The sequence below is a fragment of the Taurulus bubalis genome, assembly GCF_910589615.1.
Source record: "Taurulus bubalis genome assembly, chromosome: 21".
Taxonomy (NCBI): domain Eukaryota; kingdom Metazoa; phylum Chordata; class Actinopteri; order Perciformes; family Cottidae; genus Taurulus; species Taurulus bubalis.
This window is the reverse complement of record NC_136609.1, coordinates 10,813,876-10,885,248: the sequence shown is the minus strand read 5'-3', so window position 1 is coordinate 10,885,248 and position 71,373 is coordinate 10,813,876. Positions and strand designations below refer to the sequence as shown.

At 46.4% G+C, this 71,373-nt stretch overlaps 4 protein-coding genes across 4 annotated transcripts; all 4 read right to left on the bottom strand.

Annotated features, from left to right (window-relative positions):
* Nucleotides 1-15,879: 15,879 nt before the first annotated feature.
* On the bottom strand, nt 15,880-20,367 carry LOC306752744 (long-chain specific acyl-CoA dehydrogenase, mitochondrial-like; the record flags this gene model as incomplete). The annotated part of the gene is made up of 11 exons (XM_079236544.1): nt 15,880-16,668; nt 16,761-16,847; nt 16,921-17,048; nt 17,181-17,294; nt 18,496-18,597; nt 18,680-18,844; nt 18,925-18,991; nt 19,068-19,232; nt 19,301-19,438; nt 19,536-19,703; nt 20,282-20,367. 11 exons carry the CDS (start codon nt 20,365-20,367, stop codon nt 16,575-16,577), a joined length of 1,314 nt encoding a protein of 437 aa, XP_079092670.1. The 3' UTR covers nt 15,880-16,574.
* A 1,239-nt stretch (nt 20,368-21,606) lies between these two features.
* On the bottom strand, nt 21,607-26,570 carry LOC306752867 (long-chain specific acyl-CoA dehydrogenase, mitochondrial-like; the record flags this gene model as incomplete). Its single annotated transcript, XM_079236691.1, has 11 exons — nt 21,607-21,700; nt 21,793-21,879; nt 21,953-22,080; nt 22,213-22,326; nt 22,459-22,560; nt 22,651-22,815; nt 22,914-22,980; nt 24,668-24,832; nt 24,907-25,044; nt 25,789-25,956; nt 26,485-26,570. The coding sequence occupies 11 exons, from the start codon at nt 26,568-26,570 to the stop codon at nt 21,607-21,609; spliced, it is 1,314 nt and encodes a 437-aa protein (XP_079092817.1).
* A 1,307-nt stretch (nt 26,571-27,877) lies between these two features.
* mylz3 (myosin, light polypeptide 3, skeletal muscle) lies at nt 27,878-30,681 on the bottom strand. Its single transcript, XM_079236678.1, has 6 exons — nt 30,581-30,681; nt 30,031-30,061; nt 28,901-29,044; nt 28,612-28,782; nt 28,443-28,520; nt 27,878-28,365 (listed from the first exon to the last, which is right to left on the bottom strand). Exons 1-6 carry the CDS (start codon nt 30,581-30,583, stop codon nt 28,337-28,339), a joined length of 456 nt encoding a protein of 151 aa, XP_079092804.1. The 5' UTR covers nt 30,584-30,681; the 3' UTR covers nt 27,878-28,336.
* Nucleotides 30,682-32,961: 2,280 nt separating this feature from the next.
* lancl1 (LanC antibiotic synthetase component C-like 1 (bacterial)) lies at nt 32,962-38,790 on the bottom strand. The gene is made up of 10 exons (XM_079236651.1): nt 38,738-38,790; nt 38,219-38,360; nt 37,964-38,081; nt 36,950-37,160; nt 36,072-36,219; nt 35,794-35,940; nt 35,134-35,316; nt 34,823-34,999; nt 34,015-34,087; nt 32,962-33,731 (listed from the first exon to the last, which is right to left on the bottom strand). Exons 2-10 carry the CDS (start codon nt 38,303-38,305, stop codon nt 33,655-33,657), a joined length of 1,221 nt encoding a protein of 406 aa, XP_079092777.1. The 5' UTR covers nt 38,306-38,360; nt 38,738-38,790; the 3' UTR covers nt 32,962-33,654.
* Nucleotides 38,791-71,373: the final 32,583 nt, after the last annotated feature.

The window sequence follows — 71,373 nt, the reverse complement described above, 5'->3', positions numbered from 1 at the left end:
ACCCCGAAAAAGAGGACACAGAGGGGGGATAGCCCCCCCCTCGTGCTCTCCTCCCACGCAAGTTTGGCTCCCAGGAAAGGACAGCTCGCCCGTCTCTCTCTGCCCAAAAAGTGGGTGAAGGGAGTCAGAGTCGGCGTCTCATCGCTCCATCATCCACCTGCTCGCATCAAAAAACGCCCGGCGGTGCCAAAACTCCCCCACCGAACTTGTGACAGCCGGAGCCATGTGTCCCGCGGTCTCTCGTTCGTCTCGCTGTCAACAAATGATCTGCTGGCTCCAAAATGGTTGCTTTATATATATATATATGTGTCTCGGTAAACACGTGTTGTGCACACAGCAGCAGCAGCACACTCTGGGTGAACCGTGTTGCCGGCTGAATAATCAGCGATGTCTAGACTGTACGCCACAAAGACTACGGGTCACCGAAACACACAGAAACTGCCCGTGGCTTATCACAACATCGGCTCTCTCACTCTGTTGGGAGAAGATGTCAGCAGCAAATATCAGGAATAATTAGAATCTCTGCAAACAAAAAGGGAGATGATGGAAAGGGAGGCATTGATTAGAGATCATAGGGATGCTCGGGGGAGCGAGAGAGGAAGACACAGAGAGGAAATAATTCAATCTTTATGTCTATCAAGCAAAATGAAGAAAACAAATGTCTTACCTGGTGGGGTAGAGGGCAGCTTTTTTTTGTTTGGTCTGCAGAGAGGGCTCAAGGTGGGGTGGGGGCGGGGGGCAAGGCAGCGGCTTCTGAGGAGAGGAAGAAAAAAGAAAAAGAGATGAGACAGGAAAAAAAAGAGGAGCAAGAGGAGCAGCGCCACGCTGAAAGAGATGGCTGATGCTTTTTTGCAACACACACACACACACACACACACACACACACACACCCTCCCCTTCACCAGCACACACTCTGCAACCAAACCAGTGTCTCCATGGCGTCGGGGAGAGGTGGATAACTGGGGGATGGGCACAAGAAATGTGCGCGTTCGTGTGCACGCGTCAGCCACATTAATTCATGTTTGAAAGAGATATGAAGCTCATCCAGCCCCAGAGGGAATTGAGGCCTTTCCAGCAGAAATATGTCATTCTTCCACTTGGAAAAGATTGCGCTCAAAAAAGGGGTCCGCATTATGAATGCGTGCAACATCTAAAACATGACAGTGAGCAAAGGAGGGGTGCGGGGTTTTGCCCCGTTCTGAATAATTGCTCCGTCCTGGTGCTCATTTGCAGGCATGGCCGACTGCAGCAGCAGCACTGAGACAAAGGCGGAGGGGGATCGAGGAGGGAGGGGAGGAAGAGGGTCTGAGCGAGACCGCAGAGGCCGGACGAGCAGAGCAAAAGCATGCACAACTCGGCAGCGCTGACTGCTGAAAGCCTAATTCCCTGCTCATTCCGCCAACCCCAAAAGCCACATGAAGTGGGCTGTGTTTAGAGTCCCGGGCTCACAATGGGCCCAGTCTTTGGATCTCCATCGCGTGCGGTACGAGAGATGTCAGCGTCGTGAATAAATAGAGGAAATATGAGCGAAAAAGATGAATCAGAAAGTACAAATGGGGAGAAGTGAATAAATAAATAAAAAAACAGAAGAAACCAAACAAGGGAATGCATGCACACACTCATGTGTTATGATTCATGAGGGGAAGGCATCATTAATAGGTATTTGTCATACTTTAAAATGGCTGAAACCACCTTTGATATCTCAATTGACCTTTTGACCTCCTTCCGCTCGTTGTTGTGGTTTAACTGCGATGGTGAAGCCAGACAACGTAAGTATTAAAACAGACTTCTGAACCTATACTTGAAGGAGGAAGTAAATGACTAAAAGGGACACGCCCCAACACGATGGCCAAACCTCACAGAGCCCACTGGGGCTGACGTGAGGCCGGATCATAAAGGACGCTTCCCAAAACCACTTCTGAAAAGAAATCAGAGGAAGAGGGAGAACAGAGAGCCGCTTCCTCCCTCAGTCCCATCATTAGCTTGTCTTGTTCCAGGAGGTGGGAGAGAGAGAAAGAGCCATCAGTGAAACACTGTAATCAACTTGTCACCGTCTGGGACCGGATGAAGTAAAAAAAAACGACAACAATTGAGATATTTCAAATGACAAAATAATCCTGCTGTCAAATTTAATTAGGAGGTCGTTTTGCCGTTTGTTGAGAGGGTTCGAGCTCCACGGCGTTGCTGCTTAGGAGTTGTGGGTGAAAGGAAAAGGCGAGGGGAGATTAGAGATGAGGAGGCAGGTTGGGTGCCACGGTGGGGGTGGGGGGTGGGAGTGGGGGTGGGGGTGGGGGTTAAAAGCTTGGAGAGCCGCAGACGGCTCCTGTCAACGCCAGCCGCCTTTCGGGAGGCCTTTTGCCAGCGCTGATTACAGAGCGAGGCCTCGGCCGGAGCCAGCTAGCGCCGCCGCTAACATCTAATCTCCCATCAGCCTCTGCTGCCGGTAAGCTAACGCTCGCCTTGCTAACGCCAATCTCCCACTACTGTCAACAGACACAGCAGGACCAACTCGCCGTCACCAGATTACACGGTTTGTTTACCCTGCGTTTGAGCGGACATATGGACCGTTAAACATCACACACACACACACACACACACACACACACACACACACACACACACACACGCAATACATATTTCCCTTCCTTAAAACAAGTATAAGACTGTGAGGTAATTCCACTTTCGCAGGTTTGTGAGGTTGAGAGATAACAGTTCTTGCTGAGATGACATTTGTTCATTTTCGGTGCATCTGGTTATCGCAGGATTTACTCTTACGGGTCACAATTTAGACCTGACGCCTAATCCCAAATTAAAAAAGGTAGGTCAATCGCATTGCATTGGGAATGGGGGATGCGGGTTGATCGCTGATTCCCCAGCAGTGAGATTGGGGAGCAGCCAACTCTCTATGATCAGGATGATCTGAATGGATCCCTTCATCCAGATTTGGATGGGAGATTTCATCGAGGAGCCTGGAAACAACAAATCCAGCATAAAGACCGTCTCATTCATTTTGACTCCATGTTAGCAGCCCTGAAACCACATCAAAGCCTGTTTAATGAGATCTGTTTTAATGCTATTTATTCTGTTTCTTCTGCATTGTGAAGGATAACAAATTAAGCATCATCTGCTTCTTCTAACAAACAAACATTCATCCAGACTTGCTGCCCGCCCTCTGAAAGCATGACTCCAGCTTTTTGTTTAGTTTTTTAACGCAGCAGCATTAGCACAAGCCAGATTTCACTGAGTGGGCACATTTACTGCAGGTGCTTGAGAAGACGACGCCGTGGGCTTCAGCGGTCCTGCGTCATCGAACACAAGAGTCATCAACGCTGTAATTCATGTGCCGCCATATGACTTGAACTGCTGTGAGAGCAGAGGGCAGTTATCATGAATATATGCAGATATGGATTAAAGATTAGGGGAGGGGCTTTGGGACGAAAACAAAAGGAGGCGGAGGAAAGTTGGGACGGTGAAAGATAATCAAAACAAATGCAGATAAAAGTGACGCATAGAGCGATACACAACTTAACAACAATTTTGATAAAGATCATTGTGACCTTAATATCTTTGGGTTTTTGACTGTTTGTTGGAAGAAAACAAGCGAGTTGAACACATCCCCTCGGGCTCTGGCAGATGGGTACTTAGGTTATGCAACTTGTGAGTGACAGATAGATACAAAATCTTAATCGATGCAGCAGAAGCCAAGATATCCACTGGAGCCTACACTTCCCATAATGCAACTAAAAACCTCACGTCTTTCACACGTAGTGTAGCCTCCGAATCTGAATTTGAAAAGTGCCGCCAATGCAGAATTGCCTCACACTTGTATTCTTTCTAATAGCCAGCAGGGGGCGACTCCTGAGGTTGCAAAGAAGTCTGATAAAATAACTACTTCTCACTTGATTTACTACCTCAGTACTAAAGTAAGCCTCCCAGTCGGTGCCATGTTAATGCCTTCACCCAGACATGGACCTTGTAATCGTCGCCACTGGCAGACGCATGTTAATGACCGAGGATCGGATCGCCGCTACGGGATCACGAGAGCAATCTCCCTCCAGCGCGGCGTCTGTCTCCCAACACGACCGAAACGGGAGAAAACACAGCGCCATCTGCTTGTTTTGTTGTTTGCTCTAAACAAATAGTAATTAGGTTTAAGACCATGGGAAATCTAATTACCCAAATCCGTGCTGATCTGGCTTTCTGTTTAAAGGTCAGCAGATACGCGTGTTGCTCAGGCGGCCGGGTCCATCATACACCTTTCATCTAATTTATGATTCTCAGATTAACTCACTTCCAATTAGGTCGTCAAAAACGCCTCTGTTCTGCATTTCATTGTTATTTCAAAAGCTTGTTTGAGGACTCTGGTGTCAGAGGTCAAAAGGTCGGTCAGTTTAGAGCAGCTAGACAAGACAGAAGCTGATCCTCTCCATCCCCTGAGAGCGCTCTGCATATAGACGCCACAGCAAAGCCAAAGTCCCGCCTCTTGTTGAAGCCCATGTCCTGTCGGTCTGTCGCTGGTTCAAAACCAGGCTTACGAAACACTTTGCTCTCTCTCCGAGTTTCAGGGCTGTGCAGCTTATTGATATTATATTGACGGCCCTTTCTGGATGCCACACACGATGTTTTCACAGCTTCAATGCTAACGGCTAATGATGCTACCAGTTGTCTATCGGTTCTGTCAAAGTTGAGCCCAAATGCAAAAAAATATACTCTCAACTGTAGCTTTGTCACTCCTATATTGTATTTATTTATTTAGAGTAGCACTAGAATCCAGTGGCAGGCCGTGGATTTTCTACCTGGGCCTTCAGTGGATCAGCTGTTCGCGGAAACTGATATTGACACCATCACACAGCCACTCGTCATTAATCAGAGGCGCTGCTCATTTGCCAAGAGCGAGCATCACACCGTCTCAATGCCCAGCTTGCAGATCCCAAAACACAACCGATAACATATGCGCATGCACACACACGCACACACACACACACACACGCTGGGAATGTCCGCTACCCTTCTCGTGCAGCAGCCGGACCGCCACTGGAGAATTATGAACTTTGATGGACGGAAGCTGCTCCTTCCTCTCTACCACCCAGCAGGATGAACTCTCTGGGTTCAGATCGTCTCTCACATTCGTATGCATGTGTTGAATGTGGACACACACACACACACACACACACACACACACTCTCACACACACACACTCTCACACACACACACACACACTCACACACACACACACTCTCACACAGCCTCCCATGCTGACAGGCTAAAGATGGCCTGTGTGTGCGCGTGGACTGTCATTCCCCTCTGATAAAAGCCGAACACAGGAAATTCCTCAAATGTGAAATATGCCCCCAAAGAGGCCCGTATAAAACAGAGGCCTGATTTGAGGAGAAATGAATAAACAGGAAGTGGAGGGACCGTGCATGAATGAGTGTTTGTGGGGGAACTCGGGGGTGAGAGCAGTCGACTGTTTTTATGGACTTAAATAAATGTGTGCCCGTCTGAGGGCGTGTGTATCGTGGCATATATATCTCCCTGCCAGGGTGTGTGTGTGTGTGTGTGTGTGTGCCCGGCTTTACACTAACCACAGGGTGTAGCCGTGGGCTTTGAAGTCGTCCGTGCACCCGGGGCTGAACTGAGACACAGGCTACTGTACGAGAAACCCATATTACGCCATGGAAAAAAATTACAACATGCTTTTTTTACCCACAGGGAACACGGCCCTCTCTACTGGGTAGAAAAACAGCACAGAAGGGATGGAGCTCATTTACATTATGGATTAGCCATTTAGTGCCCACTCTGACCCCAAAACCACTGTTGAAGAACTTTGGCCTCGGGTTCTCCGTCTCTAATTCAGAAGCTGCAGACCTGCAGAGTGCATAGAAACGGAGAGCCAAATAAAAAAAAGAGAGTAAATGTTGGATCTCTCGAGTGTTTCTCTCTTCAGCGGATCACTGAGAGGGCCGGTTACCAGCGAGGACAGGTAAACGGCTGTAATTTGCAGCAGGGATGTCCCTGTTCCTAAGCTATTTCCTGCTGGTGGGAGTTCTGAGCACATGCCATCTGCTCTAAATTAGCACCTTCACAGGGAGCACCGAGATCCGGGCCCCCAGTGGTCAGACGCTGCAGCGGGAGGCCAGTCAGAGCTCAGCCGAAGAAAAAGAGGACATCAATGCACCAAAACTCAGGTTCAGGCTGGGAGGAGAGAGGACACACGTGTCACGGGGACGGAGTGGAAGAGCGGAAGTTTCTGGAAGTCATCAGAGACGGGCCGGGAGGAGGAGGAGGAGGAGGAGGGAGGCAGCTGCACAGGACCTTGACTGCAACTCTCATGCACACACACACACACACACACACACACACCCAACAGATACAGAGACCCACATCCGCACGCAGCTCCATCCCGACGCGTGTAAACACCAATAAATGACAAGCGCAGACACAACACATCCCAGAGCTGGAGTCAGCAGCTGTCAAGTCTTATGGGGCAACTCTGTCATTCCGGCAAGGCATGGGAAACCGCCCCGTCAGTGAAGCATCCAAAACAAGCAAGCACTCTTTCCTTCCCTCCTCCCATCTCCCAAAAAAGAATGAGTCATGGCAGGAGGCTCGGGAATAGAGACGATGTTGATTTTTGGCCGCTCCGAATGGGGAAAACTTGCAGCCGCTGCCGTCGTGAGAAATGAATAACAACGTGTTATGTTTTGACATCTTATTTTTTTAAATGGAAAACAAATTTTCCGCTGCTCCTAAAAGGACCATGCGAATAGTTTTGCATGTTTTAGCCCCTTAAAGAAAAGAATCAGAGCTAACCATTGCAAGCAGCTGTTGATTTCCATTCATTTCACATTTTTAAATCCAATACTGTTGAGGCATCTACTGATTGTTAAATCATTGATTTATCGGGAATATCCTAAAAATACAAATGTATCTGAAGAATTGACTGACTAGCTGTCATTTTCTTCCCTGCTGCTGTCGTACGTCTTCACATTTTAATACATTGTCATTCAGTAAATTGTATTTCAACAGGTATGCGCACTCATTTTCACCGTGCACAGAAATGAACGGTAAACGGCTGCTTTGAATCCTGGGAATTACACATTTAATTTGAATTTTGCGAGATAAAAACGTGCAAAAACACCTCCACGCTCCATTAAAAAGTAAATCACAACAAAGCCGGCGAGGAATAAAAAGCTCGACGGTTGAGTGACGATATAGACAGAGAACAAAGAAGTCTTCAATCAACTCAAACGGCCTTTTAAAACTGTTTTATTACCAACTCCTCTGTGCCTTTCCTCCGTCGGCAGGAAGCATCTCGGCAGCGCCTCCACCTCTAGGTGCTCTAAGTGCGGCCTGTTAGTGGAAGTGATACAGCAATATTGTGGTTGGAGAGAGGAGGGCGTGTGGCATGCAGGGGGAGGCAATAATAAGAGCATCTTAAGGAAGATGAGAGGCAAAAGGGGGGGAGGGGTCTCATTGCCTGGGAATCTCTCATTAGTTTCCATTAACAAAAGAGGAAGGAGTGGAGAATGAAGCCGGCGTCATTAAAGAGCCGTGCAGCATCCCAGGTATAACGCGCTGACATGGGTGAAGCGATAATGACTGTGTGCACTTCAGGGACTCGAGGGTGGGGTCATCCTTCATTAAGTCGCTGGACGTGTACATGCTTGGAGCCAACTGCAGCTCCGGATACGTCTCTCCGGCTATTTCATTATGTCCCGTGATATGAAGAAAGCCCAATGTGTTGCTTCAGGCGTTCAATCCAGACTGAAACTGCTCATCTTCTTCTTCAGTGTCGAATAGAAATACTCAAATTGGGCCTAAAATGGTTCAATCGTCGGGGTTGCGGCCTTGGCTCCGGGTTGCTGTTCCCGCTGCAGCGATAGTGCTTCGTTTCCATGACACTGAGATGAGTCACTATGGCGACGGCTCCATCGGGGGAAACAAAGTTTAATGAGGGCGGAGGACCCAACGACTGCGATGGAGTGGGAAATAAAAGAGCTCGGTGAACGAGGAAGTGCAAAAGGGATGCGATCGACTGAAGACGTTTCTCTACAGATTCCACTCACTTTGATGTCTAAAGAAACAATAAATGGAAGTTCCTGCAACTAGACGGAACTAAACTATGTGAATGAAGGGAAGAGAAGCGATGAAAACCTTTTGCCTCAGATTGGGGCTGAAAGCCGGACTTCCTGTCGTGACTCATTCCTCATTCAGAGAGTCAAACTGAACGGGAACGCCAGCAGAGCCGGTGTCAGCGCATCGTCAGCATTCGGGACGCCGGAGTGACGCAGCGCAAACCCAACCAGACGGAGCTTTGAGTTCATTACTCAGATGTGGACGCAGATTAGATCGCAACTGGTTCCCATGTCTGCAGAAGGGGGAACGCAGGAAATAGCTGGTCTCCAGATCGTAGGAGCTACTGCAGATAATAACGCATTCCGCGTCTCCTGGTTTGAAACGCGTGCTGAATAAAGGAGATAAAGGCCGTAAGGGAGGGTAAGTGGGGGGGGGGGGGCTTCACTTTCCTGTTTGCATCAGCTCTCCGGTGACTTTTCATCTGATCTGCGATGGGAAAGTGGTGCGTGAACTTTTGGGGACATTTGTCACATCTGTCTTCGGGGGAGCATCGTTTTCATTCCAGAGTTATTACACTTTTTTTTTTTCATCATCATCATCTGCAGGGCTGAAGTTGGTGATCCATCTTATTGCATTTCTCTGCGAGAGAATGTACTTTAAAGCACTAATGTAAATCTTTCCCAGTATTGTGTCGAAGTTAATTGCAAATTACATTTACTGCATGAAGAAAGAAAAACAGCCTCGACTTAAGCTTCCCGACAATGCATTTTAGTATTTAATCCAATGGGCTTTTTTTTTCAGGGGTCAGTGTGCTTGTGATGGAGAAACTAACTGGGTCGTTTACACACACACACACACACACACACACACACACACACACACACACACACACACACACACACACACACGATATTCAGGAGACAATGATTGTGTTTGAAAAACAGGCTAAGAGCATGAAAATAGTGCTAAAATATACTCCATTATGTCATCCCGATCCCACACACACAAAAGAACAAGCTGGAGAAAGCGTTCCCACTCTTTTGAGTGGAAAGTCCAGTATTTATGCCGTCTGCGTCACTTGATTATGGAGAAGCGAGGCGGTCTTGATCCGTTTCTACGACTTTGCACCGACAGGGATGGACTTCTCGGCCCGGAAGCCTCTCATCAGGCAGAAGAACAGTCCATTATTCTCAGGTCCATTGCCCCCGAATAAAGGGGGTAACTTCTTTAGAGTCTGGCTCTGCCTTCTGTACGGGTGACCCCTGTTGGGGTGAGAACAGGGCTAAAGGAAGGGCGGGTGCAGCGCGCCTTGATTAGGGTGTAAAGGCAACGACCAGCCTGGCAAACCCCCGGGGAGCAAGGAGCTCAGGGATTTTCCTCCCTACCCTGTAGGGACCGCGGACCGGGAGGCATCACGGCCCCCAGAAAGCAGATGGCAGCGGATTAGCATTTGAATGTGGCCATGCAGATCCACGGGGGGTCTCCTTGTCCTCCTGCTTCCCGACAGGGGACAGGTGAGCGGAGGCAGAAGGAGGGGCAACGGCAATAATTGGCGGCCGACGGCGCGCAGACAAAAGAGCCTGTGGCTTTACACAGCGGTGATTTTGCAGGTTAATCACAGAGATGTTATTTCTTTCTATGCATGCACAATGGAAACCTAATACAACACAGAGGGTTAGAAGGAGAGGGGGATCTGGCCCGAGCAGAGATAACATCAGGACACATACGCCGGTAATGTTGGGACTCCACAGCCTGAAGAAAAGATGCTGGTATCAACAACGAGCTGCAGTACCGGTAACGTGAGGCGGTTAAGATGCAGAGGTAAAACACAGCAGACAGGTTTGCGGTTCCTAAGAGACGCTGCACAGATTTCACTGTAAAACCTACACAAGTAACAGTGAACCCAAAGGACGGGCAGACAGATATTCACAGTTGTCGTGTGGTGGCAATGCCAGAATGTATGGGATATATATTAGGGAATGTAAAAGCTTTAATACTATCGCTATGGGAAAGTTTCCCATATCCAAAAACCAGATCTGTTTTTGGATGAAAACATTGGCCTGGGAGCCCAAGTTCTTCAGTTTATCCCCAGTTTATCACCGGCTATTGTCCGCATTAACAAGAGAGACTTGCCTTCCCCAGAGGCCATTCACAAGCATCTGTTGATGCTCCAGAGTAAAGCCGACGGCTCCCCTCTTCCACCAGGATTTATGCTCTTCGATTTAATGAGGTGACCTGAGGCGGCGCCTCCACCATCACAGGCATGTGCGTCAACTTGTTTTCCTCCATTTACACAACATGACCTCATGGATGCTGCAAGAGGAGGAACGAGAACCAGGAGCGGTTCAACAGGTTCGGCGATGGCGTCCCAATCGGAGGGGGATTCACAGGTGGAAAGGAAAGGAACCGGATGGAGAACAGAAAACATGTGAACTCTGTTTTCCAGGCCGCCCCTCTCACTACGGAGGGAGCTGCAGCGACACACAGGGTCTCTACACACTGGCCCTCAAAAAGGCTCATTCCTTTGAGGGGCTGGTTTCCATGGCAGGGGTTGCCGTGGTGAGGGGGGCCCTCGGTGGGCAGTCGGCACAGTCAACACTTGAAAACAACACACAGTCCAGATAGGAGGAGACTTGGGATTGAGGAACCCACTACAGTGCAGTGTGAGGGTGGGAATGACATCCTTCATCTCTCCTCATCTTCCTCCGCCTGTTACATATCTAAGAGAGGACGTTAATGCGCTGGTAAGTCCCTCTTCAGGCATTTGCAGTGGCGGTCGCAGTGAAAGCCCCTTCCTGGAAGCGGGCCAGGAGGTCCACTACACACACTCAGCTGCCGTGTTCCCGCAGTCCAGTTAAAAAACAGACTTACAGGAACGTGATGTACCGTCGGCCTCCATCTGTTTCTACGTTTCACACTGGCTCGACAGAGCTGTGTGTGTGTGAAGTTCCCATGAATCGGGGGGTTTTCCACGCATCCGAAACACACGGGCCCCCCGACAAGCAGATGCACACGCCGACACAGTGAAAGATGTGTTCTGGCTTCATTTAGGAAGCCTCAGACTTATTTCCGTGACATTAATGGATCAAGTGAAGAAGAAAACAGTCAAGTTGAGATGCAATGGAGGAGAGAAATGTTCATAAAAGCATAAAGAAGCCAGAGCGCGTACGTGCTAACAATACATGGGCCTCCAACAATGAGGCTCTTTGATTCCTCCAGCACACTGCGCTCCATGTTTTCGGTCTGCAGCCGCTGCACAGTCCGCTGTTTGCAAAAAGATGGAGAGAACACAACCTCGCTGTTTCGCTCGAACATCTGGAAATCATAAAAGGCTCGGCGCTACGTAGCTTAGCCGCTATGGAGGACCCGGGCCCATTCAGGGAGACGCTCGGGCTCATTGACGGCTCCTTCCGGGGTCCGAAAACCCACAGCGGCCTCTACTGTAACTGCTGCTTCTAGTACATCATTTGGGTTACTATTACATTTCATATTTCTGTCTTTATCAGCCTAAAAAAAACCTGCCAAAAAAGTCAGTGAACAAAAATTGTCCGTGCCTTTACACCTTCAACTGTAAGGCCCAAAATACAAATTCCAGCGTGTAGTCGACATTAACACAGATGCAGGGGCCCAGCGGGCTACATGTAGAAACAGACATAATATTATCCAGAACATGTCAACAGCCCAGTTGCCTGCATTCTCGTGTCCCAATTAGAGGCATGAGCCTCAAACAGTAAGTTAAAAGCTGCACTCGTGTGATGTCATAACCCGCCAAGCAGACTTCCTGCAACAGCTCCGTGTGAACGTCCCGCACATCCTTTTTTTTTTTTTCCTTCTTCTTGGAATGTGCTTTTGAGCTTTTGAGCACACAAACTGATCTAAATAAAGAAGAGGACTCTCGAGGAGGGAGATAAGTTTGAGGCACATGGATCAACATGGCGCAGACTTGCTGTGCTAGAGCCAAGTCCATCTGTTCAGAGCGTGGTAGGCGGCGCTGCTCTCCATCTCTCAGAAATAAACTTCTTTCCCACTCACTCCCGGCCTCCTGCAGCCTCCCATGGACCAACCCGGCGCCATCGCGCTGACCTCGGCGATTAGCTAACAGGGTTACGACACAGAGACAATCTCACGGATGCCAATATGTGGGGAGAGTTTGCTAGGAATGCCCCGAGTGAGTGTCCTCTCTGTCGCGGGGCATCGCCCGTGAGGAATGAAATGTGACGCCGGCTGTCAGGGTCGGTTTGGGAGGCCGGGTGCCGGTAGATGGAGAGAGAGAGAGAGAGAGAGAGAGAGAGTCACTGGGTTGGAGAGGCCATCCCGGACCCAGAGGAGGTCACGGGATGGAACCCAGCGCCAGATAAACGGCGTTCATCCAAACTCAATAAACCTCAAACACCTGCGTCCTCCACACTAACTTCAAGGATCCCAATAAAGACATACACATCTGCATTTTTAACAGCTGTTTCAACGACATCTGGACACCAGATTGTACGTGCTGTGCTTTTAGCTGAGATCTTTGTCGTCTTAGCCGCTACCCAACAGCTTTCTCTGCTGGAGAGTACATGCCTGTCTGTCCCCTATTGTTACGGCACAATGGTTTGCCCCAATGTCCCTTTAAGAGACATACTTTCTCAGTTTTTCAATTCCTATTTCTCAACAGTACCCAAGAAGAAGTGTGTGTGTGTGTACGTCTGTGTGTGTGTGTGTGTCTCCACATGCAGGTCAGTAGGCCGCTTGGTTCCTGTGACGTATATAATTAGATTAGGTTCCTCTCATGGTCAGGGTTTAAGCGTGCACTAAGGCACAGATCTGCCAGCTCCCATTAGACACCTGTAGGGAGAAGGCCTCAGACGGCCGGAGCAGCCGGGGACAAAGAGGCCTGGTGGGACCTCAAACACCTGTGACGCCGCACTCACCCGCCCATCACGGCACACATTAAACCGGGAATCAAACCCTCCATCTACAGACAAATCCAGAAACTGATCTTTCCTCCGAACGTTGTTCCAGTACAATTAGTCCCTGGGAGGAAGGAACACGGCGAGTCTTCATTTCAGTGGAGCGCAGAGTGGTTCTGCGGTTTCTGGATTTTGACGGCGCACATAACCAGAATTGACGTTGGGAAGTATACTTAAGGTTCCCGCGTGGTGCTCGGGAGGCGGATAGGGTTTCCTGGCGGTGGGAGAAAGCAAGAAGCAGGCTGAGAATGTCCCGTGAACACTGAGGGCGTCCAGAAATCTGAGATCTATACAAGTCGGGATTTCGTCGCTTATGCAAACACACAGAGACACAACCTGCTGTTTCCTGATTAAGGTCATTTCAATTACCCCATCGGTGATTAGACTCGGCCCAATCTGGCCCAATCTGACACACACACACACACACACACACACACCTCTACTGTAACAAACTTTGTCAGCCTCCATTTGGCCCGAGCCAAGAAACACAACCTCCATTTAAATGAGCGAGCAGTTAATGGTTCCAGTTCATGGTTTGGCTGAATTATAAATTAACCTAAATGCACATTGTGTATCTTTCTGCCCATTCTTTACGTTGTATGAGACGTTAATTGACACCCGCAAACCTCCATGGTTGGCCTTAAATCAATACAAGCAACCATCCCACTGTATACACCGCCCAACTCCCACAGGAAACACATTTATTGCATGTTTTTTAATTGAATAAAATCGGATTAAAACAAACAAACTGGGTGTTTTACGCTTCCATTTAACAGCGTGTCAAGTTACTGAACCTCAGAGCCAGAAGAGAGCCGTCTGGGCTGCACACCTACCTGTTCTCAGAGGATTCTACCGACGCTGCGATGCTTGAATCTCATTTACTGCGAGTCCAAACCGACCGCATCGTGAACCAAAGCCAACATCAGCAGCATGCGAGGGCTTTTTCATTCTACATCCTCCACACACACCTGGTCTTAGGAGACCGCAATAGGAATGTGCAAACACAAAAACCGGTGTGCCGTCTCATGCGAGCGCTAAGTCCTTTTCATAAAAGGAATGTTCTCACATCCAGACGTGGGGAATCTCCGGCCCCTGCTTCTCCCCGGCCTGCAGAGGCCGAGGGGACCGGATACCTGCTTAATGGAGGTCTGGACATGTCTAGATCTTTATCTTTGGCTGAATGTGATATAATAAGAGACATTATAACCCATCAGGGGCCTTTTACGCACACAGGAGGAATCCAGGTCTGGTCATCAGGTGTCTCTCTGCTGTCATCACAGAATTAGTGCAATTAATGCAACGTAATCCCACTAAATCACATGAATGACATCACAACGCATGTGTTGCATACATCCAATGCAAGTCATGCAGCCTTTTGCTGATGCAAGCCGGTGATGAGCACAAGGGCCACCGGCTGTGGCAGACAGGATGCCAACTACAAGCCGGGCTACTCCCACATCCACGGGCAGGGCAGGGCGGATACATCATCATCCACACGTTAAACCTCCTGCCTTTCTTCGCAGGTTAGTCTGCTCTCCGGTACTGCAGAGTGCGTGTGTGTGCGTGTGTGTGTGTGTGTGTATGGTAGGTTTCAGCACCATTCAGGCGTGGACCAGAACAAAAGGCGCAGGCTGCTGCAGCGGCGCACCAGGACGCAGCAAAAAAATAGATTTTTGTTTTAAAAAACAACCGCAAATTAAACAATTTGACACATTTCTTCACGTGCACGACATCTAAAATGTCCCTCCAGAATCTAAACTGGAAAGCCCAGTGACACAACATGCGCATCCTTAATTCACACATAACTGTACATGGCACCATGACGCGTTCACGCACACATCTGAGGATCAGTGCACGGCGATAGCGACAATACATTTTTTTCTCTTTCATAAACTTTTACAGCCGCCGGCGTTGCACTGACAATAAGCGGAACCTAGACATGCACGCGGCGCAGACGCACAGCCTCAGTGCGCCGCCACACGAGGAACAAAGAGCGCCGGCTCTTACCTGGAGGTTCTGGCTGCTGAGCGGCACTAACACCCCGCGAGAGAGAGGAGAGCTGGAGCGACAATGAGAGCGGTGCGGGGCCCTGTGGCCACGCCCACCGCGCGGCACGCTACCGTAAAGGCAGCAGTGGAGGCGCAACGGGATTGTGTAGCTGCAGCGTGCATGACAGGCAATCCCCTCCTTGATGTTGGATTTAAGTGTGCAATGTTTTAAATTGGAGTGTGGGGGAGGAGGATGTGCAACACATGCATGTTGGTCACAGATGCACACCTGCGTGAAGCCGGACTGAAACACTCAGCAGGTGCCAAGGGAGGGAAATGTCGAGTCATTGTTAAAAGGCCGCTTTAAGGGGAGGAGGTGTTGCCCGCAGTGGAAACGAGCTGAGGCACTGGGGTGTGGCTGTTGCTGAGGAAACATGGAAAAAGAGGGGGGGGGGGGGAGAGAGACGGGGGGGGGGGGGATAACGGGGATGTGATGGAGAGGGGGGAGTGGGGAAGAGGATGGGAGGAAGATGCTTCAGTGAGCAGTAGCTGCACTTCTGTCCCCCACAGGTGAGGCGTGGTGGGAATGCCGTCAGCCTCCTCTACTGGGGAGATGGGGGGCATCAGAGTCAGACCCACCAGGATGCAAACGCACGGTGGTGCGATGTATGAAAACGGAGCATCCCTCCAGAGATTCTGGTATTGTATGTGGGAATAATGTAATCTACAAAACGAAGAACGATGCTCTCGGTGACAGAGTCGCATTCAACAGTCGGCATCGCTGCTGCCACGTCTGTGCCGGCTTTGTCCGTGCGTTTGCTGCCACCTACTGGTGGAAATAAGACAATGCACACGGCTGATGCTGATTTACAAGGTTTTAATTCAACTCAATGAACCATAATTTACAATATTTCCTCAGAGCTTCCATCACATGCCTCGGCTCACTTCACACCCCGACGTGCTCCAAGATCATAAAATAATAATAACGCATTTGTAGTAGTTTGTCTCAGACGCTCTAAACAATGCATTGCTGACAAAATGACTTTAAATAATTAATAACGGGTGCAGAACATTTAAGTCAATATTCTGAATGAAACTGGACAGGTGAACATATTTCATATCTACTGAATTTATTGATATTTTCAGTGTTGCCATAACATTATTTACATCTAAAATTGTATTTAATTCTGTCTCGACATATTGGACACAAAGGAAACTAATGACATTTCCAAAAATACCTTCTACGTTGAATCTGTTATTTTTCAACGCAACATATACACAAAACTAAGAAACATAAGCAACGGCCGTGAGTTTACCAGCGTTGTGAAATATGACTCCCGTTAAGGTTAATGGAGCCTTTGTTGAGAAGCGATCGAGTCATTAGTTCTCTTTCTAATTTGTTTTCATATCAACCTCTAACATCAGCAAATTGAGCTTTTCATTTGTAGGAGGACGAAAGTGCTATTTATTCTCATAAAAAGTGCTTGATTACAGATAATCAACTAAGAAAAACCCACCGTCTCCAGGGCTCATCGCCATGGAAACATCCGTCTTCTTACTTCCGGCTCACGATGCTGCGGCCGATGAGCTCCTTCATGATCTCGTTGGTGCCGCCGTAGATGGGCTGAATGCGGGAGTCCACAAACGCCCTGGAGACAAACACCAGTTCAGTGACGTGTGAATGGACCAATGTGGCGTCATCCCAACCTCCCCGTTGCCCAGGAGGTCACGTGACACTTACTTGGCGATGGGGTACTCCCACATGTAGCCCCAGCCTCCGTGGAGCTGCAGGCACTCGGTGGCCACCTTGTTCTGGAGGTCAGAAGCCCTGCAGAGAAGCCAGAAGGACATTAGCAAACGGCAGTGACACTAGAAGCTGGTGAATATAAACACATCCTCACCAGTACTTGGCCATGGAAGCCGTGGCCGCATCCAGGCGTCTCTCAGCGTGGAGCATCAGGCAGTTATCTACGAAGGCTCGGCCCACACAGATCTCAGTCTTCAGCTCCGCCAGCTTGTGTTGCACCGTCTGACGAGTCAAATCAGACGCAAAGAAAGAAATAGTCAGACTCTGAAGCCGGCGCTTCAGTTACGGTGTGTTTGATGAAGACGTTTCAAAACAGGAGATGAATAAGACAGAATAAAACATTGTTCCACAGACCTGAAGATGAGCGATGGTCTTGCCGAAAGCCTTCCTCTGCATCACATAGTTCCTGGCTTCCTCAAACATGAACTCGCAGCCCGCTATGGCCATGTCAGAGATCGCCAGTCGCTCCTTCGCCACAAAAATAAAAAAGGGGATTTATGGTGAAACCAACTGAACCGGAGAAAAGAGGGTTAGGGTTAGAGGCCTCTGAACAGGACAGAGTTCACTGTGTGGACGTATCGATGTCGGAGAACAAGTTCACGACTAGGGATGGGTATCGGGTTTTTTTTTCCCGATACCGGTGCCTAAACGTTTAAAGTATACTACCGTAAAAGTCGGGTTACACGCCGCTACTACCTCCGGTCAGTGTCCTGCTGTAGCAAGCTAGGAGCAGCGCTAGCTAGCACTGCTACCAGCGCCCCGCTGCTGCTGCTACTGGCCGAGTCCCCTCTGCCCAAGTCGGGTGTAGAGCCGGGGCTGGTCCCTACCTTTGGTGGTTGTTGGGGAGCTAGCGGAAATTAGTGGAAGTTAGCGGAGAGCTAGTGGAAGTTAGCGCGCAACTAGCATGAGCGCCAGCTGGCTACAGAGGGGTGCGAATGAGGACAATGACCGAAGGTAGTAGCGGTGTATAACCCGACTTTTACGGGATACAGAAATTAATACAAAACACTTGACTTCAAACTTTTTAACTTAAACAATAATATATATATATATATATAAAAAGATGGATTCTACAAACTCTGCTGCTTTACTGGACTACACATCATCATTAATATCAACTGGAGAGCTTTTCTGAACCAGACGGGGCTGCTCTTGAATTCACAAACACCAACTGAACCGAGGAACAAACACGTCTCCTAAGAATCTCACTTTGTGTGGCGGCTCGGAGCGTTTCTCAGCCAGTCAGCTGCGGTTTCTCCGCTCTGACGTTGACTTCCATCAGAGAAACAGAAGTTTCTAACAGGAAGTTTAGAGTTTATAGTCCAGGATTCTTTTCTGCAGCTTTCTCGTCCAGATTCCAGCATTTAAAAACAGACGTTTCCTCACCGAGGTTTGGTGGAGGAAACGGAGCGTTTCTCTCTCGTAGTTTGGCTCTTCTTCTTTACACGCAGTTGTTTTGTTGCATTTGCTGCACGTCGGGTTGTTCAAATCTTTTTTTGCAAAATACAACCACACTTTTGACCGCTAGCTAGCTACTGTAGCTACACAACCTGCTGCCAGGAAGTGAGTTTCGGCTCAGGCGCCGAAAGGAATCACCGAAATCTGCATTGCGTTTCGGTGATTGACTCGTTCACGGCACAAGGAAAGACCAACAACGTGTTCTCCTCACCTGCGGCAGCTCGTTCATCAGGTAGTAGAAGCCCTTGTTGGCTTCCCCCAGGAGGGCGTCAGCCGGGAGCCGCACGTCCTCAAAAAACAGTTCAGCCGTGTCCTGTGATGGAAGGAGGGGGAAATAGTGAGACGACCGTAATCGGCGACCCGAAGAACGGCCGTCGCCTCCCGAGCCCCAGCACCTGGGCCTTCAGGCCGATCTTCTCCAGCTTGCGGCCCTTCTGAAAGCCCTTCACGCCGCTCTCCACCAGGAACAGACTGATGCCGTGGGCGGCCGACTTGGCCTCGCGGTCCGTCACGGCCACGACCACCACCAGGTCGGCCATCCACCCGTTAGAGATGAACACCTGGAGGGGGAGGCGGAGCAGAGCGGACAGGTGACGACAGCTTCTTTTTTGCGTACGTGTGTGTGTGTGTGACTCGTTACCTTGTTGCCGTTGAGGATCCAGTCGCCGCCGTCCCGCTTAGCGTACGTCTTCACCCCCTGGAGGTCACTGAAAAGGGAAAGATTGCAGGCTCGTCAAAGCTACACAGCATCGGAGCTTCTGCGCGCCGACGGTGACCCCTGACCTGCCGGCTCCCGGCTCCGTCATGGCGATGGCGCCGATGCATCGCCCGGCAGTCATCTCGGGGACGAAGCGCTTAATCTGCTCCTCGCTGCCGTAGTTGGAGACGTAGGGCATGATGACGTCGGAGTGCACGGAGAAGCCCGGCCCGGAGCAGTTGGCGTACATTCTGCAGGAGAGAAATCACAGTTAATGTTACATCTCAGATGTGAATGATGAGTTTTTAGCACAACTCACTGCTCCTCCCATGTGACGGCCGCAGAAAACAGGTCTGCTCCGATGCCACCGTGCTCCGCTGGTATCTTTACTCCCAGAATGCCTTGCTCTCCAGCCTTCTCCCACACCTCCCTGCTCACCTGACCCGCCTTCTCCCACCTGGATTGAGAAAAAAGAAGAAATTAAAAAAGGGACTGCAGCGAGGCGTGGATGTAGTTTGAAGGCGTTTTGCATGACTTCAAAAGCTTCTACCTACTCCGTGTGGCGAGGAATCACTTCCTCTTGATAGAAACGCCGCACGCTTTGCCTGAAGAGGTCATGGTCCTCGTTGAAGATCCGGCGGGTCCCGATGTCCATCAGGGTCGCGGCGGTGGAGGTCTCAGGACGGGCGGAGGGGGCGGGGTCCCGGCCCTGACTGTACGGCCTGGGAAGAATTCAACCAATCACACTCCTCGTGAAAGCCAGCATGTCAATTGTCATATTATGTTTATTATTATGCATCAATCAACTTGCCAAGTTCTTTGCATGTGTAACCTACATGGCAATAAACAGTTCGGATTCAGAAATAAAAAAATAATAACTATAACAACTTATATACACAATTTGTAATACACATTATATCCCCAAATCCATTCTAATGTCATCAGATTTTTTGTTTGGTCCAACCAGTAGTCAACAGTAAAAGTCCCCCCTAATAAAGCCATGTTAGCATGTAGACATTGATGTGCATAAGATTGCATACATGTAGAGCTGCATGTATTTAAAAGGCGAGGCACAAGAAGTGTGTCAAAGGTTGTTTGGAGCCACTTCTACAGATGACGTATCTGCGAATCGATCACTTATTAAAAACATATTTACCCAGAGTACGGTGGCCCATAAGTCTGAACTTAACTAATGCATATGGAGGATTAATTAACGCTAACGTGCATTGTCAGTCTAGTTTAGCCCTTATTGAAACACGTGTCCGCCCCGAAAGTGATATATTAGTATTAAATACTCCACCTGGCAGCCACAGAGAACACCTGTCCTCGTTCGGAGACATTTCTCAGCCCCAAAAGACACGTTTTACTGACTTTCTTCACGAACATCATCGACAGCAGCAGAGAAATAAAAACTGGAAACAAAGTCGCAGACTGAACTTTCAAGGAAGCCAAACAAAGATCTTCTCGGTGAGAACCGACCTGCAGAGGAGCATCACTCTGTTGCCCTTCAGAGAGGACTACAAACGCACGTTAACTGTTAACGTAGAGAAGTAAAACACGTTTAGTCCTTGAAAGCAGCAGCAGAGTAACACCTCTTTGTTTCTGGCTCTACTAACTAAACCTCTCACGTTGCTGCAGAAATTACAAACCACTTGTAGGATTATATTTATTATCTTTGATACGCTGTGTTTCCATCATGCTCAAACAGTCATACTTAATACACAATGTTGTCCTCATCGGCCATGTTATCTGCCCCAGAGATGCTCTGCAGGAATGCGCTAGTGTTTTGGTTTTGTTTGTCATGTGTTTGTTGTGTTAAAAAAGGACTACAACTAAATTATCCTTGAATGTACTCCGATTGCATGCACTCACTCACATGAGACAATAGGAGACATTAAAACATAAGACATGCTGATTTACACTTTTTTTTATTCAACTCAATGAACCATAATTTACAATATTTCCTCACTGAGCTTCCATCACTTCACACCCCAACGTGCTCTTAAAATTATACAATAATAACTCATTTGTAGCATTTTGTCTCAGACGCTCTAAACTATGCATTGCTGACAAAATGACTTTAAATAATTAATAACGAGTCCAGAACATTTAAGTCAATATTCTGTAGATTCTGAATGAAACTGGACATGTGAACATAGTTCATAGCTACTGAAGTTATTGATATTTTCAGTGTTGCCATAAAATAATTTACATCTAAAATTGTAATTCAGAATCAGAAACCGTTTATTTACCAGGTATGTTTACACAAACGAGGAATTTTTCTTGGCGGAAGGTGCAGAACATTAGACATTAGACGAGACAATCAACAATCAACAACAATATATTTTGTCTGTGAAATCATGTGCCATATACCCTCTGATAAAGGTGCAATACTAGCCTATTTATTACTGTTATTAAAAAAAAAATTAAAACTATATCTAATACCTTGCTTGTAAATAAAAAACCCAGTTGACTCAGAAAGCCCTGCACAACAATTCCAATGTGTGTGGACTCTTGGTCAAGGCACAAATGGCAAATAAAAAACCTTCAACCTTGAAGAAAAACCCATCTGTGCCGACGAGCCCACCGTCTCCATGGCTCATCGCCATGGAAACATCCATCTTCTTACTTCCGGCTCACGATGCTGCGGACGATGAGCTCCTTCATGATCTCGTTGGTGCCGCCGTAGATGGGCTGAATGCGGGAGTCCACAAACGCCCTGGAGACAAACACCAGTTCAGTGACGTGTGAATGGACCAATGTGGCGTCATCCCAACCTCCCCGTTGCCCAGGAGGTCACGTGACACTTACTTGGCGATGGGGTACTCCCACATGTAGCCCCAGCCTCCGTGGAGCTGCAGGCACTTGGTGGCCACCTTGTTCTGGAGGTCAGAAGCCCTGCAGAGAAGCCAGGAGGACATTAGCAAACGGCAGTGACACTAGAAGCTGGTGAATATAAACACATCCTCACCAGTACTTGGCCATGGAAGCCGTGGCCGCATCCAGGCGTCTCTCAGCGTGGAGCATCAGGCAGTTATCTACGAAGGCTCGGCCCACACAGATCTCAGTCTTCAGCTCCGCCAGCTTGTGTTGCACCGTCTGACGAGTCAAATCAGACGCAAAGAAAGAAATAGTCAGACTCTGAAGCCGGCGCTTCAGTTACGGTGTGTTTGATGAAGACGTTTCAAAACAGGAGATGAATAAGACAGAATAAAACATTGTTCCACAGACCTGAAGATGAGCGATGGTCTTGCCGAAAGCCTTCCTCTGCATCACATAGTTCCTGGTTTCCTCAAACATGAACTCGCTGCCCGCTATGGCCATGTCAGAGATCGCCAGTCGCTCCTTCGCCACAAAAATAAGAAGGTGATTGGGATTGAAACCAACCGAAGCGGAGAAAAGAAGAGGCACCTCAACAGGACAGAGTTCACTGTGTGGACGTATAAACAAGCTCACGGCACAACGTGTTCTCCTCACCTGCGGCAGCTCGTTCATCAGGTAGTAGAAGCCCTTGTTGGCTTCCCCCAGGAGGGCGTCAGCCGGGAGCCGCACGTCCTCAAAAAACAGTTCAGCCGTGTCCTGTGATGGAAGGAGGGGGAAATAGTGAGACGACCGTAATTGGCGACCCGAAGAACGACTGGAAACGCGTCGCCTCCCGAGCCCCAGCACCTGGGCCTTCAGGCCGATCTTCTCCAGCTTGCGGCCCTTCTGAAAGCCCTTCACGCCGCTCTCCACCAGGAACAGACTGATGCCGTGGGCGGCCGACTTGGCCTCGCGGTCCGTCACGGCCACGACCACCACCAGGTCGGCCATCCACCCGTTAGAGATGAACACCTGGAGGGGGAGGCGGAGCAGAGCGGACAGGTGACGACAGCTTCTTTTTCGCGTACGTGTGTGTGTGTGTGTGTGTGTGTGTGTGTGTGACTCGTTACCTTGTTGCCGTTGAGGATCCAGTCGCCGCCGTCCCGCTTAGCGTACGTCTTCACACCCTGGAGGTCACTGAAAAGGGAAAGATTGCAGGCTCATCAAAGCCACACAGCAATAGGGGCATTATAATATCGATACACGGAAGTATCAATCTTTTATTAAATCAATTATAAACTTTTTGGTCCTAGGATAATAAAATAAATTGCTTTTAAAGCCCACTAGATGGTGCTGTGTTGCTTTCTGGGGAGGTCAGCAGAGGTCCCGGGTCAGCGTGATTGGTTGGAAGTTGGTCAAAACAAACATGGAGGCATTGGAGAAATACATTAGAAATGCGCCGTCTACGTTTAAATCAAACGTCTGGACTTCCTGTCACTCGTAGCGCCGCTGCACGACACAGCGCTGGTCAAAGACATTAAAAAAAGCATAAATCAAACTGGCTGCTGGTACTCTCGCAGCGCTGGAAGCAGACAGTGTTACGGATTAACAGGCGGTCCTGTTAACTGGCGACCTTTGGCCAAAAGTCACCAATTAACACGGCCGCATGTTAATCCGCAACACCGTCCTCCCGACGTAGTTACTTGAGAACAGATCATATTATGAACCCAGACACAGGGGTGTTTGATGTTCTGACGTTTTTAGGATTTTCCCAAAGAGTATAAAGCAAAAATAAGGGTTATTTCCATGGTGGAAATGACTGAAGTGAGATGAACAGACTGAAAGCGTTATCTTATTAGATCAAATATGTTGACAAAGTTTTACTTTGGGGACAATTTGCTGTTGAAAAAAAAGGTAATAAATCGCAATACTCAATATATCGCATCGTGATAATATCGTATCGTAATAATATCGTATCGTGATAATATCGTATCGTGACCGTATTGTATCGTGACCTAAGTATTGTATCGTGATAATATCGTATCGTGATAGTATTGTATCGTGATAATATCGTATCGTGATAATATTGTATCGTGATAATATCGTATCGTGATAGTATTGTATCGTGATAGTATTGTATCGTGATAATATCGTATCGTGATAGTATTGTATCGTGATAATATCGTATCGTGATAGTATTGTATCGTGATAATATCGTATCGCGATAATATCGTATCGTGATAATACCGTATCGTGATAATATCGTATCGTGATAGTATTGTATCGTTATAATATCGTATCGTGATAATATCGTATCGTGATAGCATTGTATCGTGATAATATCATATCGTGATAATATTGTATCGTGATAGTATTGTATCGTGATAATATCGTATCGTGATAGTATTGTATCGTGATAATATCGTATTGTGATAATATCGTATCGTGATAGTATTGTATCGTGATAATATCGTATCGCGATAATATCGTATCGTGATAATATCGTATCGTGATAATATCGTATTGTGACCTAAGTATTGTATCGTGATAATATCGTATCGTGATAATATCGTATCGTGATAATATCGTATTGTGACCTAAGTATTGTATCGTGATTATATCGTATCGTGACCTAAGTATTGTATCGTGATAATATCGTATTGTGACCTAAGTATTGTATCGTGATAATATCGGATCGTGACCTAAGTATTGTATCGTGGTAATATCGTATCGTGATAATATTGTATCGTGATAATATCGCATCGTGACCTAAGTATTGTATCGTGATAAAATCGTATCGTGATAGTATCGTATCGTGGGATCTCTGGTGATTCCCACCCCTACACAGCATCGGTGCTTCTGCGCGCCGACGGTGACCCCTGACCTGCCGGCTCCCGGCTCCGTCATGGCGATGGCGGCGATGCATCGCCCGGCAGTCATCTCGGGGACGAAGCGCTTAATCTGCTCCTCGCTGCCGTAGTTGGAGACGTAGGGCATGATGACGTCGGAGTGCAACATGAAGCCCGGCCCGGAGCAGTTGGAGTACATTCTGCAGGAGAGAAATCACAGTCAAGGTCAATATTACATCTCAGATGTGAATGATGAGTTTTTAGCACAACTCACTGCTCCTCCCATGTGACGGCCGCAGAAAACAGGTCTGCTCCTATGCCACCGTGCTCCGCTGGTATCTTTACTCCCAGAATGCCTTGCTCTCCAGCCTTCTCCCACACCTCCCTGCTCACCTGACCCGCCTTCTCCCACCTGGATTGTGAAAAAGAAAAGAAGGGACTGTAGCGAGGAGTGGATGTAGTTTGAATGCGTTTTGCATGGAAGCCCGACCCACTTTTTTCTGATCTCACGGAGATGATAAGTGTGTTTAAAAAAACCTAAAACTGTACTATCTCCTCATCCACAGTTCCAATCTAATTTATTTAAATTGCTAAAGTACTGTAACCCTTGTGAGAAGATATGTGATGGTTTACATAATAATAAGATTGTTACGTTTTAATAACTCCGTAAGCTCCTCAACATGACTAAGCGATTATAACGTTTTACTAAAACGTCCCAGTAATCAATGAGACTGTGAGTCTAACAGTAACAGTAAGAGCATTGTCTGATCAGTATTGGTGTCTCCGCACCGCGAAAAACACGTTTTTTGGACTAAATATGCTTCCTAATTGATTGTTGTTCCAGATTCAGATGCTATAGGTCGTAATCTTTCTAAAGATGTGCAGTATTACTCTGTGGCATGATGGGAAGGCACCGAACAATACAATAAAAAAAACTTGGGGAGTAATCAGGAGGTCAGACTTTTGATCATATTTATGCAGAAAATAAGTTAAATCATTTTATTTATTTTTTTAAAAGGCAAGGAGTTACAGATTCGTTAGAGATCAAGGACAACAATGTCTGGTATTCAAATCAAGGTCATATGAGCTGTAGAACCCCTAGGGTCCCCCAATTAGGGGACCCTAGGGGTTCTAAGGTTACAACGCTTCTACCTACTCCGTGTGGCGAGGAATCACTTCCTCTTGATAGAAACGCCGCACGCTTTGCCTGAAGAGGTCATGGTCCTCGTTGAAGATCCGGCGGGTCCCGATGTCCATCAGGGTCGCGGCGGTGGAGGTCTCAGGACGGGCGGAGGGGGCGGGGTCCCGGCCCTGACTGTACGGCCTGGGATGAATTCAACCAATCACACTCCTCGTGAAAGCTAGCATGCCAATTTTCATATTTTAATATTATGTCTCATTCTATTGAATTCATTGTTAGATTCAAGATATTTGTATTGTCATATGCACAGATAACAGGCAGTTATTCTGTACAATGAAAAGCTTATTTTGCTGGGTCCTCCTAACACAGAATTACAATAAACTTAAGGCAAAAAATTTTAAATAGAAATAAGGCACAACATATAGTGACAGTATTGCACAACAATATGCACCAATCAACTTGCCAAGTTGATATATAGATATAACATCCTATATATACAATTTGTAATAATATAATATTCATTATTAATGATTGAAAACAAAAATCATCTATTAATTGATTATTCAAATTGATACAGATAAAAAAAAAATCTTAATGTGACTAATGCATATGCAGGATTAATTAACGTTACCGTGCATTGTCCGTCTAGTTTAGATATGATTGAAACACCTGTCCGCCTCGAAAGTGATATATTAGCATTAAATACTCCACCTGGCAGCCACAGAGAACACCTGTCCTCGTTCGGAGACATTTCTCAGCCCCAAAAGACACGTTTTGCCGACTTTCTTCACGAACATCATCGACATCAGCAGAGAAATAATAATGCAAGAGAAATAATAATGCAAACACAGCCGTCTCGGTGAGAGCAGACCTGCAGGGAGCATCACTCTGTGTGTGAGGAAGTAAAACACGTGTTCTTTGTTGCGTTCATGAAAGCAGCAGCAGAGTAACACCTCTTAGTTTCAGTCTCTACTAACTAAACCTCTCACTAGTTTTACATTGCTGCAGACATTACAAACCACTTGTAATGCAGCGTGTCAAATGTATTATATTTGATACGCTGCCACATGTCGACTGAAAATAAAACGTGCACGATCAGCACATCCATATCACACATTGTACATGCTGCATGTTTATCTTCATGTGATGTTTGATTCGTGTTTATCAATCATATGCCAGATAATAGTCATTCATTCATACATCTGAACACGTGCACGATGTGTGTTTCCGTCATGCTCAGTCATAGTTCACAGTCATAGTTAATGGACAATGTTGTCCTCATCGGCAATGTCATCTGCCCCAGAGAAATGTGTTTATTGCGGTTTTTATTCCTTATGTTGCAAATAAAAAATAAAAAAATGCTCTGCAGGAATCAACTGCTGTTTTAGTTTTGTGGATTTGCCAAGTCGCTTGTTGTGTTAAAAAAGAACATAAACTGCATTTCGCAACGACAATAAATTATCATTGATTGCATGCACAAAATAAATGTGCGGAAATCATGTAGTATCTTATCCAGATTGTAATACTTAATTATTTTTGGCATATGCAGCAATCTAAATAGACATTTAAACATAATATAAAAAAGAAAGCTGCTTTATTTCACAATGTATTGGTTGTTTTTAACGGTACATGTGTTTTGTCATAAGTCTGCCCAATTCCTCATTCGACCACCAGGGGGCAGCCTCTCTTAAGGTGTCCATCAGACGCGCTCTGCTAGTCTGTGAGGGATAAACTGCTCTCACACACGAAGGAGATGCAAAGTTATTTATTCTCTTAAGAATATGTGTTTATTATATTGATGTATTATATCATTTGAAATGTCTTTTTATGGTTGTTGTGATGGGGAAATCCATATGCACATCAGATTATTGAGTTATGAGAGCATTTGCATTTGCAGCCCTATTGCAGCATTAGAGGTCAAAGGTCAACATTATGTGAATGATGGATAAATAGCATTTTAAGCTTTTTCATGATACATGATTTGAAATAAAAAAGGAAAACTAGCACTGCTGCCATGTTATCATGCATTAGCACATGGCTCATGGCCCATGTTGGCCATAATAAAGCATAACTACAACAATAAAAGATCAGCACTCAGCCCAGGTGGGATGTACGTTGGAAAAGTTTATTCTGAAATGAACAGAGTGACAATGAATCAAACTTTTCAGGGGAGTGGGAGATATTGGCGGCCTGTCCACGGACCATTCCCCAGCACCTTTGGCATTGCTGGGACCAGTGGTGGCGAGACTGAATGAGGTGGCGGTGGGAAGGGAGGGATCTACCCTCACTTGATGAGCGGTCACCCCTTCTCCCCCGTTCCTCACCCCATGCGGCGAGTGGAGAGCAGAGGCCAAGTGATGGTGGGCTTCGACGGAGCGAGGAGGAGGGGTTGAGACGAAATGGTGAGAAAAACAAAAATAAACAACAAGATGGGTTTGCTTCGACATCCCTTGTACATAGTCCTTGTCTTTCCTTGGTCGTTGGTGTGGCGTAGATGTCCTGAACGCCGCTGGGCTGACTGTAGGCGAGCTACAGCTCCTTCAGCACGTCTGCTGCCGGCCTCTTACACGGACATGATGTGCTTGACGAAAGCTGCAGAGAGACACACCCGTGTTATCAAATTCGCATGAAAAGACAAATTCAAAGCATGCTGGGAAATCAGAGCTCACCCTCATAGTGTATGCTGCCGTTCTCGTCCTCCTGGCCCGTCATGAGGGCTTCAATCTCGGCCTCGCTCATCTTCTCTCCTGCGGGCGCAAGGAGGGAGATCCGTGTCAGCGACACGTTCTCCGTTTCCCCAAAGCGGTCTATATTTACACATCATCGCCGCAGACTCACCCAGGGTGGACAGCACGATGCGCAGCTCGGCGCCCATGACTGTGCCGTTGCCGTCCTTGTCGAAGACGCGCAGACCCTCAACGTAGTCGTCGTAGCTGCCCTTCGGCTGGCTGTCCACCTCCTTCAGCATGGGGAGGAAAGCCTCGAAGTTGATCCTCTTGTTGGCCATGTCTGTTAAAAACACATCACACACACACACACACCGTAAACCACCACGGACCAACGCCAGCTCTCCTGTCCGCCTCCATCTTTTACATCTTCATACGCTACAAGTCGCAGGGGGTCTCACCGTCAGCGCTGGGCTCTCCCAGGATCTTGGCGACGTCCTTGTTTGTGGGGTTCATGCCCAGGGCGCGCATGATGTCGGCCACCTGGTTGTAAGCCACCTGGCTGTCACCGACTCTGTCGAAGAGGCCGAAGGACTCCTTGAACTCTGGCCGGGAGAGTGAGGAGAGAACTTTGAGTTACAAAGCACCGGCGAGAGAAAAGACACAACACCTCTATGTCTAAAAACCTCGGAGATGGCTTTAATGGTCTCCATCTCCTCTGGATTGTCTATTCTTAATTCTAAAGGGTTCTTAGTCAGCTGTGGCAGCTATGCGGGCCGCACCGCGTTGGGGGATCAAAGACTAAACAAGCCGCATACTTCCGCCATTGTTCCGCCAGATAATTGTGGTGGACAGCTGTACCCGAGCTCAGAGGAAGGTTGGCCATTTGTATGAATGCTGCCAGGAAGCCACAGTCAAAGTGACCTTTTTGACAGATTACTGCTCAGAACAGCAGCCGCAGGAGCAGCTGTACCTGCTCCTCCTCCTCCTGCCCCGCCCCGCCTCCGACCCCTCTCCATTCCTGCCTCCGCTTGCATTTAGGGAAACCGATACACCCGACAGGGTAACGCCGGCCATATAGAGGCATGGCGAGTTGAACATGAGAGCGCTGACTGAGCTGTAATCCACACCCCGTCCTGCGTGTATCCCACTGTAGTATAAATCTACCAGAATGAGCAGAGGCAGCATTTTCATCTTTTTTGGGGTGCAAAAACCTAGTTTTTTTTTTACTGTATCCCTTCTCAATTACTATCATATAAACAGAGTCATTTTTGGAGACACATGTAAATCTTTCAGCACTGGGATCACAGTTCTGATTCCCGGTGTAACGGGACACTGCCGGGCCCGGATCTTAAACCTTGACTCTGGGATTAACGCCCCTGCTGTGTAAAGGCCAGGGCGGCTTAGAATAGACATATCTCAAATTCTCCCCGACAACTGGACGTGTCCGAGGAGTCGCGTGCCCTGCAGTGTGGGACTTTTCTCATCACTACTTCCTCCTTTTTCGGAGTTAATTTAGAGGTTTTAACGAGGAAAATGACAATTTATTTGTAAGAGTAAGATGAATGCCCCGCCCCGTTTCTCCACTTACCCTCGACCTGGTCCGCTGTGAACTCGGTGGCCTGTCACGTGGAAATACACACAAAGGCACAAGTGCACAAACAAAAAAAAAGGCACATTTACGAATACATACACACAGAGAACACAGAGAAATGAATAAAAAAAACACACGATTTATGAGTTTAGAAGTCGCACAGACAAAATCCAGTTTGTGTAAGATGTCAATGACGATGCTAAATGGAAGAATTTATTGCTGTAAATTGTCCAAAATGGCACTGAATACATGATACATTTAGGTATAAGCTCCATAGAAATGTGGATGTATTTCAAGGCGGTGGTCCGGTGCTAAAAGTATCTCAACCTTGAACTCATATTTCACAGTGGTCGTGATTTCTCCGCCCTATCACGAGTTCTCTGATGCCAATCAAGTGCCAATATTTTTTTTTAAATCTCATTTTGGAGAGTCGGTATCCAAACCCACGCTACAGAGAGTGGTTCCTAGCAGAAAAAGGAAAAAGTAACTCCACCGGCACCGCAACCCCCCCAACCCACAAGGATCCGAAACACAATCATGTACACACCATTTTGCAGAGAGGGAGCTGGAGGAGCGGAAAGAAAAGAAGAAGTGAAGCCGGAGTCCCAAGACAGAGTGGTCGCGAGCCATTGTCAAAGCCCCTCTTATTTATCCCCGGACCCGTGATGTCACGTATGCTAATGAGGCGGATCAGATGACACGCTGGAACATCTTTAACTTTCTTAGGGCAAACGGAAAGGAGAGCGGTGGGCGTAGGCCTCTAGAAGGGGACAGGGGTATTTTTAGAAGGCCCAATAAACGCAGCAAGACGTGTCTCAGGATGTATTTTGATGTATTTATCTCATAAAAGAGAAAACAAATACTTGTGTTTACTTCAAATTGAAATGTTTTTTGTTTTGTGGAAGATGCACAAGTTGAACCGTAAAAATGCAGAAACGTTCCCCAGCGGCTCACCGGAGGAGGGGCTCGTTTACAAGGTGGTATTTTTAAAACAGAGAGTCCTCCTCTTATGGTTAAATAACAGCGGGGCGGTAAAAACCTTTGAAAAGACGATTTCACTCCTGCAACCTTGAGCGGAACTTCATGTACTTTCATAACACTACTTTAGGTTATTATGGACATTACGTTCACTGAAAATACTCTGAAATCAGCGGCTCAGTGCTCAGATTGCCTCTATCATAGCGAATAATTAATAGAGACGTCCCAAAGGCAACGCATTGTCGTTAAATTGAGCACTGTAATGCATCGGGGGGGAAATTGAGGCAATAAAATTATGATAATGGGAGAAGTTACCCAGAAGTAAAGGCTCGATTGCACAATCGATGGCGGTTAAATGACCGCGCGCAGAGTGGCGTTTCCACCTGAACCAGAGCTCTCCATGGTGCTGATGGCAGCGTTAAAAGGAACGCATTATTAATGCAGACGTTGAGCACATGCTATAAATGGATGGATTTCCATCTTGAAAACAGTCCCATGCATACGGAAGAGTAGAGCCGTGCATACGGACAAAAACGGGAGGAGGAGGATGTTTTTGTATTTGCATTTTGAGAATTAAGTCGAAATTACCAATATAAAGTCAAAGAATTTGCATGTATATGCGTTTGATTTATTCTGAGAAAGATTTAGAATTTAGACAAATTAAATACAAAAATGATCCTCCTGATTTATTTAGTCGCATGCCCGGCACTAATGATGACACTTTATTCTGAAAATTCTAAACACATTTGAAAACTTCCCCCCATAAAGCCCTACTACTCCTCCATACAAACAAAATTGAGAAAATATTTAATAAATAAATAAAATTGTCATACTTACTCTGACGGGACCACATAAAAGGTTCCTGCCATCTAGTTGTAGAACGAACTGAAGAACTTTCTTTCTTACTCTATTCACGCTGACAAGAAAGTTCATTCTTGAATATGGATTCTTCAAATCATAAATAAAGGCCCATCTTCCTCCCGTTAGAAAATCTAGTTTGTTCAAAAACGGCATTCAGTTTCTGCTCAGCTTTGTCGTCATAAATGTGACCACCTCTCTCCATATTTTCAGATTATTTGAAACCAGATTTTAATCACAAAACGGGGCATTTATTTGAATTAACTCGATTCATATGCTGACTCATGAATTGTCACTGCATTGGAGGTTAAATGCAGCGTGTGCCCCAGTTCACACACACACAGGCCTACTATATATATGAAGTTTTATTAATAAGCTCATTAAAACAAGCAGCACTAACACATGAATTATGAGACAGTCAAACCATTATTAACGTGAATGTCCGGCTTCCTTCGTCCGTTTTTAAAGACACAGCTGAGACGAAGGAGCCGGTAATTCACGAACACGTCGATGAAGTCCTGCAGCTAAAGAACTAAAGAACCGGAGGGGGAGGAGTCGGAGGCCCGTCACGTACAGGACACCGCGCCCCCGGACAGATGAGCTCTATTTTTAACTCTCAATTCCTGCTGGAGGTGCTCGGTTTCTCCTACGAAAAACCAACGCTTCTCCAGACTCCCCGGTACAGAAACCACGCCCCCTTTGCCCTCCGCAGAGGCGACCCTCCTCTTTAGCCCTCACGGGACCCCGGCTGGCGCCAGGACACACAGAAAGCACGGGCAAGGGGGCTGACGTGAGCTCTATTTGGAAAAGAGACCCGACCGGCTGCAGCACGTGGATTCTTTGGCGACATAAGACGCCTTACGTCTGTTTAGAGCGAGAGAGAAGTCGCATGCGTGGGCCTTTCAGGGTTTAACTCTTTTCCAAATAAGCCAGAGCAGATCCCACCATGAGCGTTATTAGAGCCTACATTGACCTGTTGGAGGTCGAACCCTAATTTGTTGCAGACTCGCCGCTGCCCCCGTGTGGTCGTTCCCCCTCGCTGCACAACCGCCCACCAAAACAAAAGCAAGAAGTAGTAAAATGCACGAGAGCGACAGCTGTAAAAAGACACATGGTTTATTGCTCAGACAGTGCAAAGGACAGGCAACAGTTTACACTCCGGGGTTAATCCCATAACACATGGCACAGCTTGGACTGTATTATATTTAGTGCGTTGTTACTAGCTTTGCTGTTGACTCTGAAAAAGAAAACCAAAAAAGAAACCAAAGCATCCATTTCCGTCTTTAACATATCAAGCTTACAGATTAGCAAATATACAGTTGCTGAGTGTTAGCTGAACACCATTTAGTTTTAAACACAATATTTTGTTATGTTTTGTTGTTTTATTAATGGTTTTTTTGACAGCCGGAAAACTAGTTTCCTTCCTTTTTGCTGAAACCCTCAAAAGAAATCACAATCTGAGCAACAGCCACAGAATTTAATTATTTTATACACAAAAGAGGAACGAAAAACCGAGCCAAGCTCTCACCTTTGACATATCTTTGAGACAATTATGTAGTTGAGATGCGAGTATAGGATTTATCCCGTTAATAACATGTAAAGTTCCCGGTAAAGTAGAGCAGGAAAAAACATGGCACAATGTCGATTGTTGTGAATGTGATGCTTTCATGCATGAGTGTGACAGAGAGCAAAAGTGTGGGTCTTCTCCTTGTTATATTTTCCCACAGTGTGGAGTGGGGTGGGGTGGGGAGGGAGGGGCGGGGAGGACTACCTGTGGGAAAACCTTTAGACCTCAAAGGCCGGGAACCTCGCTTTCATTGGCTGCAAGATGTCAGCCAAGAAGTAGATGGTGCCCGCCATGCCTGCAAACAGGAAGTGACGCGGTGAGTTGGCAGCTTCAGTAACAGAGACACAGAACGATGCTATGGCCATATTAAAAAAAGAATATGTATATGCAGGGACAGGCCAGGAGTAGACTCACTGATGGTCGTGTCAGTTTTACATCGAGACCTTTTCATAACCAGCTAAAAGTTTCTCTTTCTTTCATTCGATCTAAATCAGCTCGACAAGGCATCATGATAGCAGGCTGTGTGTGTGTGTGTGTGTGTGTGTGTGTGTGTGTGTGGCACATCATCAAAATATTACCTTCAAAAAGTGAGAAGGGAGTGTCGGGTGTTCGGCATCCATGTTTGCCGTAGTTCATGCACCAGTCTGCAAACTGGAGAGACAGACGGAGACAAAGAGAGAGGCGGTGTCACAACAACATTCTATCAGAATAATGCTGCAGCTGAACGGTCCCCCAGCCATGTCAACAACGCAAAAGCTGCGAGACCCCAGCGCCGGCGTGGAGGTATCAGATCGCGGCCACAATGCCGGTCGGCTGCAGCGGAGCCTCGGCGAGACATCTGAAGAGTCTATTTCCATCTACGCACAGATTCATATTAATGATAGTACACGTGGGACTCGTGCCACCTGGAGTGCATCCAGAGAGCGCTCGCTAGCAGCCGCCCCAGCGCTTTGATGCCGACTCGCACCGACAGATACCAACCTATTGTCAATAAACATAAAGGGGCCTGCCTCTCATATGCCCCCCTTCCCGTCGCAGGAGTCATTTTTGATTTGAAAGCTGGCGAGGGGCCAACTGCGCTATGATGGGAAGCTTTGAGCTAAGTTTACTTCCACATATTGCATCAAAGTCAGAGAAAGACACAATATCTATAAATCCTCCAAACACAAATACAAAAAGTACCTCTTCTACTGGTTATGGCATCAGTGAACCGGTCCAGAAGCATTTCAAAATCACTAGAATATTATCCGATCCGTGTATTTTACTTTACCGAGAAATCAATTGTTCTGTATTTCAATTGTTTTTGGATCCCGCTTCCGTTAGCGGTTAACATTTGCAGTTGTGCGATCACTCCGATGCATACGGACCACGGGACGGCGCCCTCACCATGCAGGCTCTGTAAAGGTGCTTGGGGTCCTGCGTTAGCCGGTAGAGGGCCAGGAAGGTGTAGGCGTTACCCGCCGCACCGTGACACAGGCCGTAGCCCTTCTTCAGCAGGCCGCAGTGCCACACCACCTCTCCGCACTGCAGGGCGTCTTCCAGGTACTGGGGTACTCCGAAGGCCTGGGACAAGGGAGAGAAGAAAGAACTAAATAACTGCCTAAACGTCACCACAAGATGGCCACATGACTGTCTTCTTAGTCTCCAAACAACCGGACGACGCAAAAGGCTTAATAAAACACGATGCATGTCTTTACCCTGTATGCCTGCAGGAGCATGTACACGACCCCCGGGGAGCCGTGGCACCAGTGCACCAGCAGGTCGCGGTCGTCCCCGATGCAGGGAGGGTAGTTCCCCGTGGGGAACTTGAGGCGGCAGACGTGGTCGACGCTGGGCTTCACCAGCCTGTGGACGTACTCCTCCACGCAGACGAAGCCGGGCTGTGAGGGAGAGATCAGAGGCGTTGAGGGAGAGGAATCACACCGGGTTCACTTTAGTCTTTAAGTCTTTTTAATCCGTTGATCAACAAAAATGTGGTGATTAATCGAGCAAAAGTGTCAAGATGTATCGGTTTCGGCTTCTCAAAGTGATAATTTGCTTCTTTTATAACATTTGTAGAATATCTTTCACTTTTGATTTTAAAAATGTAATCCTGGGCTCTGGCAACCTGGGATGGCATTTATGACGTTCAGTAGATTCAACAATTGGAAATTGTTAGCCATCAATTTTGTGGATGGCTCATTTGTTAATTGGAAGTGACTAAGTGTGTGTATTTCTTATTTGTATATATATTAAGCAACATGCAGCTCCTTACAAGATGAATCCAGCCGTGTAGAAGTAAAAAACTACTACTACAAATATAGAGAAACAACGATGGGGTCTAAACTATCTCCACTGGACCCAGGAGGCCCGTTTACCTGCATGAGGTAGTAGTAGATGCCAGCCAGGCCGTGGGCGGCGCCGACGTACTGCTCCTGGTACCACTCGTACATCAGAGGGCTGTGGTTCTGGACCCTGAACTTCCTGCTGAGGTGCTCGCCTGACACCAGCGCAGACTCGCTGATCTGAGGAGGAAAAAGAGAAGGAAAGAAAATTAGCAAAAATCTAAATAGCTGGCGGGGCAGCCATGCATTGGATCCGTCAGCCTGTCCTGGATACAGAAACTCCTTCTAACACGGAGCACGTTCTTGCTTACCTGCTGGATGTACTGTAGTGGGATCCTGTCCTGCCCCAGCTGCTGGTTGACGAAGACGAGGGCGTAGAGGAAACCCATCCGGCCATAGAGCAGCTCATCAGGCAGCCCGCCTGCACCTTTCACCACGTTCTGGTGAAACTGCAGCAGTCTGGGAGAGTAGCAAAGGACACGGAGTGTTCGTGAACCCGGGTGACCTCAAGTCACAACCCACTGTAGCACCAATGAACTATCCATGATGACCCAGAACTGTGTGCATGTGAGAATAAAACCATCCTACCTTTTGGCAGATAATTTAACAGCATCAGGAGCGATATTCACCCATTGTGATCGGAGTAATGCTCCGGTTCGTCCAATCAAAGTGGTCACAGATAAAACAGGCTGGCCAATCACAAGCATTTAGTTTAAGCAGCATGTTCTCAAACACCGTCGCAGCTTCACGTGAGAGGGAAACAAGAACTATTGTTCGGGTGCAACAAACATTATGTTGCATTATATGTTTAATATTTAACCTTGATTACATTATTTTATATTTATCCAATTTGAGGTAAAATTGTGTCGCTATAAATGTTCATATTTATCCGAATCAACAGCAACAACCTATAAAATGAGAATAATAGCTTTGCAAACTACATAAACTGAATATAAGTACTTGGAGTACATTACCAGCACATTTGATGTAATTCAAGCTACAAAGCTCTTTGCAGCGTATTTTTTTTCGCAGCAAAGAAAACACAGGAATCTACATAAAACCTTGAAGTTTGAACCGGATCAATTAATCCGTAGCCTGTAATATGGAACATAAGAGGTGAGAATTTAACAAAGTATGAAATGATATGTGACATGTCAACCTAAGAGCTTGTGAGCTATTCTCCACTGACCTGTTGATGCACTCATCAGTCTCTTGCACCCTCTGCAGGCGATGGTAGACCACTGCAGCTACAGCGAGGGGCCCTGCGTCCCCGCACAGGAAGGTGACGTCATGACGTCGGGTCAAACACTTCAGGCTGCGGTTGACGTATTCCAGAGCTCTCTGAAGCAAGGAGTCGTCCCTGAACACGTTGTGGAGGTGCAAGTAGAGCAGAGCGATGCCTGTGGACGGAAAGATACTTACACACGCTGTTGCTGCAAACTTTGAAAGCAAACCAGAAAGGTTTCCCGTTTTAAACTTGACCTAATATTGTAATTTTTTTTTTTTTTTATATCAAAATGTAGCTGAAATAATGAGTCGATTGATAAATTAAACAAAAATATGAGTATTTAAAGTGTGGATTAATCAAAACATTAATTTTAAACGCAAATCTCTCTGGTTCCAGTTTGTAAATCTTAATATTTTCTTGATTTATTGATAATCTATAATTATAAACTAAATACTGTAAAGAAAAAAAAACAACAAAACGGGATGAATAATACTTTTAACTTGACGGGGACAGCGTTTCAAATGCATCACTGACTTATCTCATAATGCTTCAAACACTTCAACCTGTGCAATATTAATACATGTTTATAATAGTTATATTTATTCTGTCCAATTCAGTATTGTAGTTTTTTTTTTTTTACTGTTTTCACCATTTATATATTACTAGTTGTTATGTTTTACTATGTCTCTTGTTTGCTGCTGTAATCCTGCAAATGTACCCACTGCGGGACTACTAAAAGAATATCTAATATAATACAACGCTAAATTTGTAAATTCAATAAATAATCAAATGTAAAGAAAAATGTAAGCGTCAAAACAATAAATGATAGTAAATTTAAAAAAAAGGCACACAAAAAAAAAAAAAAAAAATTCAGCAACGAGCATCACAAATCCCGCGTGACCTCCTTTTGTCAGTCACGTGAGCACACCCGTATGATGTCACGTCTTGCACGTTCGCGTGTAACGGTGCCATCACCTGCCCAGCCGGTGTAGGTGGTGCAATCTCTCGGGTCAGCAGACTTCAGCCCGTTCTCCATGACAGCCAGCAGCTCGCTGATCTTGCTGCTCAGCCGCTGGGCGAACTCTGCTGTGAGCTGCGGGGTGTGGGGGAGCAGAGCCGCGTTCAATGATGAGGGTCACTGTGCACGGAGCACGTGCAAACCCATACATTATATATATATATTTATTTATTTAGATATATTTATATATTATATTTATATAGTGGTGTTACCTTCCCCTGGCAGTCAAACAGCGCCTGTGTGGACGCGGGGTTGCCGTCATAGTCGTGATACGGATTCCTCCAGGCTCTTGTGTCCATTTTCAAAGCTTTGTCACTGGCCGCACCGCTAAATAACTGGGCCAGAAAAAAAAATCTGCAAAAAAAAAAAAAAAAAAAAGATGAGGCAACGTGAGGCGCAGCGGGGCAGAAGGCGCGCAATGAGCGCGAGGCGTTAAAGAACAGGGAGCTAGCGGATTGTTATGAACAGATTACGGGGCCGCATAACGCAGTAAGCCTCTTCTGCAGCGCACAAACACCCACATACGCATAAAATAATGACAGCTTAGCTCGCTGCAGCTGCTGGTTCGCCGAGCTAAACCGCTAACGCTAACGGTGAGCGACCGCCTGGGAACCTCGGGTCTCGATAGCGGCGCACGACACGGAACACACGTGAAATAAGGCAACGCTATTGAAAGTCAAAGGTTTAAGATGGAGCTGTACAAGGCAAACAATGATGGGGGGAAACGTTACCTCTGCTAGTCTCGCACTGTTGATGCTAAATCTTCCTCGTCGTTATATTTTCCTGAGGGCGATAAGTGGCGTTGGGCTGCGCGCTGCTGCCCCCTGCCGCCGCGGCGGTATTACTACCTTACTACCATTTCAGGGGGAGCCCTGGAGAAAGAAACATGGATGAATGGCTTTGGTAATGGTGAAAAAAATAGAAGAAAAATAAATATATAAATACAACAACCGTCCCCACCAGACAGAAAGGTGCTAAGAATTAATAATAAATGAGGAGACGTTTAAAAATGTGACCCCGGAGCTTTTTATTTGGGGCTCTCATCCTGATTAACGCTATACAATTAGAAAGATATCGCTGCATTAGATCTGTGTTTACTGCTTGAAAAGAGTCATCTCACTCTCTTGGAAGCACACCGGTAATAAAATGTAAATTAATTGGATGGGAAAATTGTCCATAACTATGGAAATATAGAAAGAAGACCAATATTCCCCAGTGAAATGAGGGAACGTGTTTAATAAAAACATTGTAAAAGCATAACACTCTGCTCATATGGTCTGACTACTCCATTCACTGTTGGGTATTTATCACTAACAATAGCATGCTTTTATCAGTTTATTTATATATTTTGAATGTAAAACTGTATTTTGCAGGATAAGCTTGAAGGAAAAGTACAAAGGCCTTCCTGGAACCTCCCTCTAATTAAATTTGTTCAAGTGCTGATAAATTGTGTTTCCATCATGCAAATTAATAGAATAATAACAGAGTCGGAGACGGATATGAAAAAGATTACTCTGATCAAAGGTTGGGCTGGAGTGACCCCCCTTTAATCAAACCCTAATCAAAAGGGGATCTGAGCCCATGTCTATTTGGGGATGCTTTTCATGCAGGTGTTGTGTGCAAACAGAGCAGGCGTCAGTGCACAATGTTTCCCTCGATGCTCTGAACGACTTTATCACACAGGTGTCTAATCTCAGACATTAGCCCCTAAACATGAATGTTTCCAAAAGTTGGAGACATTGGATTCATGCTCTTAACACAGTTGAGCCTTTTGGCCGAAACGGAGAACTGCATTTCCTACGTCTCCTCTGATGGATGAATGCAACCTGCTTTTTTTTTTTTACTTGCATATCTTAATACATCTGTGTTCCAGTCCCTGATGTGTGGACTCCGGCTCTAAGACAACTAATGCCATGCTAAGGACTTCCAAACAAGTACACAAGCCGAAATCCATGATCCGATGGGTGGAACACGGTTTACGCACGCTGGCGCCATGGAAACGTCATGTGCCACCAATATGCTCTTGGTCCTCAGCGAGGCCCGAACAACAGGTCATTCCTGTGGATGGCGACGATAATTGCGGTAGTCATGGCGAACACGGGGCCGCTATTGACTGACCGCTGGTGTTCCACATTCTGGCTTATTGCAGAGATGGAAGCTGCACCAGCCGGGTAATCTCCCCTGTGAACGCTCGGGCCTGTGAAGGCTCAGGGGAGGGAAGACGACGAGAGAGAGAGAGAGAGAGAGAGAGAGAGAGAGAGAGAGAGGGAGAGAGAGAGAGAGAGAGAGACTCAATCGCTTCCCCTTCTTCATCCTGATTCTCTCTGTTTTAGACGGCTTTCTGCTCCAGAGTAAAAATCATCAAAACACAGTCCTAATTAAACTTTACTACGTCTCACTTCAATAGGTTCCCACAAGAGTGCAGGCATTAATCCTCCATGACTCACTGGATGTAAGCGTGAGAAACAATATTCATCGTCTAAGTCTTAAATTATTTATTTTACATTTCATAACCTTTTAAAAACATTTTTTTTTTTTGAGAATAATATTTTTGTCGACTCCAAGTTTTTTAAACCTTGGACACTCATCTTGATATTATGCAAATCTATATGGAGGATGTTTCTGCTGCCCATGTTAATGACTTGTGTGACCTTGTCTTTGAAAGTGCAAATGAAGCTGACAATGACATTGTCCAAAGCGCCAGTCATCAATGTCACTCTTTTGTTTACCTCTCTCCAAATTTTTGTCTCTGCTCCATTATTTCCCTTCAGTTAGAAGAACTTAGCCGTCATTTCCATATCAATCGACTGCGCTGCAGGTGAAGGCCAGTCCCGCGGCTACAGAGTACAGAGCCTTTGCTCAGACCGCACACCTCGGGACCGTTCTGCCTTGCCTTGAGGGTCGGGGAATGGAAATGAGGCTGAGAATGCAACACGATTTCAGAAGGAGACCTTCAGCTTCTTGTTGAAAGACACATTATTGACCCGAACCTCCTTCCCACTGCGTCGCTGGGAAAACCAGTTTCATGGAGAAAAAATATATTAAAAAAAAAATCAAAGAAACGCTGATCATCATTTGTTCCTCCACGGTCACACGACATCGTCCAGATCGCTGTCAAATCGTACGTTTTCACTTCATTTTGTGTCTCTTAATTGCCCTTAAAAACAGACACAATATTGCTGTGTGTCCTTTTGAAAAGTCTTCGGGACCACTGGGCTTGAGAGAAGGAGAGATGGAGAAATGCATTGTTGTTTTTCTTGTCTTTTCATGAGATGCGCTGATGAGAAAATATGGACTAATGCCAACATCCTTTAAAATCCTTGAACTTCTGAACTAGAGCCATGGAAACACGTTTTGTCGAGATATAACAAAAGAAAACTTCCCACACACCTGCTGAATACCATCTCCCTCCTCTCTGTCAGCATCCCCTCCCATCTTCCTCCCAGCCCTCCTTGCTATTCACGTGGACATCCGGTTTGTCTCTGCAGACTCCAAACTGCGATGCACAAAGCCGACCACTTGACCCCCGCAGTCGTAGCCTGCAGCCTACTCTTCTACTCTTCTACTCTTCTACTCTTCTACTCTTCTACTCTTCTACTCTTCCACTCCCGCTGCAGGGAAAAGTAAAACAAAACTCCTCCTGGTCTCTGCTGTCCAACACTTTGTTTGCAGGAATCAAATGGATACTCCCTAGCTGTGCATGGTACGTGTTTCACCTGCGGGTAGCTTGAACGCAGAGGTGCACAGACCTGCTTTAGGCCGTGGCTAAAGCCTGGGTCGGTCACAGCACAGGATCAGCACTGGATGCTATTTCTGCACATATCATCATTGGATATCTGCAAACTGGGTCTTCTTCCGGCTACAAAATGTGGTATGTGAGAGAAAAAAAAGATGATTAGCCTGGTAATATGTACTGATATCTGCTGTGCTCGCTCCTTTCTGGGAGCTGGCTTTTGAGATAAATCTCTTTTTCCGGCAACGGCCTGCAATTTCACCTCAGCTTGATCATCGGTTTGGACACAGCTCCCACAGAGCAGCTGACACAGCAACTGTGAGCCTCTCCGTTCGCCACCGTCCGTTTGCACCCTCAACAGTTATTCAGCCACGGGAAAAGACACAATTAAAACCCTCGTTTTGACGAGTGGGAGACATCCCCACCTTCACTCCACTCCCGAGTGGACGAGATCCATTTTGGTCCCGGGGAAAAAGTGACAGCTGAGATAAAGAACATTCTGGTCTCTGACGTGCTGCCACGGCCCCCATCTGTGACGGCGCTAAAAATACTCGCAGTCTGGAGTCGCCATACAGTCAACTGTCTGGGAGAGGGACAGACATGTTGATGCAACCTGAAGCATTCGAGACTCAGCAGAAGGAGACGGAGATAAGACTGAAACAAGGAGGGCAGAGATGGAGAGGATGAGCAGAGGTAACGCAGAAGAGGGAGAGGAGGGAGAGGAGGGTGCTGTCCTCGCTGTGATATTGCTATCACGGGAAGGAGACATGAGAAGTGTGAACGAGTTACACCAAAACCTTGTCGGCTCATCCAGAACATGACAAGCAAACACGGAGCGGTGCTCGCAGAAATGCGCCTGTAATCTGATCCCATTTAGAAGCTCTATAGACGCAGAGGAGAAGCCTGTAAATGCACATCTGAATAGACTGCAAGGATGAAACAGCCGGCACGGTCGTTATATGGGATAAAGCACTCGCCTTTATGTACTGTAACATGCACTTTATTAAAGGGTGTTTATTGCATCATTATATATCAGAAAAATTACAGTACACATCAGCCAGCATCAGTTCCTTTCAACCAATGCAATCAACTAATCTTCTTTTTTGTATTATTATTCTATTCAGATTTACACGGTGCACATATGAAAGATATTAAAGGGGAACTATGCCCATTTAAAAAAATCATACATGTTATTCTTTTGGTCTAAGTCTAGGTCTAATTAACAGCAGAGGGAGTTTCCTCAGTTGTCATGGAGAGAATGGTTGTTCTCATGAGACATGCATGAGGTGATGGAGGCCGTGAGGTAATGATGGTTGAACGCTCCAGATAATATCCAGTACCAGGACCCAAACTATTTCCAAGCTCAATAAGCGGTATGTAGTCATTACATTGCATCGTATCTCGCAAACACAGGCCGATAGTTTGACACTTGCACATGTTTGAAAAGAGCAGATTTATAAAACATCACCATACAGCAGCAATTGTTGGCAACGCTAAAAAACCAATCACTAAACGGGATGATCAGCTTTTGGCTTCATTCGATCGATGCAACTGTTTGAAAACATGAACGCACACACACACACACACACACACACACACACACACACACACACACACACACACACACACACACACACACTCTTTTACATCCTGCCCATGTCCTCTCACGGCAATCCCTTTCTCCCCGAAATTGAGTTATAAAAATTTGATCAGGGTCTTAATCTTGAAAGCGCTCGTCTCTTCTTGCACTTTAACGGCGGTCTGCGTGAGAGGAGGTGATCAGGGAGGCGCTGTGGAGGAATGGTGTTGTTTCAAACATGTTTTCCTCCCACACACACACACACACACACACACACACACACACACACACACACACACACAGTAGCCGGCGGTTGCGACCACGCCGTTTTGCAAATTGCATATGATGATGATGATGGTGATGAAACGGCCAACACCTTCGCAGTTTCAGCTCCTCTTCAGACGAGGGACGTTGTGCTGCAATTCTGCTCAAGACCACTAGGTGGACCCCTTGCAATGACTTGGCCATGCTTGATGAGTTCCCCTCACATGCTGTATGTCCTACCTGCTGACACGCTGTTTGATTGGTTTCTTTATCGTCGCTATGACTGTTTGAATCGATTCCTGTCTTGCAAAAAAAAAAAAAAAAGTGAGCCTATTGTTTTGCGATGACAATAACTCTGTACTAGATTGTTTCTTTCTTTTCCCATCCCCTTCCTTCCTCCGGTGTTTGGGCCCAGAGATCTGCACCCCGTGCACAGTGCCTCCTCTCCTCCCTAATGGTTGATCCTCAGCAATAGGGACTGTTTAGCTTTCCTAATTAGAGAGCAAATGCTAAACACTTGCACAGCCTCCCTGAGTGGATTTAACAAACAGGCTCCTCATTAAAACCAGGCACCGCTCTGAACCCCGCCTCCCCAACACCCAACTTACCCACCACCATCGGCACTCCACCCGTCCTCCATCCTTCTCTTCCTCGCCCACTCAGCACCCCCAGGAAAGATCTCCGGCGTAGAGGGAGGCAGGGATAGAAGAAATTAAGATTCTGTTCTGTCCGGAGGACTCCCTCTGCTCCGAACAACAGTCACACACACACACACACACACACACACACACACAAACACACACAAGGCCGGGTCATGAAGCCGCTGGAGGTGAAAAAAGAGAGAGGTGAATTCTAGACATCACGCAGAGATGTGGAGGATAAATTGTCCACGGGAAAAACAAGAAGGGGAAGGAGGTTACGGAGCAGTGGAGGAGCGGCGCCACAAACCTGGTTTGAAGTCGACCCGCTGACCCGAGCTTAGAGCTGGAAAGATAAAAAACGGTACCAAATCAAATCGGTGAGGAACAAGCTGAGGCGTCTCCACAAAGGTGATCATTCCTAACTCAATAAACATCATTTACAGGAAGAAGAAAAAAGTATGGGTCTGGTATCCCCAGCAACTAGCAGCCCTGAATTAGCCTTGAACGACTTAGCTTCTGAAGTGAGAAGAGACGACGGAGCGACTAACAAGGCCGTGTAAAAACTTTTAAAATCTGCTTTTCCTTCGTTTTTTTGAGTCTCCCGTTTGGAAATAGAATACAACTACAACTATTACCAGTAAAGAGTTGCAGCTCACATCCATGTCCGGGGCAATTGTCAGAATTACCAAATCAAGTCTTGAGTAATGGCCTAAAACGTGTTTTGGCAGGTCCCAGTGGCTTTGACCTTTGACCTTTGAGTAAAATTCCCTCCCATGTTCTCCTAAAACCCGTATAGCTGCGTAGCTTTGCACGATGGTTTCACATTTCAGGTTTGTGTTTCAAACGTCCCTCGTCTCAAAAGTCTGACGACGCGATTGAGAGAAGGCACACGATTCCAATCGCCTCCGCCTCCTCCCGTCTCCTCCCGTCTCCTCCCGTCTCCTCCCGTCTCCTCCCCCCCGCGGTGCTGAAGTTTTTTGTGGCTCGCCGCAGGGAAGCCCGCTCAGATACTTAGGCTAACCGTCGGTTAACAGGCACAACTCCCCGAATCCCCTCTGTGAGTTAGAAGGCCCCGCTGGGCGAGACTCACCGTTCCAAATCACATCAGCTCATCAGCCTGGAAAGAAGGAATCGAAGGCGGTTGTAGAGTTGATGCACAATAACTGCAGAATAAAGAACGTGTCTCTGCTTCTCATTTAGGATTCGACCGAGAACACGATTCACAGCGTTGGAGCGCAGCAGTCATTGTTGCGCCGCCTCTCCCATAAGATTACTTGTCAAACACACATTTGTCAGCGGCGTGTTCACTTGTTATTAAAGTTAATTGCCTGTAATTTTCTGGAGATGTCACTTGATTGTCTGTTCCGCCACAGTGACGGCACACGGAGCTTCTTCTGTGAGACAAAGCAAGGAGGGAGATGTTAGACGTAACTTTAAAAGTGATATATTTGAATGCATTTTGTTTGTATTTGTGTGTTCGCGTAATCTTACTGTGTATACGTCCGTATCAGCATCAATCACTCCTTTCATCCATCCATCCATCAACGTCCATCCGCCCATTTATCTGTGCATCATCCATCCACCTGACATCCACCTGACATCCACCTGTCACACAACCTCCATCCATCAATCTATGAATGCATGTATCGATCTACCGATAGTATCTAGAGTCTCAGATGAAAAGGAGTGTCTCCGGGATCTACCCGACACCGATGTTGAGAACAGGAAAGGTCCTGGAGCTTGAATCACTATTTTTGGTATTAGTCAGCAGACCAGCGACGAAGCCAAAGTAACAGAAGTGGGATTTAAAAAAACAAATAAAAATAAACCCAGGGTCCGGTTGCAGGCGCATGAATCATGCTGCGCTGCCATGCGGACTGCCCTTTTGTCCCGTGCCCCCTCTCCTCTCTGCTCCATCCCTCCCCGCATCCCCTCTCCTCCATCCGGCGCTTAAATCTTTTGAAGCGCAGATGTGGGCCGACAGCGGTTATTCCTCATCGCGCCACGACAGCTTTATGTGTCGCAGGCGCTCGATACACATCGGACAGAAGCGTACACGGGGTCATTATGTATCCCGGCAGCTCGGAGGGGCAGACGAGGCCCGGCCATCCCGGGACCTGTCGATACTGTCATGTTTTATACTCATCCCTCCCCACACCCCAGAGTATGTGTGTGTGTGTGTGTGTGTGTCCGAGGGAGGGTTCACGGGGTTAAGGCCGCCAGCACTCTGCCCTCTGCATAGCTGGAGAGTCAGTGACGAGGAGAGCACGGCCCGTGTGCCGCCCGGCGATTTGTTTTTGGCTGACTGCACGGCTGAAGTCACAGGCAGAGGATGCTAATAGCAGACTAGCGTGCCGAGAAAGCGCCATTACGACAAAATGAGAGACTTTTCCTGACCTGTTGCATCCGGTGTCTCGTAGGAAGAAATGCGATAAAAAAACAAACTTTCTCGGCTGATCCAGTCAGCAAAGCATTTAGCATCACAAACAGTGTTTACTTTTGCCTCTGCGCTGGAACCAGGACACAGGCACCATTTACATACACAGCTCGCAACGAGGATTCTTCAAGGGAAGTTTGGCTTGGAAAGTCAAATTGAGCGGGTAATTCAATCAATTAAGGCTTCAGCCAGGCAGAAAGAAAACACTTCATTTGGAAAATAAAAGCAAATGCTACACAGTAGATACACTATGGGCTGTATTGGACGGTGCATTCATGCATTTACATAATTCATGTGCTGAATGCTTCAGTGGAAAGAGTTTGCATGCTGGAATTGCTCAAAAATGGAATTTTCCGTAAATGCAGTTCATGGGGAAAATACATCTGCTGCACATTCCAACTTTAACATGTAAATGTAACCACGATCATTTACCCTGAGCAACAGAGGACATGCTTATGCCCAAGCGCACATAAGGTAGAGATAAGCACACACACACACACACACACACACACACACACACGCACACACACACACACCTACCTCCTACCACCCTGTGGTAAGCGCACATCTCCTCCCCAGTAAAAGAAACGATCCCTCCGCTAAGCCATATACCCAACGGCGGCACACAAGTGCACTCAATGCCCCGATTCCAATTTGGAGCCGCCTCGGCACACAAAGAGACTCTGCTTAGATACACGTCGGGCTCGCCGACTGTGGAGATCTAATATCCACTGTGAGTCATCCTCGGTGGAGGGAAAAACAGCAGCCGTTTTCTTTTTATTTGGCTGCAGGTACATTGAAGTGCATTAAATTCCCATTAGGGGACCTCGGGTCCGTGTTTTCACCCGTGGTGACTGACTAATGGCAGAAGCAGGCCAGGGTGAATCTGTCATGGTTTAGCCGCACCAATGGCCACCGTAGCTTAGCCTTGGCAAACGCAGTCACAATAGGGCCTCTGCTTTGCTCAAAGGCCGCTATTGATCTGCGAGTGGCTGGGAATCAGAGGAACGTGGAGGGAATCATAAGGCTGGCCCTCATCGTTCTCCCCTGCAGAGAGGAGGGACCCCTGCTACTCGTCCAGCCTCCGGCTTGGAGGCCCGGGACCCCGCTTTTTGTAATGCGCCACCATGGTTGTTGTTGTTGTTTTTTAAACCAGACTCTGCAGATGGCCACGCTGGTCTGGTGCTAATTGGAGCAGTTGTTTGGAAAATTGTAAATCATGTTATTCCAAGTTTCGTTTTTTAAGTGTGTTCCAGTTTCTTTTTGAGAGAAGAGTCGGTTTTCAAAGCCAGTGGAGGGACATGCAGGCCGGAGGATGGAGAGAGCGCTCCCTTCTTCAGCTGGAAGTGGCATAACAAGCATCACAGTTTGGTAGAACAGTGAAATGTGATGTTTTTCCCCACAAAGCTAAACAGCATTAAAGAGCAAAACTGCAAAAATGCTTTTACAGGATATGTATCTCAAGTCCTGTAAGAGACTGAGTGTAGAGAAGTGCAATGCACGTATAAAGAAAAGGTGTCACATTCAATAACAACTTGTGTTTCCCTATAACAGAATATCATTTGGTGCATTCGCTGTCTGTCTTTCAATTCACATCGTGTTCCTCCCTCTCTGCTCTCTCTTGCTCGGCGCTCGTGTCCAACCTGACCCCTTCATGAATAATGAGCGAGGACGAGGTGGGGTCCTGTCCTTCTCTACCAGCACCCCTGAAGCGCACTATTTTGTTTAATATGAACAAAAAATCTAAGTGTAAAATGTACAGATTTGTCGCTGTATGAGTTTTTTACGATTAGAGTTTTGTAAGAACTTGGCTAACGAGATATAACGTGCTAATCAGTGAGCCACATGGTGCAAACGACATGAGATAAAAAAGTAAAGAATACAGGGAATACACTGCAGGTGATGCTGAACTGCTTGGGGATGGTTGAAATATTATAATTATGATAAGTGTGGTATCATGTGGTTAAACACATCCAGTCAAAGAACATTGTGCATAACCGGCAAGGGGATGGTAGGCGGCGCTCGGCCTCGTCTCTCCTCACGTCTTTGTCCGGACGGAGGCGGTTGGACGTCGTGTGAGAACACAGCCAGTGAAGTGCTGGTGGAAGTGATGCCCGCTGATACAAAAGCAGCTGGAGGAGCCTTATCTCCGCTGTCAGGCGGAGCCATTGTCCACAGATGTACTTCCCTGAGAGGCAAGGCCGTATGTGTGACAACAAAAGCACCGGAAACAAGAGGCTGAGTTCTTATTCCAAGATGATATTGAGGTGCGAAAAAAAAATACACAGGAAAGTTGAACAAAAGGACATTTTATTCCGGGATACTGACATTTTGCAGCAGAGAGTTTCTAAGCGGTTTCTGAAATGGATAACGACGGGATGGACTGAGCCGAAGTCATTCAATTCATCATTTAGTTTGACTGATAGAAATTCAGATAGCAATTGTTTTTCCACCAGATTGCACACCGCAGCAGGACCCACCTGTCATAACTCACAGATCTCATGCGGGGACTCGCTTTCAGCAGTTATCCTTCATCTCTCCTCTTCCTAATCACTTTCATTTCCGGGTTCCAGTAAATAATGTCTCAGGAATTAAATCAGCCCGTGAAACCGCAGTTTCTTAAATATGTCCACCCTTAACTGAAGATCTACATATTTGCCAGGAAACTAAACCTGAGATTAGGAATTCCTGCTGGTGGATGTGGAGTCTGGAACAAACGCACAAACAGATAAAGAGCTCACAAGGGGAAATACCTACAGATTGACAGACGCACAAAACATCCTTTCTAAAGGTCTTATCTGCTGTCGCTGACCCCTCTGCTATCGCCGGCCCCGTTTATCTAATTCAGCACATTGCTGTCCGTTTTCCCCCAACGTTCAAAGACTTTATTTCTTCTTTCAAATATATCTTTCATGTGAGGAAGCCACAGATGCTCCACTGAGCTCAATGATAAAGTCCAGCACAACGGAACCGCCTTCCTCTGCTCACGCTCTCTCAATTCAATTTCTGCTCACGCCTACAGGTGTTTGGATTTGCCCTTTAAGTTGTTCAGGAACAGTTGCAGCCACAGTTGAAAGAATGGAAAACACAGACCTTTCGTCAGCCGAGGGTTAGCATGGATAGCATGGAGTCAACCATCAATTTATCTGAGAGAGGCGGCGAATACGGGGGCGGCAAAACGGAGAAGCTTTCAGAAAGTAATTCTTACTGCAGATCAACTACATGTCAGGATTATTGAGTCCTGACTTCGTGCAGAAAACTGAAGCAGAACGAGGGAAAGATAATGAAATACTTGACTAGACTAGAATTGCCTCGATTTTGCACAAAACCTCAAGTGTCAATAAATGTGTGGACAAACAAATCTTCCACCCATGAGACAATGGGCCCACCGCCTCTCCTGCAGCGGAGCAACACACACACTTTGCAGCTGTTTAGCATCCTTACTGTGTGTTGCTGCTGTGTGTCTCTGTAGTCGTTACGCATCTCTTCCTGGTTTTTGTAATCGATTTGCATCTCTTTGGTCATGTTGTGTCTCTTTGTTGCTGTTTTGTGTCTCTCTTTGGTCATGTTGTGTCTCTTTGTGGCTGTTTTGTGTCTCTTTGTGGCTGTTTTGTGTCTCTTTGGTCATGTTGTGTCTCTTTGTTGCTGTTTTGTGTCTCTCTTTGGTCATGTTGTGTCTCTTTGTTGCTGTTTTGTGTCTCTCTTTGGTCATGTTGTGTCTCTTTGTGGCTGTTTTGTGTCTCTCTTTGGTCATGTTGTGTCTCTTTGTTGCTGTTTTGTGTCTCTCTTTGGTAATTGTGTGTCTCTTTGTGGCTGTTTTGTGTCTCTCTTTGGTCATGTTGTGTCTCTTTGTTGCTGTTTTGTGTCTCTCTTTGGTCATGTTGTGTCTCTTTGTTGCTGTTTTGTGTCTCTCTTTGGTCATGTTGTGTCTCTTTGTGGCTGTTTTGTGTCTCTCTTTGGTAATTGTGTGTCTCTTTGTGGCTGTTTTGTGTCTCTCTTTGGTCGTGTTGTGTCTCTTTGTTTCTGTTTTGCCTCTTTTTCATAGTTTTTTAAATTCTCTTTGTGTCCCCTTGTAGCTTTTTTGCATCTTTTTATAGTTTTTGGGTGTATTAGTAGTCTTTTTGTCATAATTTACGTTTGCTTGAGCTTATATTGCGTCTCTTCCTCGTTGGTGCGTGTCTCTTTGAGTGCGATTTTGTCGGTGAAGGCAGTTGAACAGCTTTGATCTTCCCCTAAATGTGATTGCTGATATTTAAAGACGCAAAGAGATGTAACCCACAGTAACACAAACACACACAGCAGAGACACACATACAGTGAGGGGAAATCAGCATGCCGGTGCACTAAATTACTTTATCTTTCAGGGATTAAACTCCACACAAAGCGTGTTGACAATGGCTGTCATCTTCTGTTGAATTAAAGTGTGATTCAAAGTGACCCCCGAGATAGAAACACCACACCTCCACCTCGCCTGCGAGACTATTACAGGCTTCATTGTGTTTCCGTGACAATCATCGAGCAACTGTCTGTAATTTTGCTTCATGCATTGAGTCCATCTCTTTTGTGCGTCCGTGTTCTCTTCAAGAGGATGGTAATGGGACTTGTAATTGTACGTTTGCCAGTTACCGTTTAACAAAACCGCTGTGGAGCGCATCCATCTGTGAAGAGCAATGCAATCAGGTACAATTAGAAATACAAAACAAGCTCTTGTGTTAAGGATCCCAAAGTAGAAACTAACATTTGGTATGTTTGGTTCACTTTTATTCTAATTATGGATTTTTTTTTTAACTACATTTTGCCAATTTACCTAATATTGAACATTCTGCGTTGTTCTTTTTTGTGTGTCGATTGTAAAGTAACTTTCAACTTTCTGTCCTCTGCTGAGAAACACATTAACCCTCGCATGCTGATTCCAATTACCAGCTTGCAGCTCACTCAGTAACTTTTCATTGTTTTTTTTTGCTTTTTTACTTTCGCCCCAAAAGTGTTTCTGTCCGACTGCTGTGTCTTTTTGTTTCTCTCGTCTTGATGGGCCTCCCTCTCCGTGATTGCACTCGATAATGGCTGATTAGCGGGCCCGGCTCGGGGGCCCGTGGGTCGGTGATTGTCCCTTCTCCCGCTGGGTCTGCTGATGGCGGGAGAACCCCCCATCTCCCTGTCCCCTTGCTCGCCCACAGCCCAGACAGGACTGATTACCTCACGTTGAGTCACGGCCGGCGAGGCCACCGTCCCGCTGAGGCCTCGGCGTCGGGCGGCGAAGGACGGCGCGAGGAATATCTCTCCCTGGTTACGTGTCTGTGCTCACGCCGAGTGTTTTGAAGCGGGCGTGTGCCTCCGAGGTTCTATCCCTGATTACACTCCCAATCTGGCCTCCATGTCGGGAAAGTTGTTTGGCTTGGCTCGCAGACACGGCCTCGTGCGGGAAGGACGGCTGGCAGAAATAAAGAAGTGGCTTTCAGCAGCTGCACCAATCGGAGGGAGGTTAAAGGAGATAGAGGACTATTCAGAAAGTGGCAAATAGGAGCGGAAAGTGTTCTCCACGTGAAGTACGGCAAATTGCAGGCTGAAAATCATTCAAGATTCAAGCGGGAATTGTCCTCAGCGGGACCCCGTTTATGGCAATTCAAAGCATGGAACTACTCTTTACGCAGTCAAATATTGTACAAATCTGAAAATAACTTCAAACTAAACTTGAATGCCTCTCCACACAGTGTAGGCCACAATGACAATCTAATTGAACAGTAGCTAGTTTAATGAACTGCTATTTGCTTTAGTGGCGCTCATCTTTTGGAGCGTGTATTTTAGGGCATGAGCCGGGTTTCATCTGCCCAACAACATGGTTTGTAGTGTCAAGTTGCGCAATCGGGAAACTCATGCACGCTGGATACGAAGACTGTTGCCCTGGCTGAGAAGCTCCTTCATTACCATGAACAGTCACCTGAGTCGATCCCACAAACACCATCCTGCTGCGGTAAACGCTCACAAGTGCACTAAAGGGGTGCTACCCCGCAGCTGGAAATAGTCCCCAACAAATGCATTTAGTTTCATGTTTGGTGAAAGCTGCAGTGCACATGCTGTTTGAGGAAACGACTCAGCTTTACTGAGGCACTTGTTTGGCATCTTGTTTTTGCAGATTTTCCCATCTCAACCTTTTTCGTCACAACAGAATAAGCCTCCATGTCATATTGTGCTGTCGCTGATATTTTCATTTTCTGTATGGTTCTAACTCAATTATAAACAGACCACGCTATCAAAGATTAGCATTATTTTATTCATTTTTTGCCTATCAAGTCTCGGCTAGAAAGTGAACTTGAATCACATTCTGGAAAAGACCATAAATCTGAAACCTGTGGCTTTTTAAATAAAAACCGTACGAGGAAAAAGAGACAAAATAAACAAATAAAGTGAGCCAGTTGAGTCAGTGGGAGCGCTATAGGCGGTGTGCTCCTCCCTGCGGCTGTGACACCAGTATTAGGCAGACAGAGTGGAGGCTTGCCGCCCCACTGGGCCCATCCGACAGGGCTCTAACTCCTCCGTCCCATTGCAGGCAGACCCTACTGTCTAGGCATCCTAATTGAATCCCAGCACAGAGAGCACAAGGCCCTATACATTAGCCATTTGTCAGCAAGGCCTGGGATAGTGGCGGAGCCGCATCACTGCCACATAATAGGCCAGTGTACCTACACCAGCCAGATGTGTGTGGAAGATGCTGACAAGCAAGATAAATACTTATGGATGGAGCAGAGTGAAAAATATACACACCATTTTCCTTTTATTCCTCCTCATAGCTTATCTTTCTTTTTATTTCCCCTCTCTCTGCTTGAATCCACACTGTTCTTTGCACACACAAAACACACGCAGAGCAAGGCCCCGCTTCAAATCTGCGTCTTTCTTCACTATTACACGTTTAAAGGCGGGTCCAATGATTGCTGCTGCAGGCGCTCACGCCCGCGGGGTGATGTCACTTCAAAACCTGTAGAGGCGGCATATTCCAGACTCGCACCGAGGGGTTTGAGGGGTATCTTAGAGTGCAGAGGCATGTATTTAAATCAGACATGGTTTTTAATTATTTCATCGCAGTGTAATTTCCTAGCTGAGGGCAGTCAATTCCTTGCTGAGGTTGCATTTCCATAATTCCCCTCAGCATCTCCAGGACGGCACAGTTTCAAAGTCCTCGGATGATACGCGGGCATATATTAATTGAAACTGAAATGTCAGCTTTTAAAAAGGTCCCACCTGTGTTCCCGCGGGACGTACAGCACGGCCATCTTTTTTCCCCCGCGAGAGATCGGCAAATAATAAGAATCCAAACAATATTCCAATTAAATCATAAACAGCCAATAAGCATCAAAGCGGGCGGCTCCAGGGCGAAGGCGGTCTCGAGTTGGAGTTGATGAAATGTGAACCCTCAAATTGTAAAGAGATTGCCTTATTATGCACAGCGATCGCACTATTGTGTTCTTTGTGAGGGTGCAGCCTGAAGGTGTTCCCACTCCCTGTCTTCAGGGTGCAGCGGAGGGGCGTGTGTTGGTTTCGGGAGTCTGAGTAGAGAAGTTGGAAGCCTCAGGGTCCTCCTTAATCCTCCTGCATTGATTTCTGATGCTCTTCTACTTATCTCTCCTCCCCGGTTAAGTAAAAGACATTATTAGTCATGCTCACAAGCAATGACTGCAAATTAAGACAGCTTGAGAAAAAAATAAATAAAACGGAAGCGGGTCAGGAAAAAGTCGATGGTGCTCAACGTCTTTCTCAAGGGGAAGTCACGATTTTACACCGAGTGGAATTTGACGGTGGAAAAAGTGTCTTGACATAAGGGCGGGAGCATGAATAACTCACGGTAGTTAAAGTTTTCTGGCTGGTTAAATCAAGTGCACCCTTCAAGTGGCTCAAATATAGGACATCCATTTTCAGAGCCATAGATTCGTTGGCCGGGTCCGAGCCGTACACCTCATCACTTCACTGTGAATCACGAGGCCGACCGAGCGCGCTGGCAGTAAACCACGGCTTTAAAATCCAGGAAGAGGAGCCGGCAAGATGCTGGCTAATGGCGCATGTACGTAGATGGAAGGTAAAAATGATTAAAAGAAAAGAAAAGAAGAAAGATACGGCTCTTACTATGCAAGAGAACAAATGGAAGGAAGCGGGGTGCAGTCTATATATTTACATTATCACGCTACACGACTTGTTTTCTCTGCTTTTTAAAGATAACTGAAGATTTGCTTGGCATTTTAAAAGAGAAACGCACTAATGCAACCCTGACTTGGAGTGACGTCATCATTTTATATTCTAAATGATACACTGCACTTAAACGCTTTAAAAGCAACTTTATACCTTACTATATTTAGTTCTTTTTCCATTTTATTTGACATCCTTGGATTAAACGGACGGATCAAAGACAATTAATACAAGGCCTCTTAAATATTGAATATGAGTGAATTCAATATAGTCTCTGTGTCGTATTGTACGTTCTGTCCTGAAAACCAAATGAGTTTTTATGATTCTAACAGTGAGACTAGAGCATCGTGAAGTTTCCAGTGTCTCACCATTCTGCTGACAAAGGAGAACCCCCACACACACACACAGTCTCTAATCTATTATAGAGCGTAATCTAGGGATGTGTGTTGAAACAGATCAATTTGGCTGAGAGATTCACCTTCTGATAGGATCCAATAGACTGCGTGAGCTCTGAGCTGCATTCTAATGCGAGTCCGTTTTGACTGCCGCCGGTGGCTCGTTTCATGAGCAGAAGGTAATCATCCACATAATGGATTTCCTAAGGCGACCAGAGACGTGGAGAGATCTGTATGTTTTAAGTCTATCTGGACTCCATCTTGTTTCCACATGATATCCCCTCTGTATTCACGATCTTATCAGAAGCCACCTTTTACAGCGATGTAAATGACGGCGGAGGGCAAGCAGTGATAAAAAGGAAAAGAGGTGAGACCATTGTGTCAAGTAAATATAATGTTGTTGTGCAACACAAAGCTGCTTGTGTTTAAATACTGTTATGATCTTTAATTCGGGTTAAAAATCGAAGCCTTCACACTGTGATTTGAATAAATATTCTTGATAAAAAAAGAAACATTCCTAAATGTCAATATGAGACACTGCAATCCTCTTTTTGCATGGAGGATGTACCAAAATATCAAAAGTATGGAAGTCTGTTTGTGACATGAGAAACGAAAGAAAATGTTTGGAAGGAAATGTTGAGAAATAACATTTAATTTATGAGATATTACGTCATTTATACAAGGGTCTAGCTTCACAAAGCCTCCACACTGTGATTTTAATAAATATTCCTGATATAAAAGAAACATTTCTAAAAGTCAATATAAGACACTGCAGTCATCTTTTTGCATGGATGACGAACCAAACATCAGAGGTATGGAAGCCTGTTTAGGACAAGAAAAGAATGAAGATGTGAGGAATAAAATGTTGAAAAACAACATTTAATTTATGAGATGTAACTTTATAAAAACAAGGATCTACCGTCAGGCTGGTGGCTTTGAGCTAAATGCCACAGTCAGGACCTGCTGGTGCTTATAAAGTATACCATCTTAGTTTCGCGTGTTAGCTCGCTAACTGTTGCTAATCAGCGCTAAACATGCAGACGAGGCTAACAGGAACATCAACATTGAGATATTTCAGTCTGAACCAAAATGGCGGAAGGAGCGACCTCGCCATCCGTAGAGCGAAAGTCAAAAGTATGAAAAGCATCTCCTCATTGTGACCTCCCATGAATATTTAGATTTTTATCATTCCTGACTTTTTCCTCGAAGGGGGCTTCTTGCTGGATAGAACACACACAGCAGCATCATTACAAGCCGCATACCAGTCATGCCAGACTTCATTCAGACAGTGAAAAAGATTATTTTGGACATACTATTTCTTTACTGTCCTTCCCTCTCCGTTGCTGCTGTGGCTTCCCGACATGTCCAGCAGCCCCACTCACTGATGGCCACAATCAAGCTCGCTAATAGAAATGCCAACAAGAATCGGCGTGGCCCCCCAAATGGCCTGGAGATAAGTGAATGGAGAGGCGGAAAAAGGCCGAGGAGGAAGCCAGCGACAGCTTCCGCGGGAGGAATGCGAGGAAGGTGAAGAGCCGCTCTGATCGTGTTTAATTCCGTTTTTTGTTGGCCCTGCCGTCGTTACACACAGGCTGGGCGCCGTCACATGGGCCGAGGACGGCTGTGCACACAACAGACAGGGACAGTAAATGAGAGACAGGCTCAGCTGCAGCCTCTCTCTCTGCAGCTCTACCTCCCTTCTCTCTGTTTACCTGAAAAAAGCTACTTAAATAAACTTTGTACGTTCAAACTCTGGCGGACAAACCAAAGTTTTGGGGGTGGATCAAGCTGGATTTTGGGGAGAGCACACAGCACAGAAGCAGCAGCAGAATGACACGTTCTGCCTGGAAAAAGGTATATTTCATTCAAGTCGTAGAAGTCATTTGCAGCACTGCTTATCGCTGCGTTCCAAACTGTCAATTTGTTTTCAGTTCTTCACCGGTGGCCACTGGTTTCTTTTGATTTGCTTATTGTGTGAAAATTGTGTGTGTGACTCTGGGAATTGATTTTAGAGACATGAATGCAAACCAGCAGGATCAGCAAGTATCTGAATGTCTTCTTTGGAATTGTTCGATAGTAATATGCACTATAAATACGCACAATCTTGGCATCATATCAAGCAAATACTCATTCGAGCTTTTAGCAATGTGGATATTTACACATGGCCAAATCAATGTCACCTTAAAGGCCTTTTTTAGCAGCTGATTGGACTATTCATGACCTTAAAGTCTCCTTAAAGTGCGAAGAAAAATATTAAAATGTAAATTGTTGCTGATAAAGATCATGTGTTACGATACAAACCAAAGAGAATGGAAACCAACTGGATCTAGAGATGAGATCCCAGGTCAAGAATGAACTTTGAGACTCATCTTTGCACATGCAATCACCACCATGCAGCCTTTTCTTCTGGCTGCATCCCACTGCAGCGCATGCAGCTGATAGGCCAGAGAGGGATTCACTGCGTAAGGCATCTCTCATCCACAGACACTGAGGCTGTCTCGCCCTCCTCTCCAGTCTGGTCACGACTCCATCCCGCCTTGGGCTCACATTGTGTATTCATTACCATTAAAGAGTCTCTGGCTTGTCTCGCCATTAGGCCGCATTACTCCGCTCCGCGCTTCCTGACATTGGTCACGCTCTGATCGGTAATCTGGTCGCCACTGATGCAGGATTTCCTTTGCAGGTGGGGGGGAGGGGGGGAGGGGAGGCTCTCCTCAACTTGACAGACACGCACTCTCGTAAAAAACACGCACACAAACAGAGACTTCATTTCAGGGGATATCCAGGCCGCGTAGAGATGCGTCCGGAACCAATGGCTGCTTGGTCCCGATGACGGCACCGTGGCTGCGACCAATCGGAGCAGACTAGATACACGGCTGGGGGATCAGGGTATGGGGTGAGAAATAGATTCTTATTCATCTATTCCTTAGAAATAGATACATTGTCATCATTAGTAACTGTGCCTCTCTGTACTAAACACATTATTTATTTGGTGTTGAGTCATTCTTGTGAATCCTGTACACTTAAATCAGTTGTTAAGTAATAAGATATCTCAGAAAGAAAAAGAGGGAGAGCAAATATAACCTGGAGCTGCAGCAGAGAGGCTAAATACGAACACAGCTCACCTTGTTCTTGCATCTTTACGCTTGGAGAGTAATACTAAGGTTGTCTACATACATGCCACTGTGACACATTTCAAATGAATCCCTTCCCTCCAAACTCTCCGAAAGAATTTGACATAATTTCCACTCTAATCTGCTTTTTACAACCGAGAAGCGCATGAACCGATCTCCTCACGGCTCAATGGGAACTTCCCCTGCCGACGTATTCATTGTCCAATGGCAATATCTCCTTCATCATCCCATTACAGTGCATGCGACTAGATGCTGCGCGCCGATTCATTATGAGGGCTATGAGCTGACATTTCCCCTCCAGAATGGATCATTTATTTGGAGCACCTTGATGGCAGCGGCAGCCGTTAAAACCGGCGAGGCAATTCACAGACGGGGAGCAAGTTATTGTGACAGCCAGCCGCCTAATTGTTCATTTGAGGTAATCACCCGACAAGTCAGAGCAATTTCGAGCACAATGCCGGAGACTAATGGAGGCGGACGTGCTCGCTTGATGAGATCAGAAGCACGGGGCCGCATGCCTGCAGAGAGCCAGGGCCCCTGAGAGGGCATCTTCCTTGATACTCAGGAAATTATCTGCACCTCTGTGGCAGGGCTGAGTACTCACTGGGGGTGGGGGGCAGCGGGGTATTAGCAGGGAAAAGCGAACAATAGTGATGATATTGGTCTTCTTTCAGAACAGAAAGGGGAAGAGATGGAAGAGGCATATTGTTCTTTTATCTCGGTGGGAAATCCACTCAAGGGGAGCAGAATAACGGAGGCTGCGGCCCAGATTGAGGCTGAACATTTATTTTCACACCCAATCAAGATGCTTTGTGGAGCTGCCGGCAGAAGATGCATACCTCCCTCTTAGCATGCAGGAAGACTCTCTCTCTCTCTCTCTCTCTCTCTCTCTCTCTCTCTCTCTGTGTTTGGGGGTGGGGTGCATGTGATGGATGACCGTGCAGAGCCGGGGCGTTCTCGGTTTAATTGTGATGTCAGCGCATGTCTGTGGCAACCCTCGCGGTGAGCGGTGACAGACAGGAGGGTGCAGATGTGGGTCTATATGTGTGTGTGTGTGTGTGTGTGTGTGTGCATGCGTGTCTCTAGTGCACAGGAGGAGACCACAGAAGAACTCTTGACTTGATGTTGCTGGGGTGAATGTTTTCTTGCTTTTTAAGGCCCTCAAGCGGACTCTCAGGAGACGAGTTTGAGGAGTTTGTTGAGGCCTCCGGCTGGTGGGGGAGCGGACATGTGTCAGACTGGCTCAGTGGGGAGTGTCAAACTGCCTCTTTGGTGTGTGTTTTTGTGTCTTCAAGCTCCTGGAAACACATGATATTCACCTCATACTCTCTAGCGAGTACATCATTATCTTACACTGGCAAAGCTGCGCAGTAAACAGAAACACCTCCAACATCCCGGAATATTTGAATAATACGGGCCTTAATATTTTTTTGCTTTTTCAGCTTGACAGACAAGCCAAAGCCTCCACACTCAACACTTTCAATTAGCACGAATATTACGGATACTTACACATATCCTGGATGCATAATTTGGCTTTGTGAGTCATACGTGGAGACTGGAGACCACCTGCTGTCCCCCCTGACGGTCAGAGGGTGGTGCTGTTGGACCTGAACTTCCAAACCACCCCTCCGCTCCTGAGCAAATAGATAATGCATATTGCATTACATTCAGACAGGGCAGATTGCACTGTGAGCCAAACAGAGGCATGAGGGGAAATCATTATTTACTCTGAGGCTTATTGGGTGGGAAACATTGTTTGGCCGATCTGCCTGTGGAGGTGAGGCTGTAACAACGTGTTACATCTGATGTGTTTGTTAAAAAAACAACTTCTTATCAACATTTACAATAAATATGAGATGCTTCTTAAATCTGTGGAGTAAAACAGTCACTATACTCTCATATTCTCTCATGTGTATCTCCTCCCTCCTTGCTATTCTGCTCAGGTTTGGGAATCCAGGAGTCATGTTGTTTGCAAGAGAGCGAGAGTCAGTCTGTCTGTCTCGGAGTTTTCACTGAACATAGTGTGGAGTTCTTCAGGGGGAATACGTAATAAGGGACATAGCTGCAGCTCCTCTCGCTTTCTGGGGACTAACTTGTTCTCGACGCTCAGATAAACAGCCCGGCAGACTGACTGGACGGAAATAGCGCTGACCAACTGTGCTCATCCGGTGCCAATTTGAGATTATGAACATGAAAAACAGCAGACGATGCCAGATGTGGAGGGGAGAAGTGCCTCTGATTCCTGCCAGACAGCAGGAGTGAATCGCGGCATCTTTCACGAGTTCAAACGTCTCTCATTTAAAACACACAAGAACCGACTTTACAGTGGAAGTGTCCGTATTCCGTTCCAATTAAAAGTCTCGACGCTCCAAAAGGGCCAATGGGCTCGAATGTGATTTGTGTAAAAAACGCCAAACGTAAAGAGGCTGAGATGCGGCCTGCAACCAGGTCAGAGCGTGCCGGCAAAGGTTACCCCACCGTGAATTGTTGGCCTCAATCCATTTACCGCCATGATCCACCCGGCGTGACAGAATGAGGTGTCTGAAAATCCCCCGTGAAGGACTGTGTCTTCCGTGTGGATTTATTTTGGGGTGTAGCGACAAAGAGTGTTTACGCACACTTGGTTTAGCTCAAGGTGGTTTTCATTTCCCGAATCAGTGGCTCGCGCCCGCGGGGTCTCCGCCACGACGCTCTGGCGGCATGATCCGGCGCCGGCGGGGGTCTGGCACTCGCCAGGCAAACCCGGGTGACGAACCGAGCTCCCCCCTCGTCCACCGGGAAAGGAAACGACACAGGAAACGGCAGGTCCGAGCCCTCGTGCCTTTCAGACCTCCTCGCGGCTAGCCTGATCCCGCTAATGAATTCGGCCTCACAGTGTCTGCGCCCAGAGTGGCAGCATGGCACCGGTCACCGAGTGGGCTGGAGTGGAGGATACCGAGGGCGGGAGATGCCATCTGTTGTGTCACTGCTCTCCGTTTCCCTTTGCTCCCACTCAACAGGAGAGAAAAACAACAATGGAAGATCCGGCTAACGAGCTAACATCGTCTAAGTCCATGGTTGAGACCTCATTTTGCTTCTGAAGAACCAGAAAAGGAGCTAACGCATCCGTCAATTCCACTCATCTCTTTTCTGCGTGGGATCAGTATGAGCTGCGGACACCGGAGTGATGTAATAATTGCAGAGAACGATTGTAATCTGGACTCAGTCTGCCGTGTTTGTTGTTTGTAAAGCCTCCAGAACAAATTACCTGTTTGTGCATTCTTGTGATGACAGAGTTCTCCCTAAAATATTAATCCTGCGCGAGTCAAGCTTCATTTTGTTTTGGGTAATTCCTTTTGCCTCTTCTAAACAAGCAATTTTCATTTTCTCCCTGTCAGGACAAATACAACTCATCGACTCTTCGCACGGTAACTTTTTCAATGTCGAAAAAGAAAAGAGAAACTTTTCTCTTTTGAATCCGAAACCGAAAGACAAGGCAATCGAGGAGCTTTTTGTCATGCGGCAGATTTTAGAGCGTCTGTTTTTTACAAAGTTTGACAAAATTGCACGTTGGATTTTTTGCTTTTATCTGAACGGGTAACAGCCTCACTGAATACTTGTTCAGATATTTCAGTCTGGACCCAAGCGGTGGACAAACTGACAACAAGTGGAACGCCACAGATTTCAGCTTTACAATCCTGTTTGTCTTTTTAAAAAATGGACACGTCAGCCGGCAGGATTTCACCGCTGCCACATTCGGTTTGAGAGAGACGGAAACAAAGCGGAACTGTCTTGTTGGTGCTGCTCCGCTTGCCTCAAAGGAAATTCTCTAAAACAAATAGACGTGGATCCGGTGAAACTGTGACTACCGAGTGTCAGAGCCCATCATTAAGAGCTGAACTCACAGTCTCTGCATTGACAGGATGACAAACCTTACTCTGCAGTTTTTAGGGCCTGACAGACATTTTCTTGTCTCGGATGAGTCCGTGTCTCCAGGCAGGTTCTGAATCTCCCCAATTACTGTAAATCGGAGTCGGGAGCATTTTGCATTCCTCAATAACACTCGCAGATACAATGTGCCTGAAGATACGTACAAGAGAATAGATCTTATCCTTCATAATTAAACTCTAATCGTGCAATTATTAACTCTATGGGTTTAAATGAAAGGTACGACTGAATTAACTCTCTCTCTCTTTCCTGTAATGTTTCTTTCCATCTCTCATCCTGTTATGATCCATACAGCTCTGTGTGAAGTCTGATCTCTATACTTATTCCTCTGCAGCTTTGCATGGCACCATAAGACATGCGTTTCCTGCGTCTCCGTCTTCGGCTTCTGTCGGGGAGCTGAAGCTTATTGTGTCCAATGCAGCAATCCAATTATGAAGCAGGGCTCTGTTACAAGGTTGCCATGACAGAATCAATGAAAACAATATAGGAGAGTCCCATTTCAGACACGTGTCCCTGGGAAAGGGAGAAAGACCTTACCTTAAAGGAAAATGTCAGCGTGGCAGAGCGAGTCAACAGCTGAATGAAGCAAGAACTGAATAAAGTACCCGCAAGAAAGAGTTCATATTGTTGAAAAGTACAATATAGCAATCAATGTGTAATTATAATGCAATGCAAATTGTCCTTGCATGAATCGCAAAATCAATTGCACTCATTTCACCATCCTTTATCGCTAATTACCGGGAGGAAGCCACGCTCCAGCAAGCGGCCTCTGAACCGCTTTGTGAGCGTTGCACCGGGTTGGGGTCGCGGCAGCCTCGGCGAACTTGGCTGCGTTTCAGACTTAGCGTGGAGGAGGATGAAGGCTCGCTTCCTGGCCTCTTTCAACCGGAGAGCAAAGGCCCCGGCGCACTCTCAGCCCACATCCGTAGAGGCAGACGAGGGGGGAGGGAAGCCAGGCCGAGGCGAGACGCCCACGCGCCGATCCGAGATGGCGGATGAGGAGCCAGACGTGCCTCTCCAAAGCGTTTGTGAGGGCTATTTGTTTCTCAATCAGATGTGTTTTTCTCAGAGATGGAAACCCATGATGATTATCTTTATTATTACATTCAACATTATACATTTTAATGCATCAAGAGTCCAATTCTAGCAGCTGGAAACTGGTTCTTGAGAATCCAGTTTGATCTCTCTGCTCAGACATAACGATAAAAGCAAGCAAGAGCTTTTGTTTGAATCCCCAAATGTTACCTGTGTGTTGCCTGTACGGAGCTTCAAAGGCCGTTAGAAAGCCTGACAAAGAGTCAGTGTGGGACCAATTGAAATGTCCAGTCTAACAGCGCATGCACAGTTTGCATTGTGGGTAATGTGGGTGCCAGGATTTGACAAGGAAGAAGAATAAGTGCAATAAAAAAGATGATATTTCCGGTTCTGCTGCATCGATTTTGATACTGAAGTATAGAAAAACTGTCCATCTGGAGTCCGACAGGAGTCATCTCGTATTTATAGGAGTGCTTTGCTGAATCAGCGGAGTGCTCTTTTAATTCAGCAAAGTTCTACAGAAATGGACAAAGCTAACATGATCCTCTGGTTTTCCGCTCCCTCAAAGATCAGCGCTGTCAAAGGCAGTTTGCGATGAATGGCCACCGACGTTGATCTTTACGCCAACGCGCTGTGCAGAAACTGCTGATGTTGACTCCGATGAAACTGAATGATCCTGGTCTGAAATCTACAGTCAGGCGGGTCCTGAAGGTCAGGGAGGCGCTCGTGGCTACAAGGTCGCTGCTTCGACCTTGAACTGGCAGTATGAATCTGGCTGGGGGAATTGAAAGCCTTTGCTTTATCACTACCAGTTTACCTTTGATGGAGGCAGTTATCACCCATAGGGTTCAGTGGGACTGAACACATTACTGTGGTTTTTAATGGGGGGCTTTAGCAGCTTCCAGGTGGCCTAAGTTTGGTTTGTGTTCTTGAGGAACAAAAGAACCACTGTTTTGACTGACTGAGCGAGCCTGGTTCTACTGCCCCTCTTCCTCTCCGCTCCTTATCTCCCAGGAGTTTATATTGGCATTAATTAGGTCATTAATCAAGTTAATGGAACATCCCTGAATGGACCAACTGTACCCGCTCCCGCAGAGCCGCCTCATTGCCGTGGGACCCCCTCCTCCCCCAACACTTCCTGGTTCACGACCGGGAAACGCTGTGCCGGCCCACCCATCTGTCAAAGCCACCGCCTCGGACATCCGCATATGTGCGCGCCGCGGGAAGGTTACGTATCGCATGTAGCCGCTGCCAGCATGGTCTGCTGCACTGCTGGAGCGATGTCAGCTTGGATGGCGGGATGGCTGTGAGGGCTGTGGCCTTGGCGTAACGCCACGCCGTACAGCGGACCTGAGGAGAAACTGCTGTCAGATCGCTTTTTTTTATGGTTGAGAGAATTGATGGGTGGAGGATTTCTTGTATTTAATGCCTCTGTTGGGTCCAAATCAAACACACACTGCACTTTGCAAGGCTGTGTGCAGCAGACGCTGCAGAAACCACAGTGTGTTCACACACAATGACGCAAAGTCACAAGGTGAACCTTCGCTAGCTTACGCTAACGGCTACACATTGGCTGTTTGGGGCAAATAAACAAATGTAGTCATTCAAATCATGACATTTGAAGCTATTTTTAATTACACAAAGGGTTTCCTTCAATTAGGCCACAATCTAAAAAGGTACATGGCTTGTTTCTGGGATTAAAAATGCAGAAAGAGATGCCAAGACCAAACAAGACGAATGCAGCAGGATTCAAACCGCGGACTTCTGACGTCTAACCCCAGAGTCTCAAACAAATGAGGTGCTGTGTTGTGGGTTTATTTGCCTGATTTGCAGCAAATCAATTGCTTCCATCACTCCAGACGTGCGCAATCAACAACACAAGCGTTAGAATAATAAAACTAAAAACTGTGTTGGGCCTGTGGTTGCCTCACCAGCGTTCTCCCTCTGGCCATTTTCCTCTCCGTCCCCGGAGAATTCAATCTTCTGCCCCGCCAGCCTACCAGAGCTCATCCCGACCTGCCTCCCAAACGGTGTAATTGCCTGTCAGAGCTGTCTGTGTGCCTGTTTTTCTCCTCGCCCGCCACGCACCTGACAAGAAACACATATTTACACACAAAAATGAAATTACAGGCAATTTGAGAGCAAGGAGCTTTGGAGGCATCGAGCCGTCCGAGTCGATGAACTCCTCAACCCTCGGCTCTGAAGCAAAAACAGACCAAGAAGAGGGGAGAAAGAAGAAGAAATGCTTGTCATTTTCTCCACCGTATACTTCCTCCACTCCTTCTTAACAGCACCAGCCTTCACATCTTTATGGCATGCAGGTTGAGGCGTCCAGCAGGTCACACTACGCCAGCAGGCCGCAGGAGCAAAGCTGCACCTGTTAAGACGCTTTAATGACACACTTAAGGCGATTGCATCGATGCAAAATGGAATTAATACATCACGACTGTGTATTTGCTGTTATAATTACCTACTCTAATTACAGATGAAGTAGCCGCCTCGGGAGCATTTATTGTAAATGCTAAAAAATCCCTGGTTTCTCATTGATACCCTTTTAACTTTTACCATTGATTTCACATTATGTTTGTTTATAGGATTCCAAACCAAATTGAAATGCTTAAAAGGACTTTGACGCTTGTAATTTGCTAATTAATGTGTTTATTCAGACAGTTTCTGACATGTCTATAAGACACGCTTCAGCCTCAGTCCGTCACACAGGTGTTTTCACTTAAGTGCACTGATTAAACCTGTTCTCAGGGCCGCCCTTTGTGGTTGATCTGCTTTGTGTTGCACCTGTTGGGGTCTAATGATGCACCGGTAAACACCTGTGTGGGTGCTCAGGGCCGTCAGTGTAAACTGAATATTGTAATGTTTTCTGATTAAGAACATTATTAAATACAAGTAGCATTTAGAGTGAAATGACTCCAGTCAAATTCAAAATGGAATAAAATTACATAATTATGTAAACATTTAATTGAAACTAAAATGTAGAGAAAACAATACACGTTGTGAACATAACAAATTAAATTAAATACAATAACAAATTAAATTAGATTTAAAATGCAAATATTTTTTCAATTCAACAAAGAAATCTAATTAAATTACATTTAAGTATAATATACATTTTTATTTATTTTTAACTTTCATGCATATGTAACATCTTAAAAAGTGCTGCTATTTTCTGAATGCTTTGTTCACACTCTACTGCATACACTGATGCGTTACTTAAGTTTTCTCTATTCCTATTGCTGAGTTTATTTCCATACTGATATTAGGTTTCCTACTTATGAATTCTTATCGCCTTCGTTGCTGCAAGCACTTCATCTTCCCTACAGGCAACAATAAAAGCTCATTATTTTCTTTTGTCCACAAAGGCTCAGCACCTCGTCACAAAGAACACACTGTACCTGAACACACCAGCTGGAAACATCTGTAAAACAGCAGCGCCATAGAGAGAAGCGTCGCACTCTGTATGGCGGCCATGTTTGCGGGTGTTTACTCCCGAGTCGAATTGTGTTTGACATTTGTTCCAGACAGATCTGTTTGGGGCCGGGTGGTATTTCGGGATGAGAAGTCAAAATGAGCGGCAAAGATGCGAGAAGGGTCGTGATGGGGAAGCCTATGATTGATATTCCCATTAGCCGCCTGACAAGGTGAGGACACGGCTCTGATAATGAATTGTGACACATTAATGAGCTCGTCTCGCGCGGACAATACTTGATCAGCTCTCTTACCATTTAACCTTTGGTACCGACGAGGGAAATTGCAGGCAAATAAGGGTTTGTGTCACTTGCAGAGACAGAACAGGACTTTAAAAGCAGTGCACTAGACGGGGGTTTGTAGCCGAGGTGGCTGGAAGTTCACAGAAACTAATTTGATGGCGGTTAAACTCCAGAGAGTTGTACTTCTGGAGCGCAGAATACTAAACTTTTTCCTTGTTTCTGTCTTTTTGAGGGCATGAATACGACTCCTTCTTTTTGGTTCTAATTCAACACGGAGTTTCAAGGTAATTTTAGATGTCAGAATTTCTCCTCCAACACCTGTTTCTCCTCGGTTCAGTTCTCCAGGAAGGAAATGTTTACACGGTGCGGGGTGACTTCATTAGTTTATCCTTCAGCGGGAGCAGTGGATGCTTCAATTACAGCACAGCTACTACCTTGAGAGGAAAAGGACAGAACGTATGACTGGTATTAGTCAGACTTCTAGTTCAATGACAATACAAATATATGAATATGATATCAGGGTGTGTTGTACTGCAGATATTCCCTCCATTAATGTTGCTTATGAACCATTTATGGGGTGCGATGACACTGTATACTGTAATCTAAGAGAGGTTGTTAACCCTGTTGCCATGGCAGAACATTTGAACTTTCGTGGAAAAAAACAAAATCAAATAGCAGATTCAGTTTCAGCTGGTGAGTATGATGGAAGATTTTCCCTGTTGATCTGTGAAGGAGGAATGAAGTCTCTGAATCAAAGTTGTCTTACGTCTGTTTATTTCTTGCAAGAGGAAAAGTATGCAGCCTGTGACACAAGATGCAATGAGACAGAGGTCACAAGGATAACTGCTTACAACACGATGAGGGTTCCGCCTCCTAAACCCCAGTGGAGTACATAAAACACTGAGTCTTGCTATCTGCCAGACCAGATAAGTTACCTTTTCCTTTGTCCTGAGAAGTCAAACCCCTATCTGTTTATGACCCGTATACAAGTGAAGGAATGCCAACCTCCGTAGTTTTCCACAGTTTGGCTCACCCATCTCTAAGAAACATTTTAAGCATCTTCACATGATTACAATACTATATTTTACCATTACAGTGAGCAACACCTTTTTTTTTCTTCTTCTCAGGAGTTGGCATCGAGCCCCCGATTGGCCAGTTACTTATTATCGAAGAATTAGAAACACAATGTGAAGATAGCACACATACACAGTGAAACACGTTTTTTTTCCAGGATAAAGACTAAAGATTCATGTTAGTAATCCTAAGGGAGCCCTGACACGTGTGCAGGTATCCTCGCGTCCAGATGGATGTGCTGAAAAATCTATTTTTCTCTATCTTACAGTGGGTAGAAACACCGCTGAGGTGAAGGCAATGTTTGTGCGAGTGTATCGATGTCACCTCCATGTACCGACCCCCCCCCCCTCCCCTCACTGCCGGTGCCTCATTGGGACGCTGGCCGCCTAAGTCTCATCCCGGGGGAGCTCATTAGAATCAGCGCCGAGGAGAGGGCCCCAGACAGGGTCAGGACAAACTGCACTGCCGAGCCGCATAGTGATGCCCTCCGCTCCGTCTTCATGTCTGCTTGCTTTGGCTGCGTGTCAGTTGATCCGTGCGGATGGCAGATGAGAGATTGGGCCGCTCGAGCACTTGACAACCATGTTGAACACCCACATGCACAGATAAACACACTTATAGACACATACGCATCCAAATGCATTTCAAACATATGGCATGTGTGCGTAGACTCTGGCCGTGTGTGCGTTTGTGTGTGTATTGTTCTCAAAAACGTCTGGAGTGGAGACGCGCCATCAGGCACACGCGCAGTAAACAGAGTTGTCATGCTGTCATGAGACGGTCAGCAGCTTCCTGTGTGGTGGATGACAAGAAGAGAGAGGTGGGCGAGGTCAGAGACACTCATTAAGTGCGTATGAATCTCAAGTGGAGTCCTGCAGATATATGTGTGTGTGGTCTTACATCATTTGAATTAATTCAATTGCTTTTGTGGGTCAGTGTGTGTGTGTGTGTGTGTGTGTGTGTGAGCATGCTTGCTTGTGCAACAGATGTGTGATCTGTGAAATCTGTCAGTTCCCTCTGAACTTGTACTTTACATTTGTACTTTGGTAAATATACTTTTGATATTATATGAGCAAGTGCCCATTCCTGATAGAACAGTTTCTGCTGTTTTACGCAATAATAAAGACCGAGGAGGAAAGTATTGATGAGAAAAATGTCAGCTCCAGGAGTATCAGTTATATCAGAACTGGAGAGAATTTCTTAATTCTTCAATATAACTCTTTAAATGTATATTTGTGTAATATATCTGTATGTTGGAATGAATTTATGGTTGACACGATTGGCTGACGATGCTTTTGAAGTGTTGCATGGTTGTTTGATTGCTTTGTTTTCTTATTTTTTTATATCTTTATTGTCTTTCTTTATGGCCCACTTGGCCAGATGCATGGTTAATTCCTTATATTCCTTTTTACTTTTGAAGGTTGTTTGTTAAACTGTAAAAATGCCTAAATCAAATATCAAGTATCCAGGAGTATCAGTTATATCAGAACTGGAGAGAATTTCTTCATGCAAAGAACGTCACGGACGTGGAAAAGATGCTTCCTCTCTTCTCCCGACTGGCTTCGATAAGAGTTTGATTGACAGATGGTTCACCCAATCACCTTCCAAGTATCAGCATGATCAAAGTACAGAAGCTGCTGTCTGCAGCCGGGGTGCAGACAACCATCCTGAAAGAGGTTGATATCTCCGGGATAATGCTGTGCTGCTTTTTCCTGATTAAAAAACATGGCCGCCCACCTGACGACGTGCAGCCGGCTTGCTGATTCATCCCGACCCGCCGCTCCGAGCTAACATTGTTGAGTTGTACTGAAATGGACGAGCGAGGGTGAGAAAGGCCAGAGACGCTGTTATTGCTCCACACAAAAGCCTGTGGACACATAAAGGCGTTTATCATCTGGGTGAGCAGAGAGCAAGCTGGCTAATATCCTGAGGCTATCGCAACACTGTCCAATGAAGTCTGATTGACTCCATACATCAAAGGGTGTGTGTCTCTGCACGTATATGTGTGTGTTCCAGAGAGAGAGAGAGTGAGATGGAGAGAGCTTTGGGCGACAATGAAATCACACACAGGCGCTCACGACTTTGGTATAATTGGGGAAAGTGCTGTGAAAGATGCTGGGGAGTTGGGGGAGGCTGTGTGGTCACAGCAGCTCAGTCAGAGAGCAGGAAGGCAGTGGGGTGTTGGCTGCTCCTCCCCCCACCAGGGGGGCGGGCCTTATGAATGGATGAAACAGCAGGACGGGAGGGCTGATTGGAAGCAACCGGAACCTGTTTGTTGTTTAAAAAGCCTTTATCTCTCTCTCTCTCTCTGTGTTTATGCCTCTCTCCTTCGCTCTTTCCATCTCCGTGTAATTAGGCTGCTGGCTGGAAGAATGATCAGCTGTCATCCCCAATGGTGGCCTTCCACTGCCTGAATGTCAACACTGTCTGAGACCTCCTGTCTGAGTGAGCAGCACACTCAATTAGAGACACTCAGTCACTGCAGGAGCCGGTAGGACAAACACACTGACACATTTACAAAGCCTCGAACGCACACACACACACACACACACACACGCACACACAATCACACACACACATTTACAAAGCCTCGAACGCACACACACACACGCACACACACACACTCATCCTGCTTCATCACGTAGCCCTCAGTGGTTTCATTAATTAAAACACGGCTTTTCAGGACTTAAAAGTGACTATTGCTTACAGTGCTTTTCCCCAGACGTTGGCAGGACTCCCTCCGCAGGCAGACGTCACTCCCGGGTGAAAGCGGATGCAGGTAGGCGAGCAGGGCTTCCTCTTTGTGTGTCTTCTGTGTCAGGAACCTCGGAGGTGTTCGTCACTACTTTAAGGGGATTTGCTGCTTGTTTAATGTTGTGTAAAGTCCATGTTACAAAATTGGACCTGATACAGGTGCTGCTACTCTGTGATGTCTCCCAGGCCGGCAGGCGGTTAGCTTAGCTTAGCACAAAGCCAGGATACGGGTGGAAATAGTTAGCCTTGCTCTGTCTTTTTCTCACTGTCTTTGGGTTTTATTTTGGATTTCCCTGTCTCTCATGTCCTCTGTTCTCTTCACTTCCTGCCTTTGTGACTGTCGGCCCCGCCCCCAATTTAATCCTCCTGTGTCTAATCACCTGCACCTTCCCAGTCTATTTAAACCCAGGTTTGACTCTTATCCCATTGTCCTTCATCTCTTGCCGTAGGACCGTATGCGATAAAGGACAAACAGGAAATTCTAAATAAAAACCAAGA

What these genes read in the sequence shown, in the direction of transcription:
- mylz3 (XM_079236678.1), bottom strand. An exon ending in CATCGTGCTGTCCACCCTGG is followed by an intron (nt 28,521 to 28,611) that starts GTGAGTCTGCGG and finishes TTGCGCCCGCAG; the next exon opens with GAGAGAAGATGAGCGAGGCC. An exon ending in CGGCAGCATACACTATGAGG is followed by an intron (nt 28,366 to 28,442) that starts GTGAGCTCTGAT and finishes GTCTCTCTGCAG; the next exon opens with CTTTCGTCAAGCACATCATG.
- lancl1 (XM_079236651.1), bottom strand. Translation starts at nt 38,305, where the DNA reads ATGGACACAAGAGCCTGGAGGAATCCGTATCACGACTATGACGGCAAC. An exon ending in ACCTTTACAGAGCCTGCATG is followed by an intron (nt 34,088 to 34,822) that starts GTGAGGGCGCCG and finishes CTGTCTCTCCAG; the next exon opens with TTTGCAGACTGGTGCATGAA. An exon ending in TCCCTTCTCACTTTTTGAAG is followed by an intron (nt 33,732 to 34,014) that starts GTAATATTTTGA and finishes TCCTGTTTGCAG; the next exon opens with GCATGGCGGGCACCATCTAC.